The 62093-nt window shown below is 46.6% G+C and overlaps 1 protein-coding gene across 1 annotated transcript; it reads right to left on the reverse strand.

Moving 5' to 3' along the window:
* Window positions 1-730: 730 nt before the first annotated feature.
* NTSR1 (neurotensin receptor 1) lies at window positions 731-53009 on the reverse strand. The gene is made up of 4 exons (XM_068416448.1): window positions 52341-53009; window positions 14019-14220; window positions 3342-3432; window positions 731-980 (listed from the first exon to the last, which is right to left on the reverse strand). Exons 1-4 carry the CDS (start codon window positions 53007-53009, stop codon window positions 731-733), a joined length of 1212 nt encoding a protein of 403 aa, XP_068272549.1.
* Between the last annotated feature and the right edge of the window lie 9084 nt (window positions 53010-62093).

The following is a 62093-nucleotide window of genomic DNA, read 5'->3' on the forward strand; positions in this document are numbered from 1 at the left end:
ACTGACTCTTTGCCAGAGACTTTGTTATTTATTGGTGTTGCAGCACCAATACTAGCGAGAGAGGGGGTTCACTGTGCCAGGCACTGTATATGCCCTAAAGTGAAAGATGACCCCCATTCTCCCAGGCCACAGCCACCCTCATCTAGGTAAGGCATCATCTGTTGTTATTTAATTTCAAGGAGCCTGAGCGGCTCTCTTGAGCACCTAGCTCATATTAATCACAATTTAGATATATTTCTAAAATAACCACCTGGCTCCCTGAGTTTTCACTCCTCGTTCGTTGAACATGCCATAGATGAGCATGTCCATTTTCAAAAACCATCCTTTTCTGTTCAAAACTGCTTTCTCCTCATCAGACTCTGCTCAGTGCCACCAAGAGACGTGATCTCAAACCCTTGGATGTGAACATGGCATCTCTGCATTGAGAAAAGGATGAAATGCAGTATGGTTTTGCCTAAGTTTAACCTATTTTGGCTTCCCAGTTAACACTGCACCTGGATTTAGGCCAGGCTGAAGTTACAAAACATTTAGACATTACTCACAAGAGGCAAAGCCAATGCTTTAAAATAACCTCAAAGTTACTGGCAGAACGAAGCCTATTTTTCCAACAACAATGACTTTGCTAAACACATTTGTGTTATGTGAATTTGGAGACCATAAATGAAAGTCACAGTGGTCTCTCTCAAGCTTTGACTCCACGATGAAATGCATTTCCCTTCCTCCTTTGGCTTCAGTATGTAGTTTCCCTTGTGACCTGGCTGGAAAATGTGTGGTTGCTTGAGATGCTGTTGGATTTCCTGGTGAAGGCCAGTCGTTTCTTCTTCTTCCTCCATGGCAGGCACACGAGTGTGAGCGTAGAGAGGAAGATCTGTCGGAAGTTTGCAGACACCAGGTTGTAGAGGATGGGGTTGATGGCCGAACTGACGTAGAAGAGGACGTTTGTCAGCATGTAGAAGTAGTGGTAGAAGTTGAAAAGGAAACTAGAAGAACAGATGAAAGAAAAAAAACCTAAGTAGAGTGTGGAGAACTGAAATAATTCAGTCACAAGGGTGAGAAAAACTTGAGCTGTTTTTTCAGTTAACCTTTCTTGGCTGGGGACATGAGCTTACCAGTGGGAGTCAGTGCATGAGCCACCAGGAAAACATCTATGTTTTCCTATGGCTAAACGTAGGTCAAATGCCTCTGTAAAGGTCTTTCTCCAATAATTAACAGTTAGAAACTTACGTATGCCCTGGGGCCGGATGTGATATTTACCTCCTGCGTTCATTTTGTCTTCAAAACTAGACATGTGTGCAACTGAGAAGCCAGATGGAAATTTGTGTCTGTGTCATGCATATACATTAGCTTGACTTTTCTGGCTGCAGTTCTGATCTACAGAGCCTGCAGAAGAGCCAAGATCCAGTAACAGATGCAGCGCTCTCCTCCTCCCGGCAGTGAGAGCTGCATCAACTCATTCAGTGGGTCCCTGGGTTGGGATTTGTCTGTAATCTAGGAGAGCATTCTCTATTCTGGGGGCAAGCTGATGATAGCATGCTTTTGAAACTTATCCTGACCATCACAATATAATGTTTTCAACTAGAATTGGCTGCAAATACTCAGTTATTTTTTTTCTTTTGGAAATATCTTTCCTTGGGACAACTGAGACCAACAGCTCTGAGCTGGTAAATGGTTTATAAACAACATAGGTCTCATTTTCAAGAATATGTTCCCCAGGATCATTTTTCTCAGTGGAAACTGCAGACCTTTTTGTTAGTCTGAGCAATGTCTAACAAAAGATAAATAGATGTGTGCTGGAGTACATCACCAGTCCCTCCACACCCTCTCAGCACTGCCAAGTACTGCATGGCCCACCCAGCTCCTCCATGCAGAGTTTCTCTACGTAGTTGTGACGAATTAATATAGCAAAAATATCTCTTCTTCAGGTGCAGGCACATGCATTTATAAATGAACATGTCAAGCTGCTGCAAGCTCTTGATTAGCTACCATACTGATAGTTCACCATTCACAACATGCCTGTAAATTCAATGTTTTCCTAAAATTGCTTATGGCTTTTCAAAGAAGAAAAAAAAAATGTGAATACAACTACAATGCATTAATTCACACTAACTGCAGACAGACTTCTCTGCCCCTCTTGTGTAAAGCGAATGCAGTCGTTACATAATTGATTGCTGCTTTAAGTGCTTTTCATATAGGAAAGCAAACAACAAACAACGGTTTGTCCCGGTGTGTGCCTAGAGCTCTGTTCTCATGCTTGAGGATTGCGTTTGGTTTTTACTACGGATGGATGCACAATTCCATTCAGTAGACTGCTATATCATAAATTACTATTTTTTGTGCTTGGAGTTTATGAAATTTTAATGTCTCATAGTTGCTTTGCTTTTTGGTATTGTAGATTTTTCTTTCTTTTTGTGTTCATTGCAGGAAACAGATCCGGTCCCAGGGAGGAGAGGGGCGTAACAGCACGGGAGAAAAGACTGAGTGCATCTCATGGCATCTCAGGCTACCCTGGTGTATATCCCCAGACAGCATTAATGCTTAATTGTGTATTTAAAATGAACAATCAGTTCCATGGCTGCTTTGCTGAGGAATCTGGCCTGACGTGGCAGAAAGGATGCATGGAGCTGCTTGTGTGTCCTTACACATCTGTGAACAGCGCACATGCAGTCAGCGTAGGCGTGCAATTATCCCTAAATTCTCTGTGAATTTGGACATTTTCTAATCAGTGGCAACCACTAGTATTTAATTTTGATCCACTCCCTGCTAAACCCAGTAAATAACCTGCCCCACACTCAGTGAGCAGAGCAGTTATTTTCCCACCCGTGTAATCTCTCCTGTCACTAAGGCAATGTGGCGTTGTGGAGCTGAATTGTGTGTTGACAGGAGCTGCTCCATCTCAGGGCCAGTGATCGATATCTCCGCCATGGAGACAGCAATCCCCTTTGGAGCTATAAAACCCCCCTGTCCAAATGTCATTTCATCAAGGACTGTCAGAGGTGAATATCCATTGCTGTTGGTAACGGGGGCAAGTCTGTGGTCACAGCCACAGAAGGAGGGAGGGCATGCTGATGCATTTTGGTTCAAGCTAATGCTTCCTCCACCCACACCTGGGGGATTTAGATGATAAAACTAGACTCTTAATTTGACTGGCAATCATGGTAAGGAATCCAAAAGAAAAAACCAAAACAACAGTTAGGAGGTTGAGGCTTTAACCTCTTGCGTGGAGAACACCTTTGCTCCCAGCTCCCCACCTCCATCCCCAAGTCTGGTGGTGCCCCAGCTCCCACCTGACCCCACACCCCATCCTGGCATGGGGGGAGCTCGTCCCCCGAGTCGTGACTCACTCTGTCCAGTGACTGGAGGGGACATAGCAAAACATGAGACGCCGTATGTGATAAGGGAGCCAACAGACCACGAAGGCAATCACCACAGCACCTGCAAGGTATTAAAAAAAAACAATTACTTTTCATGAGCAATTCTTCATCGGGGGTGAAAAAGGGACCTGTCTGTGTGGTGTTTATCACTGTAAACTGTTTTCCTAAAGCCCCACTTAGTTCTTCTATTGCTGTTGTGCAAAGAATTAATAACCCTGAGGAACAACCAGCCTGCAAATGTCTGTAAAAACAAGAAATAATAGAGAACAGCAATAAGCAGGGGGGCAGTGGCACTATGAGCAAAAGAAGGTATGGTACAGATAAAGGACTGATGATGCCTAGTTCAGACCCTGGCTTAAACAAAACTGTATTTGCATCTGTCCTTGTGTTTCATGCCCTTGTGGCACTGGGTATTTTGTCCCAAGTACTCGCAGAGACAGTTAGTGTATGTTTTTCATCCAGGTAGACAGGGAGCCAGGGACACCATAATCCCATTAGTTTGTTACGCGGAGCCACTGGCCGCAGTCCCCGCGGTGCTGGGGATCATTAAACAGCCTCAGGAGCTGCTTGCTGGTGGCAGGGCTCGTCCTGCTGTTCTGTGCTTGTGCAATACCTGAGACAGTGATTACAAGACGTTTGGGTCTGGACGTTGCCATAATAAAAATGATTAATTAAAGGGTAAGCACAGAAAGATGATATGTTTTTTTTCCTTTCCAGATTCCTGCCGAGGGACATCAAGCAATGGAAAATAAAATGCAACAACTCTGCAGGTTAAATGTGCTGTTGGTAGAGTGTGTTTGTCAATCTAGATTAAAAAGTAGATATATTAGGCACTCAAGGGAAAGATTTGTTTCCTTTTGTAATATGCGTTTCAACCTCTGTAAGAAATGACAGGATTCTGGCAGCATCATAGCAGGAAATAAAGAAATCTCAGTTAAAACATAACACAATAAAAGACAAGAAGAAAATCAAGGCTAAGTAAAATAATTATGTTAATTTTTTATCACAAATTTGCTCAACAGAGAATAAGGGCTGCATCACTCTTGTCCTTTATGTGACCTGTACAGGGCTAGGAAGCAGCAAAGCTCTCTTACAGAGCTACGCACCACCAGTGCAATGTGGATTTGGCACGTGGAGGCAAAGGCTGCTTTTTCTTCTGCCTTGGGATTGAAAATATTTATGTGGATATGTCCCAAACCCAGACGCTGTCATCCCACAGGGTCTATGTCATAGCTCATACAGGAGATATGCAGAAGATGTGTTTCCCTTGAAAAACGTGGTCCAGGAGGAGCAAGTCTGTCTGTGATTGCATCTCCCCATCATACTGAAGCACAGGGGAGGCTTCAGTAACACAGCGGGGAAGGAGGAGTCTGTGCTCTGTTATGTGGGTGCCGTCACTGACAGAGTCACTGCCTAATTTGCACAGAAATTAAATAATTTCTGGTGTCCAGCTCCGTACTTACAGCCTTATTCCAACTCCATGTGCTATCTATTTATTAAACACATAACTAACAATGGAGACAGTTATATTCTTTTAGCATCAGCCTGCATGATGTATGAGAGCATCTTCCAGGAATGCTGCAAAAGCCATTTATTCGACAAAGTTTTAGGCAGCTGAAGGCACATGTTTTGGAAAGAAGGCTAGAAGGTCTGTCTTTATTCTCTTGTCCAAGTGAAGTCATTATTTCAATCTGAATATTTTTGGCTGCTATATGGTCATTGTGATCGCAGATTAATTCATCACTAGATGGCCTGCAGCTCTTCAGACGCCATCAAGTGAATGAAGTTGACCTGCGTTTGATCTTGCCCTGAGGAGCTTTGCTTGGACTTTGATGGGGACAGCCCAGAAATGATATGTGGCACAGGAGAAGTGGGGAGGTCCACCAGGAAGCTCGGAGGGAGCGCTGGATGCCTGCTTTGCTCTTCCACATTTCTGGGTACCTGCTTTTGGCCACCTCCAGAAATCAATTTCTCTGTCGGATGGACCTTTGGTTTGCCCTGCATGGAGCAGTCCACCCATGACTCCCCAGGAGATCCAACCCAGGAGCCACACAAGAAGCGATATTCTCCAGCCTCTCCCTCTCCATCCACCAGCCTCGAGCCAACAGGAACAAGCCAACATCTCAGCTTCAGTCCATCTGCTTTCCCAGTGCCTGTACAGGATTAGCTGGATTTTCAGGCTGTGAAAGCAGCTTCCCAAATGGCTCCCAACACGAGTTCATTTGTGCACATCATAATTTTTGCAGAAACCTCCACGCACTGGCACTTCCCAGCTGCTTACCCCTGCATGCAGCTCTTTAAGAACGGCAGGATCTGGATTCTTTCTACAGCCAATTTTTAGAGTCTCACACATCTGCCTGTTAAATTTACCAACACGTTAAATGAAAGTGGTTTTCTCCTGGTAAAGGATCTCTGCTTCTGTTGCTCAGACAGGGCTATGCTGAATAATATGGTGGCAGGGATCTATAGCAGCAAAAACGCATATTGAGAGAAATGTCTGCTTAACCTCAGCAAATGAATAGTCAATTAAGTAATCTGTGGTAATTCTGTAATATCACATGCAATCACTCTGCAATTAAAACTCTATTAAACACATAGCTAAGCGCATTGGAGACACTTATGGTCTGATTTGGAAACCCCAGCTGGGCAGCACGCTGTGCGGCTCTGTGCCGCCAGCCTCTGCCGCGCAGATCAGGAGACCCTGACCTGTATGTGTCAGCCTTAATCCGTATGTTTCCATTTTATCATACCAGGGATCAAGCAGATTTAGGGTGGCAATCCTGCCCTGTTGGGTCCCCTCCCCAGGGATGAATTTGAAACACAGCAACGTGTTAACTTTCATCTAACACAGCGTGAACATGCCCTTTTCTGCCTGATACCCAGTGCTGCTGTCTTGTGCCTCCCCAGGCACATGCTTATTAAAGCAGATGAGTTGTAAAACAAATGATGGGAAAAGTGGCTGCCGAAATGATTTTTTTATTATTGTTACTGGCTCCTAGGACCCGTTCTTCATCATCTCTTGGCTTCACACATGGGTTTCTTTGGTGGAGTAAGATGGGGCAGGTCAGCCTGGTGCAGCTGAGCACTGCCTGGGGAAGGATTTGGACCAACGTGTGGTGGGGGTGACTGTCCGGAATGGTGTTTGTGAGGTTGGAGATTTCCTGCCTCTATTTTTTGAACTAAAAATAAATCAGACCCATCCCTCACTTCTAATTAATTCAATGGGGTTTTAATAGGAGCAGGGCTGCTGTATGAACTTCATATTTTTCCCACATTTGAGCAAACAAGGTGCCAAACCTGCGAGCCCAGGGCTGGGGAGCGGAGAGGGGACCTGAACAAGCCAACCCTGGTGGGCCAGGGGTGCGGGGGAATGATTCTTCCACCCAGCTGCATCTTCATTTCCCTTCTAAATTGAACTCCCAATTTAAAAGTGTATTAAAACCTGAATTATTGCGTCCTGTGGCTTTCTATTTAGTGTTATAGTGGCTCTATTCTCTGTCTGTTTGAACCGCATCCCAGGGAAGAAGGGGAGAGAGGAAGGAGAGGCGGCGGAGGACGAGCCCTTGTTTGTTTATCGCGCAGGAAGTCCTGCAGAAGGAAACATAAATTTTGAGTGACATCTTTTTCATTGTGCAAAAAAAGATTTAAACTGTGCCAGTCCTGATTTTCAGACTAAACTGGATGTGGAAGCAATCCTGGAAGTTAAATTATATTAGGTTGCACTGAGTATTTTATTTTACCTTGTGTGTATCCTGTGGCTGAGGCTGGGAGACAGCCCTTCTCCAGGGCCAACGTCTTGAAAAACTCACGTTGGGTTAGCATGAGCACGGAGCAATATTTCATGTGTAAAAAGGCCCTGGTGACTGCTTGGCGGCCAACTCGGCTGAGTGTGGGAGCCAAACTCGGGAGGGATTTTCAGCCTCCTGTCCCTCTTCTGGGGCCGTCGGAGGCTCAGTGTGACTCAGAACACTGGGAAGGCGATGGGTAATATGCCACCGCTGCCGGTTCACACGGGACCCCAGGGATCTGCTGCAGTACAAAGCACTTGGATAGTGTTTTCCTCCTTGCTTTACCTCTCCCATCCCTTCCAGGGTTGTGCTGAGTCACAGCCCTGTGGCTCCGGGGTGGTCCTCGGTGAGAGTATTCCTCCGTCCTCTCCTCCTTTCTCTCCAGGAAAGGGAGAAAAGAGATGCTGCTCCCTCTTTCATCCACCTCCACTGTTGCTAAGGCCTCCAAAGGAGCTCAGATCCATCCTTCCTTGATAGTTTTGTTCAGATTACTTTGGCTCATTTCTTTTTCTCTGCATTTCAAGGGGAGCTGAAATGCATACAGCTGGGGAACAGCATGCTGTAATTTCTGAGCAAAGGTAGGAGCTGTCTGGGTATGACCCATAGCAAGCGGCCCGGCAGAAAGAGACCTGGGGGTGCTGCTCGACAGCCAGCGAAACATGAGCCAGCAGTGTGCCCAGGTGGCCAAGAAGGCCAATGTCATCCTGGCCTCTATTAGGAATAGTGTAGCCAGCCGGTCTAGGGAAGTGATCGTCCCTCTGTACTGGGCACTGGTGAGGCTGCACCTTGAATACAGTGTCCAGTTCTGGGCCCCGCACTTCAAGAAAGATGTTGGGGTGTTGGAGCGAGTCCAGAGGAGGGCGACCAAGCTGGGGAAGGGTCTGGAGGGTCTGACCTATGAGGAATGGCTGAGGGAGCTGGAGGTGTTTAGCCTGGAGAAGAGGAGGCTCAGAGGTGACCTTAGTGCAGTCTACAACTACCTGAAGGGAGGTTGTAGCGGGGTGGGAGTCGGCCTCTTCTCCCAGGCAACTAGCGATAGGACAAGAGGACACAGCCTCAAGCTTCACCAGGGGAGGTTCAGGTTGGACATTAGGAAGCATTTCTTCTCAGAAGGGGTCTTTTGACATTGGAAGGGGCTGCCCAGGGAGGTGGTGGAGTCACCATCTCTGGAGGTGTTTAAGAAAAGACTGGACATGGCACTTAGTGCCATGGTCTAGTTGACATGGTGGTGTCAGGGCAATGGTTGGACTCGATGATCCCAGAGGGCTCTTCCAACCTGATTGTTTCTGTGATTCTGTGATCTGAACAACATCTCTCAGCCTTTGCTGCATTTCAGCTCACCAGCAGCCGTGTGTCTCCAACGCTGCCCAAGGAATGCACGCTCCAGCTGGTACTAGTAACATATAAGACAGTGTTATGGGGCTCATGGCAGGGATTTGCATTAATGCTGATTTCTGCAGAAACAGCCCTTGTGTATTCAAAGTTCCTAGGTTTTATATATTATTTAGTCAATGCCATTACAAAAGAATCTCTCACAAAGGGGAGCAAGAGTCACCGTGCCGTTTGATATGAGAGATGGTGAAAGCCGGGCCAAGTGCAGATGTAGCTGGCACTGCCTAGTTAAACCTCAAGGCACTATTTATATTAACATGATGAACTACCTGACAGGTCGCAGGCAATATTTATAGCAGCAGGCCCCCAAACTAGGGATTGTGGCAGCTGCAAGGGTGGGTATGAGCCTAGTAAAATTAAAACTGCTTATGCTGGCATTTGGGTCACAAGGCTGCAGAAGAAAGGATTTCCATAAAAGTCTATAACAACCAGCGGACATTGGGGACCACCAGTATGTACCAGTAGTACTCAGGAGAGCAAAGAAGGAGAAACTGGGAATAACTATGGACCTGGGGAGCCGTCAGCTCATTTAGACACCACTGAAAAACACGCAGCATTTGCTGGATACAATCCTCCTCTGCTCTTGCACATATTACTGAGCAGTGTAAACATTAAATTTGACTCCTTAATTTCCATTCCCAGCAGCCAGAGATCTGCTTTTCGTCCTTCTGTATCCTTTTCCTTCTTTTTTTTCCTGCTGTGGGAGGATTGTCTCTTTTTTGGATTAAGGTGTAGAAGATGCTATCTTTCTTGAAAGGAGCCACGTTCCCCTAAATACTTCTTTGTTAATGGCAGAGAGACAGCAGAGTGAATAGAAAAACCTTTTGGCATGCCAAACCAACGTATTTTACTCAGACTATATTCTCCAGTCCTGATTTTCAATGGCTTCAGCCAATAGATTTGAAAATAGATGCGAATTCCTGTCCCTGCTCACGCTCGTGATTAAGTCATCCACTGGCACCAGTTTCACCCATAAGGAGCAAGGCAGAAAATGAAGGTTAAAAGCTATCCCAAGAACAGGGTCCAAGCAGCACGTCCCTGATGAGACAGTGCAAACCAGGGTGTCTTCTTCAGTTTCCTTCTAAGTTAATTAATTTTTGGGAAAAGAAAGAAGTAGTTGCTTGATTCCATTTAAACTTCGTTTGTGCCATTCCCACCAGGGACGTCCGGGTGTTTGGAGGAGAAGGAAGAAGAAAGAAAATTTCCCCTTTGGAGGACAGGAAAGGGCTCCTGTCTTCTCCTCACCAGGTTCAAGGCTCTTTCTATTCAGTAAATCAGGTATAACCTGAACTGGCATCCTCTGCAGCCCCTTTCCTCTCCAGTTTTCAGTTTCACGTGTCCTTTGTTCCTCCTCGAATGGTTTCTGCTGCAGATGGACCCTGGGGCTGTATTTACCACATGCTTCTGCAGTGACTAAGGCCCTGGCCAGACTTTATGTTTAAAAACACATCAGTTAGCTTTTTAAACACTCATATGGACAGGGTTTAACACCTGGAAAATCTGCTTGCTGGGCATGACCAGCCCTAGAGTTGTCTTTAGAGATGCAGCCACAAGAGCCTGAATCCCAGCAGAAATGGCTCACCAGCCCGGGCTGCAGTGCCAGCGAAGGGACGTGTTTGGGAGAGGAGAAAAAAGAGTCTCCCTGTCCTGAGAGGTGCAGCCGTGGTCCCTTTCTGCTCCTCAGAGGGTGTTTATACAGCGCTCCGATACTGCTCTCTTTATGTCACTTGGCAGGCTGTAAAGTAAACCTACACGTACAAACATCTCTGAGAAATATATACAACCGTTATAGAGCTAATTTATCCTCCCGAATCTCCACGTGACACTTCAGCTGTCAAACTCAGCTTCCACTCACGCTTAATGCCACAGGGGTTTTGCTAAACCCCACTTGGAGTTGCTCAGACTTTTTACTAGGGATACAAACTGCCATGAATTTAGTGCCTTTCTTGCATAAGAAATGATTCATGGACAAATCTGATTTCCTTAGAATACAGGAATTACGAAATACAACTGTTTAAGGAGCAGGTTTTCAGACTGGTGCTCTTCTGTGTATTGTGGCTGCAAAGTACGAGCTATTTGTTTCTCCTGTTTGCGGGATGGTTACACTAAATCCCATAGCAATATTTTCCTCCTCAAACAGATCTCTCCAACTTGGAACATCAGTGAAAAGAAATTAATGAACTCCTTAAAACACTTGTTCAGAAGGGGAGTTATTCATGCACACATTAATGAAATGCACGCCGTATGGATACTTCATTAACATTTGGCATTTGTCTAGTATTACTTGAAGAAATACAGAGACCCTGAAATCATAATTTTAAAATTCTTTGATGTTCGGTAAAAAAAATGTGGTTTGACTTCATCTCCTCAAAAGCATCTTGCGGAGGCATCACCCAGACAGCTGTGGGAGACTGAACGATATTCTTTTAATTGGTTAAACCTCTCTAAGTGCTTTATAATTGCTTTCGCTAAGCAGCTTCTGTAATGGAGCAAATGCTACCTGGAACTGATTGCATTTTAATGGGCTTAGCCAACGTCCACCCAGGGACGTGCAAAGCCTCCCCTTGGTGTCCATCAGTTTGTCTCAACGTTGTCAGAGCTCAGCTGTGCCATTCAGTAACTCCTTCCTTCCATCCATGGTGGGAACCGACCTGACAGGCAGTCGGGGAGGTGTTGAAGGCTGCTCAGAGGAGAATGGGCTGCAGGCTGGTGCACTGATGGGGACAATTAGTCTATGTCACAAAACTGTCCCCTTCTGAGAAGATACATTGGCCAAACATTGTTTTCAGCTTGAACCAATCTCAAATGTGCCCTGATTTTTGAGCAGCTGTTGGGAAATGTGAGACTGAGAAGATTTAGATTGCCTCTCTATGTCTGGATACAAGATGCAATGGTCTGGGCAGTGTATGTGAGGTTTTACCTGCTGAAGGGTGCTTCTTCGGAAGGGTGCGTGTGTGCATGTGTGTGTTTAGGGTTTATTTAGGAAGTTTTCTGCCTTGCCAAATGATTGGCACATCAGGCTGTGCTATCAGAGAAGCTTCACCCTTCCGTGAAGCATCACACAGCACCCAAGAGACTCAGCTTCCCAGCACTACAACACAGCCAAGGAATAATAACAAAAAATGGAGGTGGTTTATAACTGGAGAAATGGAAGGGATATTGGATGGATGAGGGAGGGGATGAAATCTGTGGGCAGGAGGTATTTTTAGCGGCAGCACTGGTGCAGACGTTGCACTGTTACCCTCACAAAAGAGCTGGGAAGCTGCCAGCACCTCGAGCTCTCTGAATTTGGATCCTGACACCTGGGAAACACTGACAGCAGAGAGGGAATTACAATCAGAAATCACACGCTTAATGAATTAACGAGCTGGCTCCCAGGCAGCAGGGCTGACATGTTCCTTGATCCTGATCTCCCTAATTATTTTGTACATGACCAAAGTCAGACAGAGCCAAGAAAATACCTAAATGCTGGGAAAGAGGAGGAAAATGATGTTGTGGATGTTTTGAACGACGCCGTTAGCCTGACCACTTTTAGCTCCTATTTCAATGTAAATAAATACATAATCTCAGTAGATCTGGAGGAAGGAAGGAAGGTGTTTGCTGCTCTGATCTCATCCAACAGCTCTGCACACCATGAACTGCAAAAAATTCTTTTCTGAGCACTACTTTTACAAGTTCTGAAACATTTCACACTTAAAATCAAGTTTTGAACTTCAGCCCAAAGTTCACTTTTAGAAATGGAAAATACTTTGACCCTCATGAAGGTCTGATTTTGTGCCAACAGTTTTATTAGCGTGGACAAGTGTTGTTTTTCTTTTTCCATCCTCTTCCATAAACTAGCCTAGACTGTGTACACGGTTTTGGCTGCCATGGATCCCAGGATAAATCATGGGCGTCCTTGTTTATTTTTTTGCTACTTTTCAGACAGCTCATGGTTTATTAAAAAAAAAAAAGTAGCGAGGAACAGGTGGACAAAAGTAAACATGAATCAAGCACCTCCAGTAATCAAGTGCATCTGAAAAATGAGATGAAGCAGGATTGCGCTCACACGTGCCAGATAAAAAAAAGCCTTTCTGCATGATGTGGTGAATCACAGACAAAACTGACGGTGGATTTCTTATTTGCTGGGTCTTCCTCAGTCCAGAAGAGGAGCAAGCGGCTGCTTTCACACTGCCTCCCCAGCAGGGAAGGGAGCTCAGTCCTGCTGCTGGGCTGGCACTGCAGAGATGCACGTAATAGCTGCGCATCGCTGCCCGTGGGGCTGCGTCTGACCCACTTTTACACCATTTCAGGCTCTAGATGGACACCCTCACTTCTGCTAACTTCTCTCAGCTTTTGCAGTACATAACAAAAGCAAAAATTTGCCTGGAGAAGAAAAAAGAATAAAATTAAGGTTATTGTTCAGAGAAAAGGTCTGTTTTTCAGCGCGTCAGAGGAAACGTGGACCTGTTCATGAGGGATGCTCTTCCAGCACCGCCGAGCAATGCCCAGGGAACGGCAGGTGTAAATTTAGGTTTCTCTGTTATTATTCATGAAGACCTCTCTCCTCTTGATGTTAAAAGAGTACACAACACTAAAAGGAGAGAGAGAGGTGTGAGATGTTGTAGCGCAAGTGAGAAAATGCAGCTTCTCACTTAATGGCAGGAGGCAGAAGCGTTAAGAAACAGAAGAAGATAGCAGGGAACCAAGGGACTTGCATGGCCCCATCCTTGAAGGCCAAACCAGGACAGTGCTGAAGCAAGGCTCACTTCTTATCCCCCTGCAGGATAAGGGGGGATAAGTGTGCTGTGTCCACTCCAGCTGATCTCATCAAACCCAATCCCATGAATTAAGTTTGGTTTTAAAACTACATCAGTCCCTCGGTCACACTCAAAGCCTAAAATCAGCACCGGCTGAAAGAGAGGTGTTCAGGCTGGAGCTGGCCAGAAACAGAAAAAGAGACAGGAAAACTTGATGTTGTCAAGTTGTTTCTATTTCACAGAACATGAAATAGGTTTTTTTCCTCAAATTTGAAATTTTCATTTATGAACTTCTCCCCCATTAAGCACAATTAATTAAATAATACTCAAATATCTCTTTAGCTTCCTTTCTCTATAAGATTTTTTTTTATCCTTTAAGGGAAGATTAGAACTCAGAAAAGTGACCCTGGGAGAAAGAGAAAATAGTGGAAAATAGTAAAATTCCCTAGAAAACTTCCGGTGACTCAGCAAGAAATAGATGAAGAAGGAAAGAGACCAAGAGAAAAAAGAAAGTTATTTTCCAAAGTTCAGATCTCTAGGACAAGAATTGAACAATTTTGGCAAATGTCAAAGCATTTGGGGGCAATTTGGATTTCCAAAAAGAGCTAATTTTCATTTTAAATATGTTTTGGGTGAAAGCATTTACCGATTTCAACCTATTGCTCTTCAAATCGTATTTACTTAAGACACCTCTAGCCAGCTGCATGCCAAAATATGTGAATACTCACGTAGGACCCTCACGCCGTGCTTCAAGGCTTGCACGCGGCCGGGCTCCATGGACATGCTGAGCATCGTCTGCTGCCCGCCGATGGTGCAGACCTGGTTTTCCTGGGCAGCCTGCTTGAACATGACCATGAGCTGGTTGGCGATGATGGTGTTGAGCACAGAAATGACGACCATGGGGAAGACGAAGGAGATGAAAGTGTTGACCTGCGAGGGAGAGATGTGGCACGGTCAAGGGTCAGTGGAGCAGGAGATTGTGTTTTATTTCTCAGCAATTGAGAAACAGCCTGCCATGGAAAGCTTTCTGTTCCCTCCTCTTACTCTGCTGGCTTTGGCTTTTGAAGCCTTATTGCAAAGAGGGAAAACTCAACCACCACTGATATATATTCATTCACGTGGGTCAACACTCAAAAAAGGCAAATTCATTCACATCCAGTTATGCTGTCTTCCCCTTTTCAGTGCAGTTCATTGCCAGAAATGTCTCGACCGAAACATGCCATTGATCTTTTCATCTCTGTAACAGCAGGATGCTTCTTAGCTTTCATTGTGCGTAGTGTGGCTTTTAAGTAACAGTTTGCTATTGTATTTTTTCTTTATTACGAGCACTCCCTGGGATCTTTTTAACTTTCTCTTTTGTGTTCTGCCCTTTCCTTGTGGATTTAATGACAGCGTTTTGTTATCTCATAATCAAATTATCCAATAAACCTTGTGCCTTAAAGGATTAAAATTGATTGGAATAAACAAGTGGAAGTTGTAATGTTTTTAGTACAAATTATTTGATTACTACTGTTTTGATAAAATTAAATGGAGGATCAAATTAAGCAGTGATTGAATCAAGTGGAAGTCACTGTTCGTGTCAAATAAAAGCAGGAAGGCTTTGTGAGGACTTTCTGCACTGTCTAGAAATCCCGCTGGAGCTGAGCTTCACAAACAGCAACCCAGGGAAACAGCGGCACGTGTAGGATTTGCTTGCATGTTTGTGACAAGGCTGCCGTGGTGGGACGGTGAGCTGCTGTGCTAACCCTCCCCGCAGCACAGAGGGGCTGGGTGCCTTTGTGGTCACTTTGCTCTGTAGGAATTCAGAAATGCCAGAAATGAAGGGAAAAATGGAGAAAAAATCCAACCACCCCCTCCCAGGATGCTACAGGGGATCCATAAAAGACAGAAATAAGCAGCACATAAGCATATGGGGAGCGAGTGCACTGGCAATCAGAATAACTTAAGTTTCTTTGTTCATAAATTTTAAAAAGATGCAGCTCCTCTTTCAGTGAAGACAGGCAGTGGTGGTGTTGCCAAAGTTTTCTTTAGATGGCTCAAGTCTCTATACAGCTTTGTGCTCCAGAGCTCAACGCGTTCAGCAAAAGTACCAGCTGGGTTTCATCTCTCGCAACCCACGTAGCGAGAACATCATCTCCCGTTTATGCTGGTGATAATAATAATAGAGCTCCCCTGTGGACTGAGGAAACTCCTAGATACGCCCCACCATTACAAGCTGTTAATGGCCTCTTTTGTTAAATATATAGCAGTTTTCCAAGCTTCTAAACCAACACATCTCACAGCCTCCTGCATATAAAGAAGAGTTATCTTTTGGAGTCGCCTCTAGTTGCAAAGAAACATCATTAAGCAGTGGGGACCAAGTTCTCAGCTGGTACAAAATGACACGGTTTCACTGAGAGAGTAATGTGTGCTTGTAAAGAACCTCCTCCATTTATTTAACCTTCACGATGCAGCTGGGCTGCGTTGGTGCACACGGGGGTGAAATGACTTGCTCAAACTTACTAGATCAGACTAAGAAATAAGCCCTGTAGTTCCCCACTGCTATTTCTATGGCTTTAGTAGCTGAATGTCCTTCTTTCCTACTGCTGAACAATGTTTGCACATCAGCAAAAGGAAATGCTTAACTCTGGAAATGCTTCACTCTATCACCTGAGCTTCAGAGTTTATTTGCTTTTGTTCAAAAACTTTGCCCTAGCTATAAATCACTCTTGCCTAATAGAATTAAGCAGAACTCAAAAAGCCTTTTCTGAGCTTTCTTTAAAGCCTTGATTCATTCCATAATTGTATTATGAAGTCTTTAAAGAGCTTGGGAAATTGTCTAGAATAGCATTGACTTACCCTTTTATGAGTTGTTACGGTAAAAGTGTGAAAATTGCATGCTTTCTGTGAAAGGGCCTATTTGAAGATTTTTCTGAAGATTTTTCTAAAGATTTGTCTAAAACTCTCATAGAAAAAATCAATATTTTCCCCAGAGGCAGAAGGTTTTAATTTGTGGAAAGAATTATTTGCAAACACAAACTCTTGAGGACTGTAAAGGCTAGAAAAGCTAATCCCCCTCCTGCAAACCCTCTGTACACAGTGTTTTTTCTGGCGAGCTGCTTGCTGGGTTGTGTGAGCCCGGACCCCAGCACACTGTGCACGGCAGTGCAGTAACACTTCATTTCCAGGTGACTTTGCACACTGCTGGAGCCTCAAACACCTCTTTAAAGCCAGTGGCAAGTTTCCCACCTGCTTCAAGGGGAGCTGGTCTGGGATCCCAGGACTACACATACAGAGGTCTTCAGGAGGAGGAAGACTTGTGCAGGTGTTTAATGGGATTTTTTACAGCACTGAAACTCCTAACATCGGTGGGACTAAAGTGCTACGGCTGTCAGTGAACACCTACGGGAGCCTTTGGGTCCTTGTATACCTTTACAGATCGCTCTGGCCTCAGGAAGGAGGATTTAGACAGTGTCCAGGTTCATTTTTGACCTGAAAGTGTCAGGCTTTATGTTGGCTCACCATGGGAAGGACAGCTTATGTGGTACTGGACATAGACGAATTCTGTGTTCAGGTTTGTTTGGATGTACAAGCAGGGTGGTCTGGCCATACCTCTGCCTTCACCAAGTGTGGTTCAGTCGGATTCTCCTCTCCATTAAAACTGATGTGTTTGCAGTGTGAACCCACCAGATCCGAGGTTTCTTCTCAGCACCATGACGTGCAGCATGAGCGCAGTGCAGAAGCACAAAGCTGCGCATGGAAAGGCTTAGCACTGCCTGCTCTCTAGTGTAAAAAAAACCAACACCAGACACCCTGTGACTGTGTGCTAAACCCTCATGAAAAAAAAAGAAAATCCAATACTACGATGTTTGCCACTGGCAGGAGAGAATGAAACACTAAGCCACTTTCACGCTGCTGTCTCTCCTGTAATCAGCGCAGTCCTAAAAGCCATTCAAACACCAGGCTGGCAGCATCTGTGGGATGGGATTAGTCCTCAGGACCAAATCCTGTTTTGTCTCGTACAGAACAACCAAACTCTTTCAATGATAATATTATGAATAGTTCTGGTTCTTTGCTTTTTTTATTATAAATACTTTCAGTGGAGGTGTTTAACTTGGCTGCGATTGTAAAAGATTTTTGAACTTGCGTCTTGGTGTTTTCCCACAAGCTGGCCTTTTTTCTAAATAAGTAAATGAAGTCCCACAAAGCAAATGAAGCGTGAAATGCTGGTGGCAGCAGCAGCACGGCATGGTGCACCGCACTGGGGCATCCCACGAAGCACCAGCCGGGATCCCCTGCCAGCAGGAACAAGACTCCCAGCGCAGACTGAGGGGCAGCTGAGATTTAGGGACAATTTTAGCTCTGGGTTATGACAGCAGTTTCGTGGCAGGCACCAGTGATGTTCCCTCGTTGCCTGATAAATGAGGTGACAGCAGAGACAAATTCTTGGTCTCTTGTCAGTGCCATTTCTCCGGCACCTTCCAGCAGTGAGCTGGGATGCTCAATTTTTCCCCCCTTCTCTTCAGGGATATGAGAAGGACAATTAAAATGGGGAGAAGAAATGTGGACGATGGTGAGCTGGTAAAGCTTCACCTGCACTGACTAAGCTTCTCTCATACTTCATTTCTCCACGGCATGCCTGCCTGCCAGCTGGGAAATGCTAGGAAATGGCTGTCAGCCTTTCTGTTTTCTGCTGGCGAGGATTTCTCATTGCAGAGACTCTCCTCTGGTCCAGCCACCCCTTGAGGGCATGCCTGGGGAAATGGCTGAGAAACCCAAAAGGAGCTGAAAAGTATTTCAGGAGGAGATCTGTCTTTGCTGGTTTCCTGGAAGTGATGATGGAGAGGACTGAGGATGCAGGGTATCATTTGGTTCGTGGTTTTGAGCACATCAATTAAACCACATTGCTGGGATTTAACAATCTACCACATTCTGGTCCCCCTCATTTCCAATGGAAATGAAAAGTAAATCATCCTCCCCCTGACTGTGGAGGCAGTATTGTTAGCATATGTCAGTCAGAAAAGCACATTCTGCTACATCAACATTCGGCTGCCAAAAAAAATCTTATTTGACTGAATGTGCTTTACAAAATCACCAGTTATCTCACTCAGTGGCCGGAATTAGCAGTTTTTTAACCACCCAGCGGATAACTTCAGCCTTTAATGAGCACAGTGCCACACTCCTGGATACGGCAACGTGTGGAAGACAGAGCAGGAAGGGGAAAGGCACATGGCGCTGGCATGCCAAAAGGAGCATTTGGCAATGGCACTCCTGTTTGATGTTCACAGGATGTATCTGATGAAAAATCCAAAGGGCTTTTTTTTTTCCCCCAGAAAATAAATTACCATCTAATTAACCCCATCTTTGCATAGCTTTCCAGATTTTCATGCCACGTATCTAGCCGTTATCAGCTAAATGCCATTCCTTAGATACAACAGGGCAGGAGAGGTCTGTGTTTGTGAGTGATGGAAGAAAATGTACTGGTAGATATTTATATCAGAAGAAAATGCATGTTACTACAAGGCTTACGGTGACAGCATGCACTGTTTGAGGTCTGCAAGGTGCAAGTAACCTGCAACCTACTGCAAAACAGGGCTTGTTTAGTATAAGGTGGTAATACGCAGGAACCACTCACGGGCCAGTGGTCCTCCCCTCTCTGTGTTGGCTGGATGCCTCTGATGTTGTCTCTGGCTAACACCAGACATGAACTCTTCCAAAGGGCTTAATTTAGCTCTAGCATTGAGATCAGGAGGATCTGCTTAAACTCTGTTTTCATTAGTGTTTTGTGTTTGCTCCAGAGTAGTGATGTTTTCCTGGTAACATCCCTTCTCTCTTTAGATCCATGGCCATCATGAGAGAATGACCAGTCAGTGTGGATTAAGTTATTAAGAATAACCAACGTGTAACATTTTCAAGCCTGTGTGTGGTCCCACACTGAGGAACTATAATGGGAAAGCAGAGCAGCTAATGATCTTGAGAAGTTAAATTAATCACATGCTCTGCAGGAGTTAATCAGATACAGACCAGATGGAAATAAATTGCACACTGACAAAAAAATCCATCATATCACTATGGCAAAAACATTCCACCAGCTTTCCCATTCATAAATCTCCCTCCATGGAGAAATCATTTGAAAAAAAAACATCTGATGCAGAACAACTTAAATGAGTCTCTTGCTCATGAGGGGTTGGCAAAGATGTCAGAGCACTGAACAATGGTGGCATTCCTGAGCTTGACTGGATACCTGAAGAGATCATTTAATCTCATTTCTGTGCATAGTTACAACCCTGTGGCCTAAAGTATTTTCAGATTTATCGTAAGTAATAGCAAAAAAGTATGATTCATACATAAGCGGTTGATATAAAGCTTACTATTCCTAATTGTACACAAAGATAATACCTAAGTATCAAACTCCCTGGGGACTCCAAAGCTCTTCATTACCTTGGTAAATGCCAGAAAACCACCTTCATTGTAACTATTCATAAGAGAAAACGTCCTCCTCTCCTGATCTTTGGGAAAACCAGTCTCAAACCTGAATGGTTCTTCTGATTCCAGCTCCCAAAGAGAGAGAAAAGTTGTGAAATTCAGGAAATCCTGGAAATAATGGACTGGAGAATGGGCAAATGGGAAGGTTTTAAGGTTTGCCACTGTGTTGCAGAATGCCTTGTACATCATGGATATCCAGTTTTATCACTTGATAAAACTGAAGGATAAAAGAATGTTTATCTAGAAAAATGAAAGAGTAAAACAGTTAAAACCCAACCCCAGACAAAAAAAAAACCAAACCAAACAAGTCCTCAGTAGGAGTACACTTGATGATGATGATGATGATGATGAAGATAATGAAGATGGGTTTGGGGAACTTGTACATCTCACTTCAGTTAATCTAGGGCCTCCTGCCACTGATTTAAGAGGGATATCTGGAAGCTAAAAGGGAAAGGTTCTGGCCTAGAATGGCTGTTGCCTCCCCGTACCTGGTGAGGGAGGAAGGAAAAAGTGACAGAGCAACAGCGATGATCCTCCATCACGTTGTCATTAACCTGAAAGCTTCAAATCTTCCCCCCTTCCGCCTTCAGGAAATCCTCCTTCTTAATTTCCTGAGATTGGGTACATTGAGCTACAGGTAAATTAATTAAATTTACCCAATTTTGCTTGCAAACAACAATAAAGTCAATTTGTGTGCTGTCAGTTTACTGACCTCAGCTTTGTTCCTCAGATCTAGTTATCCATAACACTATTTAGGGCAATGTTTTTGGTTGAACAAGAACTCAGTGAATAATGATGTTCTTGATTTTCCGTTCTGAACATGCAGGTCTGTGTTACTATTTCCCCCTCACCCTCCCTAGCAGCTATATTCTACTGAAGGGGAAATAATATTTCAGCTACAAATGGCAGGTTGGGAATATGCTTTAAATAATTTACCAGCGCAGCTGGATTTCAGTTCTCGCTGTCTGCTGGTATTTTGGTTCCTATTTGTTTTTGCCAAAGGGAAAACCTATCACCTATCACAATATATATTTGATTTTCTTCAGTTCTGCTGCTTGTCAGCCCTCTAAATACTTTAATAAATCTTCATACAGTGCCTAGTGCTCCTGATGTCTGAGTAATCCTAATCCAGATTTTGCAGTTATTTTTTGTCTATCCTCTTGCCTATCTTCTTTTCCATCGGGCATTGCACATGCCATGGGGGCTCACGTGGTGGCCATTCATCCAAAGAAAGTGCCTCCATGGCTTGGTGCTTCCCCTGGTGCTGGCTGATGCTCTCTGTTGAGGGTAGCTAATGATGTCCTTGTCAAAACCAAGAAAATCATCTTCTTTCCTACGCTGTTAGCCACAACTGCAAGCGCTCAGCACATCCAACGCGCCTGCTCCCCATGAGTTGGTTTTGCAGCCTGGGATGGGTGCAGGGGTGGCAGCCACCGCAGCCTTAATGAGACCACACATATGTCTTAGGGGGTGTATCACCATGCAAATAAACCACAGCAGCTGATTTTGCGAGCCGATATACCCAGACCCTTGCTTCTCTAACATCTGCTTGTTATTCCATACTTCAGTTCATGCTTGGGATAGTTGTTGTAATGAATGAGACTATTATGCTTGGATATTCTCTCACAGAGCATGTCAAAAAAAAAATGAAACCATGGCGACAGTCAATTATCCCCCAGCGTTTCTTGTTCTGGTAATATAGAGTCATTTCAGTCCTGATAATCAAAACGGATGGCTTTTGCCTACGTGGGTATGAAGCCACTTACAGAGAGGAGGCCAGCACGGGGACTTCTAGTCAGTGTTTTAGGAGTTAAATAAAGCAAAAGCCATAAGCACGGAGTATCATAAGGAAAGATTTCTAACTGTGAAGAGCAGTAAGCAGTTAAATCAAGTGGTGCTTGCTTTCTTCCTTCCCACACTCTCTCGGTAGATGGATTATGACAGAGAAAGATGTGTGTCTGCTCCGCTCACGTGGTGACTACCAAACTTCAGCTTCACGCTCGGCACGTGGCAACGCCGCAGCCAAGCCCGGGCTCCCCTCTGCCACCGGCGTCCCCGCTGGGTCCAGGCAGGGGGTCCCAGAGCATGGGTGTGCAAAGCAGCAGTGACCCCCCGCCCTGCTCTTCATGGGGGTAAAATGGGGATGCAACCAGCAGCTGGATGACAGGCAAGCACACAGGCATTAGAGCGAGAGTGCAGGGTAGTTAATAAATCAGCTCCATCCCCCAGGACGATACTGAAGATTTAAGATAGAGACTTTGCCAGCAACCAAAGCCTTCAGCCTGATGCATGAGGCACGCACACTACAGAAGGATTTAAAGGAGAGTTAATCTAAAAAAATAAATGGAAGGAACAAATCATTCTCCTACTGAAAAACACGCTGGACCTCATTCTGGTTCTGCACGTTCTGCCAGGTGAGGTAGAGGTACACGAGGGTAAGAGGTGCTATAGGTGTCAGAGAGACAAGTGAGATCATGGCAAAGAATGACTTATCTGTTGAATTATGTTTCAGGATCAAGTTTTCTGAAGCTATTTGTAATATTTCACATATGCTGAAAAGGCGTATTAATATAGCTGGTAAAATAACAGCTTGTCTGCTTGGAATAATTAGTAGTTGACAAATGAGTTGAATTTTAAATCCATGAGGAGCTTTGGTTAGCACTAATAAATGTTGATTAAGGTAGAAATTAAAATCTAACAATCTCTCTGGGGGTCTGAACTTTGAAGCTGAAGTTTGGAACATTCCTTAATTTACAGAGAAAATGCTAGAGTTCCTCCCCAAGTTGCATTATTAAGCTGTGGCAGGGCAGCTCTTTTGTCTTTATTTTTTTCGCAGTTTACACAAATTAATTGCAGCTTAAAGTAGTGCCCCACAGCCAGGGGCAGCAACCAGAACCTAGTCTAACATCTGATCGACATAAAAACCTTCGTGACATTTAGCAGTGCGAGGTTTTAGCTTTCTCTCGAGTAAGTTAATGCTGTAAGATCCTCTTGAAGTCCCTATTTCCATGGCAGTCGTTCCCAGGAGGCAGCACCTGTCCCTCTTCTCATCAGGCTTTGAAGTGGGCTGGAGAGATCTCCATCTGTCCTTCAAGACGTTCTCCTGCTTCGGAAATGTAGCTGACCTCTTGAGAACAAGCAAGGTCAAGTAGCACCAAGTGTGTGCTCATCTCTCCCCAGTCTCTCCTGCTGCTCTGACAGACCCGACTATGCATCTATTAATCAGGATGATTGGACGAGCGACCAAGAGAAAGTGTTGATTAGGTAATGTCATGAGGAAGACTAAAATTATCTCCCTCTGCCGCGCTTCAGCAGTGGGACCAAGGCAAATCAAGAAGCACATTTTTGTTTATAGACCTGTTTTACTGATTTATCATCATGGGACTATTCATGAAGGTCTCAGATTCTTTATGATCTCACTAAACCTGAGAAAATTTCAGTCACTTCCCTGCAGTTTTCTATTTCTGAAGGAGGAAAGCACATTTGTATTTCACGGAGCACCTCTTCTCTGCTGGCCAAATCCTTTTGTTTTTTCACTCTTGCTGTGGGCATGGCATAAATCTAACACTAACAATCTAAATCTTGCCTTTCTTCCTTTATCACACTCTAGCTGTGCATCCATTAATTACATTTCCTCCCCCAGTTCATAAGCTGAATGCCAGCAGGACAGAAGTAGGAATACAGTGAGAATTGGGAGCGACTTGGTCCTCTCGTGCTCCCAGCGTGAATGGGAGTGCATCGGTACGTCTGCCTTCGTCGGGCAGCCTTCACCACCAGACATGTCATTATATTGTTGTGTCACACTCTGTTTTTTCAGGTCTGTTCCTGCTGACTTTGGGAGCAGCTGAACTAAGGTCCTTTTCCCATAGGGTACTTGCAGTGGCTGTTAACTGAATAAATAGACCAGCAGAAAATTTGTGCACATCGTAGCCACCATGCTCAAAGCCAGGGACCACTCCTGGGGGAAAGCTGGGATGTCAGAAGGAAGCTGTGTCCCCTTCACCCCCCAGAGCTCCTATTCACGATGGTAGCTGCTGCTTGGTCCTCCTCCTGGCCCCAGCATCCTCAGCTGCAAAGGAGATCTTGGCTGCATATGAAACAGCCTCCATCCTGGACAGCTTCTTGTTCTGGGAAAGACCTTTCATAATCTGCATAATTTTTAGGTGCTTTCTCAGCCCAGCCTGTGTGATCTGAGTGTGGCTGTTGGTTTCTCCACGGCACTGCGTGTACATTTGCTGAGTCCATCCATTGCCAAGGGTATTACAGCAAGAGAGAGATGGAGAGCTGAGGATGTGAAGAGCTAGAGGAGGAAAGGGAAGAAATCTGTCCAGAGGGTGGGGAAAAAAGCCCATTCACTCTCAGTCCATGTGTGTATCACTTTTTTTTCCTTTTTCTTTCCTGTGTTGCAAGGATGAAAAACAAATGGCTCAGATAAACACAGAAAGGGACAAAAAATGAAAGCTTGATAGCTGGAGATGCTCGGAGCTATTTTTTTTTTCAAAGGAGGCATGAGAACTGGGTGCAATTGTGCGTTTACATTTGAATGAGCAATTTCCATGCCTGAAGCTTTAAGACAGGTCGCTCTCCATGCAAGATGGATGCAAGGGTTGAACCAGCCAGGAACTGGAGCTGCAGCAGGGCCTGAGAGACCGGCGGTGAGCACTGGCTCAGCTAGCTTGGTGCTGCAATAGTGGGGCTTTCACAGAAAAGAGCAGCTGCTGCAAGAGGTTCCCAGGTGGCCACAGTCATCCTGGACATCTCCATCCACAGCCAATACCACAAGCAGGAGTATTAAAGCTGGCTGAGATGGGTCTACCTGTGCTGCAAGGAGTGCTCAGGGCTGCTGTGGAGACATCACCTTGGGTCTCGAAAGATTATTCTATGGGAAACCATGAGCTCCCTAAGAGAAACCACGGTGATTATTCATGCACAGGCTTCCAGACTACTTAAAAGGGCCTATTTAATATTTTTACAGTAATACTATGCACTCTGCTGCTCTTACTGTAGAATTACAGGTGTCAACCTGAGAAGGTGTGGGGGGGGACATGTTTTCGGAGAAAAGCCATCTTGCCAGAAAAATGAGACAAACAGAGGGGCTGCAGAGAGACCCAGCGTCTCCAAGGAGCTCAGAGGATCTACAGGTTTCCGAGTGCTGACCTACTTCCTCACAAATCCATGAAGGTAAATCAGCAGGTAAATACATATATAGTAGGGACAGTATGGAAGTACACATTGGCTCAAGTGATGAGCAAGGAAAGGTGATAGCAGAGAGAGAAATACTAAATCTAGCGTGGATAGAGAGGGCAGTGGATATGAGAGCCATCCTTCCCTGGTGACAATGTCTCTGTTGGCTAATTAAAACCCACTGCATTGAACAGGTCAGGTCCCAAAGAGCTGCAGGTCCGAAGCCTAACAGGACAGCTGGGACGCCACTGTAACCCCAAATCCACATGGCCTTTCAGAAAATGATCCTAAGGCAAGACACATCAAGAAGGTCATGGCCCTCTACTGCAAACCACAGCAGAGACAAGTCCTGATTGCATTTCCATTTCTCAAAATTGATTTTCTTTTTTTAAAGTAAAGTGCAAAAATGAACACGTGGGACTAAATGCTATCGGGTACGACTGCAAATGAGACTAACAGGCCAAATGTCAGATTTGTTTCTGGTGTAGCTGCTGAGGAGTCATTACTGAATACAGTCTTTATGTAACCTACTTTGCTTTAAGGCATAATCCAGCTACCAGATGACTGGCATGAGGAAGATGTTTTGTCTGTGCGTTGGCTTCTTTTCTGTTATAAATTGCTTTGGACCTTACCCTGAAGCATCTGGCTGTAGCCAGCATTTGAGATTGGCTAAAAGTCTGAGGGATGAGGCCAAGTCCGAGGTGCTGGGTTAATTAACTCTTTGGATTCTGTATGGAGCCGTGGCTGCCTGCAAAGATATGAATTGTTGTTCCTTAAATTAAGATTCTGATTGCAGGTTTAGAAAAATCTCTAGCTACTTCCCCGTGGTGGTTCAAACTCCTGTATAGCAATTTGCAGCCTGTTAACAGTAGGGTTGTTTTTCAGATTTCCCTTTCTTGAAACCACAAGGGTCTGGGGAGGAATGGCTGAAAACATTGAACTAGAAGCTGGAGCAGAAATCAGCTTCCAACATCCTGGCTTCTGCAGTGCAAGAGTCAGGAGCTAAATCTCTGCAGATACCCAGTAACTCCTGGTCCTGTTCAAGGCTGATGGTAACATCATCCTCTGCTCTCAGAGACGTTGCAGCTGATGTCACTGGCACTTGCTTACACTGGTCTTTACTATGTGTTAACTAAAATAATTTCCTTTTTAAGCACAAGAATTTCAGTGCAAAAATCACTGCTTTTATCCCTAAGGCAGCTTCCAGACACAAGACTCAGTCTCAGGTAGAAACCATTCCTCTCCAAACAGTAACGGAGGCAGAGTCCTTGCAGAAAAGAAGGTGATTTAGCAAGATGAAATAATCAGTGTGTCATGAATGCAACCAGGATTTCCCTGTTAATTACCTAACCAGTTAATTAAGGGGCTATTTTTTTATTAAAATTAATTCTCATCTTTGTAAAATACATGGCTTAAAAAGGGGATAGTACAGAAGTGTTTATCGCTGATGCCCTAAGATGTTAATTTCCCCAATGTTATGACTTGTAATCAAGATTAATTTTCTCTGACTTATCCTCCAAAGGAAAGACTTTACACCAGTTTTGACATTTAAATTACCTTAGATTTGCAAGTCCAATATTGTCATAAATATTCATAGCCAAGAATGGAGTATTTAGTCTTCATTTTTTTTTTAATTTTTAATTCACTATTAAAAACTAGTTTCAGAACAAGCACAGAGAAATGAAGCACCTTTTGCTTGGATCACTGGGGGCATCTGGCTTTGCTACCCCAACAGTGAACCAACACACGACGTTGCTTTTTGATGCTGCTGTTGAACATCCCATACACCAAAAATTTGATGGCGAAATCATCCTTTGACCCTTTTCCTTACTTCTATTTGCAAAAAGCTACTTTTACGTAGAAGTTATTGGACAGCACCATTGTTTTAGCATGTGTCATGTCCATAAATGCAGAAACCAAGGAAAAGCCAGTGCAAACCACGACAGCAGCTCTCCGGGCAGCTCATCCTTGCCCTGGATGCCGTCCCTGTGCACACAACCCCCAGCTTGGCACGGGCAAGATGCCTGCTGAAAAGACATTTGCGAAAAAGTGCCTTTTTGGTGCTTCCTGGCTTTTACCCCGTGAGTTCACTTGTATGTGCTGACCCTTCCCGGCCCCGAGCTTGTGCCCACAGTGGCAGTGTGTCAGCCTGAGCACATTGCCCACCAATATCCCAGTTAAGCCAAGCAGGCTCTGGGCCAAGGAAGGATCTCCATACCCTCTGGCAGTGAAGGTGAGGTGTGATCTCGCTGCTCTTCTCCAGCCACCCCATTCAGTCTCTTTGGCACCATTTCAGCGACCAAGGAGAAAGCTGCGTTGCCTCATGTGGGGGCTAGCAGCCTCCCGGGGTGATGTGCCAAACCCCATTCATCTTCCCTGTGCAGAGGTTGAGCCGCTGGCAGAAACCCAGGGGAGAAGCAGGAGAGGTGAGATGCACCAGCCCCTGCCCTTGCTGGTGGTTGATTTCTGTCTCAAAATGTTTTAAAGATACTTCAGGATTGCGTGAGAACGTGGATTGGGGTGGGGTGGGGAGAGGGACAGGATCAGCCCACATGTCAAGGAGAAGGCTGGCTCTGCTCAGAGCCTCGCAGCCGAGAGCCGATGGATCCTGCCAGCAAGTACCTGTACACATCAGTCTCAATAAAGGGCAAATTGGCTTCCTAATGAAACATTCTCCTCGTTTCAGTGACTGATGACTTCTTCAGTTTTTTTATATCTGATACCTTTCAAATGCAATTCATTTCTCCAGTCTTTTTTCTCCCTTCAACAAGGCAGGGACCAGCAGTATTACTATTCACTTCTCAAAAACATTTCTGCTTGCAAAAGGCTAACAAAAACCCAAGGTTCACAGTGACCCCTCCTACCTTAAACCAAGGAATGTATTTTAAGCATGGGCACCTACTTCTGAGACAAGCCACTGCCAATGCTTTAACTAACACAAGACAGAACACAACACATATTGCTTTTATGGCACCCAGGATACCCCCCAGCTCACCCCTACTCCAAGGACTATAAGTACCTCTCCTGCTGCCAGGCACCCATGGGTGTTAGTGTCCTGATCTTCTTGTGTCAGCATCTTTGCACCAGGGACCAAACTGACTCACACTTGCTAACCTGTTAACAGGCAAGTTACACTCAGATTGATTTTCTGATATACACCTGAGGTGTCTGCTCCTACCTGAAATCAAAGAAGGACCTGCTTGCCCAGGAACTCACCAAGATCCTTTGTTTGCCTCCTTGTTTTTCACTTCAGTTCATTATTTTAATAAAAGATATTTTCTCTGCCTACAAAATCATGCCTCACAATGGATGACAGAAGCAATTCTAATATTATTTACTTTTTCCAGTTGAAAAGGAACTGCTTGCAATGAAGCCCCAAAGTATTAGAGGGGTGACCTATTCAGTTGGGATCTGAGTGTGGCCTTAGAAAATGAATGCTCGAAGCTGTGAAGATGTGAGGAGGGGCATAAAATATCTGGGATTCCAAGTTCAGGTCTGTCTCTGGCAAAAATACTGAAAAATGTAAATATTTGGTGGGGTAACATTCCCTGTGGTCAACACCTAGGTCTAAACTGAATGCAAGGACAATAAATTGAAGTCCTTCCAGATTCGCTTTCCATGAAGGACCAGTCATGAGAAGGATGTGCATCAAATTTGGTGAAGATGAAGTTCTTCAGCTCTGGATTGTTTTGAGAGACTCAGCTTGAGCCACAGTGGTTAGAGAAGACACATAAGAAATCTTGGACTCTGTTCTCCCAAATAACTCATTGCAATGTAGGAAGAGATGCTCGTGTGTCACTGTGGTAGAAAAAAATATGACAACAGCCTGAAACTTCTTGATTTCTGATTCAGTAAAAACTGAGAGTCTTTTAAGTGACAAGTTCTCATAAATAATTCCATCTAATGGAAGATACTTCAGCAATTGCGATATTTTAATTTCAGCCCTTTAAGTGCAGAGAATTCTCATTAGTGCTCAGTATTCAGGTACTGCAATGAATTTTCAAGGAGAGAGAATAGCATACATAGCACTGAAATGGTGGAAGTACGTTGAATTTATTCAGCATTTTGTGGCCAAAGACATTCAGTGATTCATTAAGCAAAACTGCCCCTTCCCTTCTAGGTATGAGAAAGTTTCTATTACTCCTGTTTCTCAGGTAAATAAACGAAGGCAGAAAATAACTAGATCTGATCTAAACCTCTTTTTCACAAGCATTTTCACAATTACTTTCTCTGTTTTCTAGCAAGGTTTATTTTTAAATGAAGCCTTAAAGTGCCCCTGGGAAGTCTGACTTTCCATACCTCAATCTAACTCCTGTGTAATAATGACTAAAGGCAACAAAAACATCCACAGGCGAGCTAAAATGCCAGGCTGGCAGGCTGAGTACACAGATATTATAGATGAATAAAGCAAAATTTAAATTTCAGGAAAAAAGCATGCCTTGCCACCAACGCAGAGAGAATTTGGCCTGCTAAATGGTTTGTGGTTGTTTAAAGGAACTTGCAGTACCTTGGAGAAGTGGCTCTTCCAGTTGCTGTATGTTGCTAACTCTGAAACCAAGTCATGGAAATGAAAACATCCATGTCCTCAGTTATTCCACTGGCACTGAAAGTGCTGATGGAGGAGGAAGGATATTAAAGCAAGGTGTGCAAGAACGAAAGGGAGTGCTTGTTTTACACCACACTCTGATCTCTCTTGTGAAGAAATGGGTCATAATGTCTTGAGCAAGCAAGGGTGGCATCATGGGCAAAGCAAGAAGAGTGGTAGCACATTTTCCTTCTGACTGTCTCTTATCTTTTAAGTGGTTTCAAAAATAGGTGTAAGCAAGGATGCAAATGCTGCTTCCTTCACGTCTGATGCAGTTAAATGGAGCTGGTAAAGACAAAGCACTGCAGGTAAAGCTGGTGGGAATGGGAAGCATCAACTGAGTGACTGAGTCGTTCCCTCCCTTTAGCTTGTATTGAATTACCAGCTCAGGGAAGCATCACTGATTTTGTTTAAGATAGAAATTAAACGTTCTCAAGACTCAATTCCCTGCTGAGCTGTTGTTTACAACCAACATGTGAGTGATAGAGGACAATTGCCAAAGCAGAGCCAGATCTGAGCCAGCCCGGAGGATTTGCTGTACACCACTTTATCACTGCTGCAAATCACAGAATCACAGAATCAAATGTTTTCCTTGGGGATGTTTTAGACATGCTGCTTCTCCTGGCTCACCCAGACAAGTGGCCACAGCTGGGTCACCCAGATCCAGACGTCTCCACATCAAGGTGCATTTATCCTGACTTCTCTCATTGTCTTCCTTGACCATCTGAATCTTACAGGGTTTGCTGCTGGTTACCTTCCTTTCTCTCTCATCAGATCCAGCTCTCTTTGATATTCTCTTTTTTAATTGTCCGTATAGCAACTGTCCATCCCTGGCCCCAATCACGCTGCAATCCCCCTCTGAGGGTTCCCAGCTTGTTTTTGAAAATACCTCTTTTCTCCGTTACTTACAGTTCTTATTAATTTTACCTTCTATGATGTCCTGCACTGCTTAGTTTGGAAAAACATAGCTACAATGACAGGGTTGTGCCAGCTTTGACCACTTTATCAGGTTCACAGCTTATACAAGGGAGCTGAGAAGTGTAGGTCACTCCCCACTCACCCCAAACCCGTGGGCATCCAGGTACATCCTGCATCCAATAGCTCTGCAATAGCTCTTTCAGGGTAATTGTGAAACCACCTTCTCTGATCTTTTCTCCTTTTGCATGAAGAAATGGCTTTTTATATAAATGTGTGCATGTGATACCAGGGCCAGCTTTAATTCTAGAGTTCAAACCTAATTCGAGTGCATCAAAACGTTTCATGGGACCTGTCTGGGGCTTGTTGAAAAGGCATTCAGAAGTTCTGCTCTGCTGCACAGCTGTTGGTAAAGCAGGGATCATACAGATGAAAAAAAGGGATTCGTCTGATCTTTAATGATACAGTCAGTCTGACAACCTGAGAACAAGAATAAAGAGCCTGAACCAAACATAAAGAGGGAGAGGCACCAGCCATTTGAGTGCTATTTGGAGTATTATATTTAAAGCCTATTAGAGACCTTATTAAATACTCTTCCTCCAGGATCTCCCTGGTGTATACCTGGCACCAACAAGGAAAAACCTTTGATCATTAGCAGTGAAGGAACATGAGCAGACTAAAAAAACAGACACACTAGAAGATAACTTTAAACAAAGTGAATCAAGAGAGAATGCCTGGAAGATTGCGCCTAACTGTTAGGGGACAATTGATGTATATGTTTACTTATTTATTATGCATTAATTAAAATGCTTAAAAGAAATAGAACCCAGCTCAGGGTTTGATAAAGCCAAATCAGACATGCTTTGACTCATCGCAGTGAGACATTGAAAGCTGTACAAAAAATATAACCAGAAAGATCTGTCTGGAGAATTTAAAAGCTTTGTGCATTTAAGGGTATATTACACGCTGTCGTAAGGTAATGAAAGTACAGGGATTGAGGAGATGCAGGAATACAGGTTATAAAAACAACTGGAAAATATCTTTGTCCTGTAAGGAGTTTCTAATAATTGAAGAAGTCCTAATTGCCATGATTAAGTGAAAGAGCAAATCTTGTGCCCCTTGAAGCTTGTTATACCTGTGTTGTCAACTTTGAGTAGCTGCTATATACACCCTTGCTGCAAAGCTGTGTCTTTTACACCCAATAAACAGTATTGACAAAAAAAAAGGCGGGGGGGGATGTTGAACTATTCCAATCTTTTCAAATCAACACTTGTCTTCTTTCTGGAAACACTAACACATTTCATTTCAAAATATTAAATTAAAAAAACATGCCAAACTTCTGTTTTATTTCAGAACTGTCCTAAGCTAAAAAAGAAATAAGAAAAAGATGGGTTATAAGGGAAAAAAAGAAGCAAAGTGATTCACCTCAGCTCAAGCTAGATGTTTTATTTGCAAACAAAGTGCTGTAGGTCAACCCCAAATTAATTGCTTTGTTTATCTCATGCCTGATAAATCTCTTAATTCATTCTTCTTGGTTTGACCCAAACATATTTTTTTCTTTGAAAATGAATTATTTCACTACGAAACCACAAACCCCATTGTTCTCTCAAGTGCAGGAGGAACATCTCCAGTGGAGGAACATCTCCAGTGGAAAGAGAGGATGAAGGAGAAATAGTGGCTCCAGCCCATGAGCACTGGAAGGAGGAATGCAGCTCTTGCCATGGGCAGATGCATCTCCACAGTCTTTGACCCCAGTTTTCCTGTGACAAGCACTAAAGAATAGATAAGAACAATAAGGAGCATCAGCTTCTCCTGCTGCTGGAGCCCGGACAGACCACACCAGCATCTGGGGAAAGGCAGGGCAGAGATGTATCACCCTCCTCTGTGCCCCTGGGCTATCTCTTTATTCTGCAGTGATGCTCTGCTGGGCAATTTCATTAGAATTAGGCAGAAACATCTCCAGACACACATCTATGCAAGTGACAGCTGACTCCTGGGTAACGACAGCTTTAGAGACAATTATGACAGGCAATTGTTTAATAAGAACTGGCATTTGTCATGAAAATCATTATACTGATGAAGCACAAGGACATTTTGAATATTTTGACCACAAAAAAAAAGAATAAAAATCTGCTACTGGAAGGAAGAAAGTTCATCTGGACTGAAACAAATGAGGAGGAAACAGTGTCTTCGTGGGGGGCCCTGAAGAGCCTGGACTGTGTTAAGCCTCATAGTTTATACAGAATAAAACTAAGGATCATTATGCTGCAACATCATTTGTGTGCTACTTTAAGAGATCTCATATCGTGTGACTTTAGCATTTCCTGGTGATTTATTAACATTTTACAGCTCATTACAAAACCTTTTCTGCATTATAATTGATTGGAGAACTTAATCTAATTTGGTGCACATAAGAAATGAGTGGGTGAGAGGGGGACACCTACACACAACTAGGTTCAAACCAGCTTTTGGAAAAGGAGAAAAGGTAAAAATGAAGAGGATGTGTGGGACTCCAAGAGGTCCTGATGAATCCTCATTCCCTGGCTATGCAAGGCCACCATGAGGTCTGAGCAGACTTAGGATCTGCTCAGGGTAGAGCTCAGCACCAGGCAGGAATCACCCAGCCCCAGCAGTCGCAGCCTGCAACAGCAGCACATGCCTACCCAGGGGCAGGTAGGCAGGGCATGGGCAGTCCTCACACCATGGGCAGCCCTAATTTCTTGTCTTCTTTGCTTCTTTTTCAGCCTCCCCTTCCTATTGCTTCTGATTTTTCATCCTTGGCCACACAAGCTCTTTTTTTGGGCCTGGAACAAAATATTTGGAGCTGCTACAATCACAGCTCCAGGGAAGGTCCTGCAGGGTTGGAGGACACAGGTGGGAGCCTGCGATGCACCCAGGGCAGCCTGGCCAGGGACACTTCTCCCCATGTCCTCTCCCAATAGCATCGACACACAATGACATGACACAATGACATAATGAAGCCAGAAAGTGTTGTCATGGCTTGCACTCTCCCTCTTCATGCTTGTTGAGCAACTCTTGCCATTTTGATGGATCTTTCTCTGCAGGCAGCATCAAATATCTTCATTTTCCAGGTATCATCTGGGCTGAAATTAGTCATTCTTGACACGAGCACTTTCCAGCCTACCGATTAAGCTTCTCCTACTGGGCACAAAATATTTGGATGTTGTCTTGCAAGATTTAATGAATTGCTTGAAGTTCGCTGCGCACTCAGGCTCCTTTACTCCTGCAAGGAAGGGCTGTTGGTGCAGCTCAGAAGAGATGGAAGGAAAGCTAACTGGGAATTGCCAGTGTTGGCGAGGTGCTGCCCTCCTACCAGTCCCTCTCCCGAGGTGGAAGATGGAGCTAGATCCAAAACAGGAGAAAATTGGCAAATGTGAGCATGGCATTAACACCCAAAGGCTCACACAGCCACTGGGAATTGCTGGGGCCGAAGGCTTATCCAGCAGTCTTCATGCTTTGAAAAATAATTTCCTCCCCCTCCTTTTGGCCAGAGCAGTAATTGCTGTTTGTTGGTTTAGACAGTGAAAAAGTGGGATATTTTGGAAAGGATGAAAAAAATAATAATATCTGGGAACATTTCCATTTCCCTCAAATCTTGCTTAACTTGCTTTAAGGTTTTATTAAGGGCACAGAATTGTTGACAATAAAATTATTTCTCTGTGCTGGGAGAGGTAAAGCAGATTGTTACACACAGAGAGAAGGGAGCTGACTGCTCTCATAAATAAGTCAATGTGTTACTCCTGCTAGACTGGTAGTGGAATGACAGCTCTTCCAGACACTGATGCTCCACTTCTCTGTGACTTTCAGTAAACTTAAAATAGCTAAAAATACCCTACAAAAGCACATGTGCTTCAGGGCTACAGAAACACCTGGAGCAGGGGAGACTGTAAATGATCAGATTCCAGCTCCCCACCTCAAACCCCAGCCGTGTTCAGTGTTGCACCTCCCATCTAACGTGCCCTGATCTCCATCCATCGTCGCTGATGTGCTTTGTGTCCGGGGAGCGGGGAAGGGCGATGGAGCCTGAGGTGTGGTGTGGTTGTGTGCCGGCCGTTTCGGGAGCAAATCATGGCATTTGAGGAAAGAAGGGGGCTGCTGAGCCACGCTGCATTATTTAGGGAGAAGATGATTTCAGATTATGTTTCCCATAGGGTTGTTTACATACACACCCAGTCTCGCTCTCCTCCGTCCCCTGCCTTGACACACAAAAGGGGCACAAGCACGGCAGTGATAAAACATGTAATGAAAATTAAAGCAAGCAGGAGATGGAAGCACATTAAATTCCAAAGCAGAGCTTTGTTTTGGGATGAAAGTTCCCCCGTCCCTCAAAATGCAGCTCATGTGCAGCCAGTGACTACCCCAGCAGCCAGCAAGGGCGTGTCACTGTCCCTCCTGAGACCCAATGCAGGAAACTAATCAAGTGTCACCGAGATCCAGGCTTTTTCTCCCCTTTATTTGCAATTTGATGTCTGGAATGCATAAGGAAAGAGAAAGCATGAGTATGACAGGGTGATTAATCCTATCTTTACCCACACAGAGAATAAGTTACTGATCAGCCACTCTGCCCCTATCTCCTTATTTAAAATGCAAACTAACATGAACGAAACAATAACGTTTTAATTAGATGGAAATAGAAAAACTCCAGAATGATATTGTTGCAGCAGTCTGAGGTTCCCGAGCCACATGTAATTACTAAACACACTAAAAGGAGAGTTAAACAGCACAGTTTCCACAATGCTTTTTGCACCGCTCCATGTCTCTTCTCACAGTTCCAAACCCACAAAGGGGGACAGTGCGTAAACCATGATGCCAGTCTGGGTGTACAGGAACATGGCCTGACATGGAGCCGAAGAGGAGCTGGGTCTCATTGCCAGTGTGGTTCATGTCCCTGAGAATGGGGAGGAAGAGAGAGCAGCAGCAGGCACCCACGGCTCAGAGATGGTCACCCTCATCACTGCCCAGGGATAAGCAATGAAGTCACGGTGTGTATAAACCAGTCAAAAAAAAAAAAAAGGAAAAAAAAAGAAAAAAAGAAAGGAAAAACTGGAAGTAAAGTGACCAATGAAACTTTTTACAAATATAAGGATATACTCTAACTACAAAAGGTAATGAGAGACAGCCCCAGTCAGCTCTGATGCTAACTTGCTCTCTGGTGCGGTCCAGGGATCAATCCCTTCGTAGCTGGTTCCTCCAGGGCCACTGCAGCTGCACTCCCCTGGGAGAGGCACAGCCCGGACCACACGCCATACGGAGGCTTTCGGGATGAGGCCCATGGCCAGCACAAAGTGTGTCACCGTAAATCATCTGCGCGCTGGTTTCAAAGCACAAAACTGTTCCCTGAATCACAGTAAAAAGCACAAACGTTCTGCTCTGAAAAAGGAAATTCACTGACTCCTTCTTGAGCCAAAAATAGGGAAAAAGGTTGTGTAATTCATTTACTTTGAATAATAAGCATTTCAAAGTTATCTAAACAGCACTAATAACAGGGAAATCTCTGTTTATTTAATCAGTCGGTTTTTGCTATGGGATTCATGCTGGTGCTCCAGGCAAGCTTGTCTCATTCACCTTAAAACAATTTAAACACAAAACTTTACCCAGCAGCTGGGAGAGGCTGGCAGCGCAGCAGCCTCTCCTTGTATCTATGTTACTGCCTTAACCATGTGCTCCTAAAAAACATCCCACTTTTGTTGGATGCTGCGTTGTGAGCAGAAGGAAAAGCTGGAAGCATTTTGTGGGTAAGTCCTGGAACAAGGTGTGTTTTTAGGGGTGACCAATGCACATTTCGTCACTGATTTGCCTCATTTCCAGCCCAATCAGCTTGGCTGGAGCCAGATTTCTGACAAGTTGCAGCTAGAATTATAAATGAAAAAGCCATGCTTATTTTCAGCTGAATTTCTTGTCTCCCTGGATAATAACTCTGCTTTCCTCAGCAGTCTTTGTAATTCATTCCTTGTGACTGGACACGAAAGCCCCGTTTTCCATGAGATCACTTATCTCCAGCAAAGCCTCAATGAAATATAGAAAGAATCACAGAATCAATCAGGTTGGAAGAGACCTCAGGGATCATCAAGTCCAAAAGAAGGTATGAAAACTCTGTCAAAACAACCACCATCCCAGCCTGGAAAATAATTTTTCATGGCTTCTTCCTTGATGTTTGCTGGTAATCATCTTCATCAGGTTCATTCCCAGAAAGGGTGGGGGATTTTCTCCCCATCAGCCTCCCAGGACACTGGGTACAGCCCTTTCACCACCAGTGAAGAGGTCTTTGATTGCCAACCCCATTCCTGGGACATTCCCAGGAATCTCCCTGTCGATTCACCGTGGGTCCATGATTTATGACAATAGATATGTTGGTGTAACACCTAAGCACAATAAAGGCAGCCTTGGCAAGCTGATATGGGGTCGGTGCTGGAAGCATTGGGCTCACCCAGCTCCGAGGAAGGAAACCAGCTTCGCCCCGCCGCGACACCAACCCTGCGTTTGGGACTGGTGTGTGTTTATAAGTGAAAGCAGCCAGGCAGAAAGACCCATTCTCCACCTGAGTGGTTTCCCTGCTGCTGAGACACTGACCTGAAAGGCCTCAGACATGGGCTGGCTCGTGGCAGAAGAGCAGCACCGCTCCGGAGGGGATGCGGGGGCTGAAGAGGCGTAGCCAGTCGGTCGATGCGATGGCTCCACGCGGCAAACGTGCTTGTGTGAGATTTGTAGGACAGAAACAGAGGGAAATCTGCTAACTAGTAAGGTTTTCCTTTAGTGTAAGGCACTGGGGCGTGAAGCAGCATCCCAGAGAGGAAAGAAGCCCTTTGCTGGAAAGGAATTAATGCCCAGAAGATTTTCAGCTGCACTTCAATTTTGTATCAACAGTATCCACAAGTCAAAATAATCTCTACAGCTGGATCGATATGCGTGACCTTAAAAACAAGCTGCTCTCCGTTGTCATGAGGGTGGCTCAGGAAAGGCATTAGGGCAAATCCGCATGGAAAATCAGGGATTGCACCCTGTCAGGCACAGCCCCAGTGAAAAGCACCCATCACAGCCACGCTGGTCCAGCCTCCAAAAACTGGGAAATAGGAGAAGTCACACAAATCACCCAAACCAGCTCCTTCTCCTGAAAAATCACCTGATTTTTTTTTTTTTCCTGAATTTGAAGGCACGGCTCTGATTCACAGCACCAAGGGAGAGTGGTCCCTGTCTCTTCTGGAAAGAGCTGAACTCAGCTCCGAGGCAGGGGCACCGGCTGAGTGGGGGCGAGCAGATGTGAGGAAGTCGGTCCGCTCGCAGGCGTACGGCTTCTGTGCAAAGCTACAGCTGCAGTTGTACAGTTTGAGTCAATAGTTGCTTTAACAGAAAACCAGTTTTGTTCTGCAGGCACAAAGGCCTCTTCTATCGCTGCCCAGCAGGAGGTATATAAAACTGTCATTTCTTGCCCTGTTTCTGCCCTTGTCTCTTTGCTTCCACTTTTTTACAGGCTGCCAGCGGGTTTTTTTATTGCTTTAAGCTTCTTTGTTTTAATTGAAACTGAGTAAATTATGTTTTTCTCTAAATAGTTGATAAGTTTAACAAAGTTTTCCATTATTTCACAGGGAAGAAAACGGCAACCTTCAGAGCAGAAAACAGAAACATTACTGAACTTGTTTTGTGCAAGAGCAAGGACGCGTAATCTCACAACGAGAGGGGCAGCCCTGAGTGTCCTTAAAAACAACTTTTGCCCGGGTAATATTTAAGGGATGGAATTTAGCGCAGCACTACATGATACAAGAAAACCTCTAGACTATGCCCTGCAATTTTCCCTTTCCCAAACACACTTGTTTCAAAGGAATGAGGACACAAGCCAACTTTATTTCTGGTTGTAACATCACTGTATATGTGGTAGCCTTTCCTGAAACATCTCCATTGATAAAAGGAGAGGAAGAGGGAAAAGAGAAGCATTCATGAGAGTGGAAGACCTGTCTCGTCTCCCTGTGATACAGCCATTCCCTGCAGATCACATCTCTCTAACCCTGTTTAGAGGCACTCAGGCTGGGCAGGGAGCGACAGGGGTGGGAGACCTGATTTGCTGGAAGAGACAGAGCTGGTGAGCAGTAATGCACCTGGCACCTCATTCTCAAAATAAATAGCTCCTGCCATGCTTCATCTTCCTTCTCTTTTCCTAGAGGACCCCTAGCATCAATATCACTAGTGATGCAGATGCCTGTGCCTTCTGATAAAGGGGCAGAGCGGCTCCCTCTGACGCAGCTCAGCTGCTCTGTCCTAAAGCCCTATCAATGCTCGTAACCCGAAATACTCCTCTTGTTCCCAGCTTCTCCTTCAGTCCCCAGCCTTCCCCTAACGCAGGGGGGAGCCACCCTAGAGAGGGGGAATTTAAAGGGCAGGTTGCTAAGGGAATGCACCAAGCTGAAACCTTGGTGAAACAGGGCAAGACCGTGGGAAGCACCAATAGGACCCAAAGGGATTTGGGAGGAGCAGGGAGGGTGCAGGCAGATGGGGTGGTTTGTGGCTGGGAGCTGAGCTTGGGCAGCTGGGTGCCGGGAGCTGTGGCCTCTTTGTGTTTTGTTATTATTACCCCCTCTCTGCCCTGGCCCCTTTTAAAAGTCCATTTCTTTGGATAACAGTGGGTTTGTTTTCACTGGAAGCACTGCCCTGAGACACGCCGTCAGTGAGCCCCTCGTACTCTGGCTTGGTGATGAACCGAGGGAAAACGCATCCATAACGGAGGTCGTGCTGGAAATACTCTTGAGCTTTTGCTGCTCCCGAGCAGAGCGTGTTCAGCAGTGAGCCAGAAGGTCTAACAGGCATCTGCCATTTTCTTTGCCTCTCGGAAAAATGGTCACTGTAGCTGCTAGTGCTCTATCTTCAAGCGAAACCCCTTTCTCCCTAGCCACTAAAGAATAAACGATATTTGCTTGGCTCCAGGATGCTCTTGGAAAACAACCTGCAGATCACGCAGTGTTTCTGGCCATGCTGCCATTGCGTTGACCTGTCTCCAGTTAAAGCTGGGCTGGTTATTTCCCTCCGATACCCCAACGCTGCCCTGGAGCAATAGCTGTCCTTAGGAGGTCTCACCATTGCATGACCCCTCTTTCTTAGAGAAAAGGCAGGGGGAGGTTTCCCTTCTCCTCTGCAACAAGAGGAAATCTCTTAGCAAGCAACAAGTACACCAGTGACAGAGCCAGTATCTGTACAATGCTCGAACGAGTGCCATCGCTCCAGTGATTATTTACACTGTGAGCTCTTTGGCACATAGAATCATAGAATTATTTAGGTTGGAAAAGACCCTTAAGATCATTGAGTCAAACCATAACCTAACACTACCAAGTCTACCACTAAACTATGTCCCTAAGCACCATGTCTACGTGTCTTTTAAATACCTCCGTGCACCATTCTTTAATCTTGTTTGTGCAAGACCGAGTGTACAGGGCTGGGGGCTCGGGGTCCCAATATACACAGCCATGGCTGTTTGGCTGCAATAGCCACGGAGCAGGCTGGACCCTGAGTTTTACGCCTTTCCTTTACGCATCTCAGAACTGCACCTCGATGCCAGCCTGCAGAGCAGATGCCAAAACAAGTCTCAACACAAGTCACAGAGCCAAAAGCCCCTTTGCATTATTCAGCACGGTGGAGCCCAAAGCAGCTTCTCTGCAGAGCTGGAGTGTGAGCCTGACCTACGGTGAAAAGCAAAACAAACTTGATTCCTGTCCTGGCAACTACTCATGGGTTTGGCCACATTTCACAATGTGACATTGGTCACTTTTCTCCTCCATGAAAAGTGAACTTGGGCAGTGACCTGGGCAGAGCGTTCAGTTCTCCAGAGGGTGGGCAGGACGGAGAAGGACGCAGACGGAGGATCAGACACAAACCTATTAATAAAGTTCATAATGTGGTACTAAATCCGTGGTGTTACACCTGACACATTCATCACACGAAGCTACAAAGGAATAAAACAGCTCCAGATAATTGCAGGGCATGAGAATATGTTCAGTGTCATCTTAAACTTGGTGAGATTAATTTTCCTGACAGCTGGTTTAAAAGGCAACTGGCCTATATAATTAAAAGAAATAAACCCCTCACAGATGGCTCATTGCGTGACCAGCGGAGGTTACCGTTTGAGATCCTCGCCTACCTGGATGTCAGCATTTCCCAGAGGTTTTTATACCTCCAGCTCTTTCCTTTGGCCGTGGAGCCACAAGCAGCTTTCAGGCACTGATTTTTGCAAAATGGCAGTCTTAGATCGAGATTTCTTGATTCAAATATTCTTAACACTTGCCTATAAAGCACCAAGCACAAATCAGCACCTATAAACCGTAATAATACAAAAGCCAGGCTGTTAATCTTCATAATGTGCCTCTCAGTGGGGATTTCACTTGAATGGTATTTGCATAAAATATGATACCGAGTGCTGGATATGCAGTTATAAATAAATTAAAGGCCATATTTAAGTCAAACACCATCCCACTGTTGACTGGAGACTCAAGCGTGAGAGGTTAACAGTGGACTGTACAGATTTGGTTGGCTGCCCGATGTGCTGGAGGAAATGGTAGTGGCAAGATACATCATTGGTGCCCTGAGAAACTAATTTTGGGGGGCAATTAACCCCATTAGTGGGGTTTGTAGTGTCAGCCCAAACTCTGGTAGGGCTGGCTGTACTGTGAACACTTTGGCTTGGGCAGAAAAGAGCACAGGTTTGCTGGAGCTGATGTTCAGCAGAATACCTCAAGTGCATCGGTCTTTTCATCTGATATATAAACAGCTTATTTATAGCAACAGAGTCAGCCTTGCTCTTTTGGCAATAAGGAAAATAAAAGTTTGTGCTAAACTGCACTGAGATGAATCCATTTAGGCAAATAACTGAAGAAAACCTCTCCTGGCCTCAGAGTACATGAAGTGATAGATGGGCTCAACTGCATAAAAGTCAAAGAACTGAAGGTTTTGACGGTGACAATTAAAATCTCTGGAGCAAACACGGGGTATTCCAGTGGCTGGACAGTGACTCCTATGGCACAAGCCCTTTGGGGAAGAGCTTTGGGGCCGAGCTCTCCTCCCTCCCCCGGGTACATCCTGCCTGTGTCTGAGCTCAGAGAAGTAGCAAGGGCATGAGCACGGCTGGTAGCACGGGCACAGGGGCTCGGCTCGTGCCACCCAAACAGCACTCGCCTTCCACCCAACCCCTCGGCAGTCAGCAGCCCGAATTCAGGAGGAGATTTTGGGCAGCTGGGGCTTCGGTCCTGGGAAACACTTACCCATCACCCTCAGAAATGTCCCTGCAAACCTTGCCACGTGGCTGCCAGCACTGCGATTTTTATAGAGTCAGGCAGTTTAAAAACTGTTAAGGAATGGGAGTTGTGCTGCTTGGTGTGGGAGGACGTCACCTGATTTGGACCCTGGGCTGGAGGAAGGCAAGATGGGAACAACCATCTTGAGCCAAGCACGGGAGAAAAGGGTTCAGGGTTGTTCTGGTTTGCTTCAGACTTGGTAATAGCCACCAGGAATAGCCACAGTACCTGTGGCAGAGAACAGCGTGTCAGCATGGATGTGAAATGTCCTTCCACCCCAGGGCATTAGACCACAAACATCTGGAGGAAGGTACACGATCAGTGCAACGTCACACCACATCTCTGTGCCCTCCTGACTGCCTGGTGCTGCCCAGCACACCGATCCATCGCCAAGCCCCCGACCAGCTTTCAGAGCCTGCTAGTTTATTCCAACCTGATACAAAAAAAACCACAAACTCCCAGCCCTTTGCTTTCCTCTCCTCCTCCTCACACTCTACTTATGGATTTTCTTCACGCCAACTGTGCAGCCATGAGGCTGTGCCTGTACCTGCTCTGGTGCTGCTGGGGATGAGAGCGCAGAAAATTCAATTAGACTTCCAGGGGAGGAAAAAAAGTGTATCCCAAAGGGGCAGTGAACTTAACGGTTACTTTATTGCTGCTTTTCCCCAGTGTCTTTCTCTGCCGCGGCTCCTCTCTGCCTCTTGGAGCCTCAGGGATCACAGGATTTGTTTCCCGGCACGGCTTGGTCTCCGGGCTGGACCAGGACTGCCGTGTGCCCTGCTCTGCGGGGCTGCTGCACTGTCATATGCTTTCTGACCAAATTCCTGCATATTTTTGTTGCCCTTTCAAGGGATTTTCCATCCCCCAGCTCTCCTGCACCGGTCAGGAAGCACCTGCGAGCTGCCAAAGCGGTGTGGAGGAGAGCAAGCTCGGGGCAGAGTTTGTCCCTTGGGTTAGTGACTACAGTCTATTACGTGTTTGGGGCATACACACCACCCCAGCCTTGTATCTTGAGGCCAAATATATATTTACTAGTCTGAACCTGTATTTTCCCTTCCTCCTACAGTGCTTTATCACACTTCACATACTTGAGTTAAGAAACAAGTAAGTATGAGAGTGTCATAAGCCCATGACTGACAGTGATAAAAAAATGAAACGTGGGCTTTAGGGAGAGAAACTCAATCCTGTGAGTTTCTCTTCTGAATGAAATGAGTATATTAAAATGTATAAATTGTCCCTGGGAGGATAAAATGTAAGGTCTTTGCAGGAGGAATCAATAGAGTGATGTGAGCAAGGAGCTAAACTTTCCCAGCGGCTGTGAGTTGCATTTTTATAAGACGGTTTTGAAAAAATCATAGAATAGGAGGGAAAAGCAGGTTAATTTGGAATTGAACATACTCAAACAGTTATGGACTTATTAAACAAATTCTCTGAGGGAACAAGGTGATATGACAGTCCTACCAAGTACTGAGACCACATTTATTCGGTTCAGCACTGCAGATCTGCATTGCTCTTGATTATGTTACAATTAACAGGAACTGGCATTGCAATGACTGTATTAATTAGCTCCTCGGAGTTCTGATCAAAAGTAGGGGTCTGCTGAGCTAACTGCCGTCCTGCATCAAAGTGCTCACAGCTGATATGCAGCAGGTCTTTGCGCCACAGGTCTGGGTGAAGCTGATAAGTTAGTAGACCCCTTTCTTCAAGGTCAAAGAAGGAAGAAAATAAGATGGTTAAGGGATGAGATTGCTTTTCCTGCTGCTAGATACCACACAGTGCCTTGAGCAGCAGAGCTGAGGCAGTGGGTGAGCATCCGTCAGGCTGAGCCTGCAAGGGCAGGAGAGGATCCATCAGCAGGGCTGAGCTGCCAGTAAGAGAAGGCAACAAGCACATCCATTGCATGGCAGAAACAAGAGCAAAGAGACTGTAACTTTCTCCTGGAAACCCACTTTCTGCTCAGAAAATAGAGGTCCGTGCATTGGCTCTGTGAGCCAGTGTCTGTCAGAGAAGACAACCTTGTGTTAGCCTTTCCTCTTGCAATGGAAACCATCCCGCAGGCTCCAAAAGTCAGGCAAGTGCTCCAGGTACAGGGACAGCAGGTTTTTGTTTGCCCCAAAAGAAACAGGACCTGGACAACTTTGGATATTTTAACATATGACAGCTCCAAACACAGCTGGTGTCAGCAGCAGGCAGGGCTTGCTGGCACATCCGAAGTGTTGCACTTGAAGTGTGATCTCTCCTGAGGACATTCAGCAAGTGGGAAGGCATGGAAAGATTAAACCAGATCCACCCTGAGTCCCTGAAATGAAGGTCCTCAGACAGCTTCCAGGATCCCAGGAGCCTCTTGATGGGCATGCCATGCCCTAAGAGAGCGTTTGCTAAACATCTCCTTCATTTCCTCTGGAGGAGGAACAGATCTCTTGAAGCAAGGTAACCATTTGCTTCAAGAAAGGAAAACCATGCGCTTCAAGAGTGCAAGTTGGCTCTAACAGCAGTGGGCCAAAATTTATTCTTAATAATATAGAGGGAGTAATAATTGGCAGGAAAGTACGAGAGGGTATTTGCAAAGAGAAGAGAAAATGTTGCTGAAATCAGGCTACATTCCCAGTCCTGTCTAGGCTGTCTGTTCCTCTTATATATTTAGGAATTCGTTTGGCAAAGAGACACCTGGAAGGTTTTATAAAGGGAGGTTTACTGCACAGGGTTCAGCATCTGGGGGGATGTACATCCGCAGGCTGGGTGTAAATCAGGGAGGCTGCCCGTGAGGACAGTGAGGGGCTGCTCCGTCGGAGCAACGCCACCAAACCCAGGGCATGTCCTCTGGCTCAGCAGGCACCTGATGCCCCTGATATACCGCTACTGAACACGCTTTTCGCTCTGTGTGTGGCTTTATAGCTTAGAGGTGCTCCCAGGTTTTTCATGAGCACTTTGCATAAAAGAGATGGTTTTTCCCCCCTTTCAGATACTGAAGACTTTGTGAAAGTTAGTTTTTTCCTTTATTTTTTTCCATTTCCACTAGGAAAATCTCATCTCTTTGATTTCTGTCTTCAACTGACAATTGTCTCTAGTCCCTGAGAATTGAAAAGCTTCAAAGAAACCTCATTGAACTTTCTCTCAAAAAAAAAAAAGTTCAGTTAAAAAGACCTTGTTCATTCTATTATTTTTTTTCCCTGGGAGAAAAAGACCCCCCATGAAGCCATGCCTAGCAATGCACTCTCTGCACTGAGAATTACTGAAGTGAAAAAGCCACAGGAGATGAGAAGCAAATCTCACACATTCAAACCTCCTGCGGGTGTCCAGCTCCTCCAGCCCATCAGATGTACCTTCTCCGAAGGCCGAGGACGGGAGCAGCACTCCCCGGTGAGGTACAGCCCTGTCCCGCAGCATCCTCTGTCCCAGCAGAAGCAGGGAAGAGCCACAGGTTTCTGGTACCCCAGGGAGGGAGGAGGAGGGTGGACTTCCATGCATAGATGCACCAGGAGGGCAATTTGGGTATAGGGATATAAAATTGTCTCAACGCTATTTCCCTCCCATCCATGGAAAACTTAACAACAGATACTTTGAATGCAGGAAAATACTGGGAACAAACCAGGACCTCAGAAATTTCTGCTACCCAGACACTAGTTAGTCCTCCATCACCATCGCCTTTTCTAAACCAGCCCCAAGCACTCGTTTCCTGAATAACTCATCAGCTCAACTGATTTATCATCAGCTTTTTTTTTTTTTTTAAGGCTTGGAAATTGAATAGAAGAAATGGCATCCATGGGAGGCAAAATGTGGGGGCTGATGTTATTGGAGCGTGATGAGTTAGCTGGCCCTCTCCCCAGAGAGCTTCATTTAAGGGGAAAAAAACCCCAAACCTTTCCTAGTCATCACACCCTCACACAAAATTACAGAACCCAGCCTAGGCAGGGGATGGCACGGGTGCTTGGTGCCCGCAGCCAGGCAGAGGAGCAGCACGTGGCCCTGTGCCCGTGTCTCGCTCAGGTCCCTTTCCATGGCAGGGCTCAAGCAAGTGCAGTTGTTCCGTCCCTCATCCTCCAAGGCACGTCCTGCCACCCTCCAGGCTGCAGCCTCAACTCGAATTCCATAATAAAGGCAGCAAAATTAATCACTTGGAGAAAGGCAGCTCTTCATGAAACCAGGAGACCGGCTCAGATGTGTCTTTGCAGAGGGTGATGGGGGTCAGCAGCTGAGACTGGATGGGTGTCAGATGGTCACACCAGACAAGTGGCTGCAGGGTGCTGGCGTGTGTAAAGGGAAAAGGCTGGGAAAGCTCAGAATTTATAATCTGCTTTTTTCTACCATGCCAGACCGAAGGCGCTGACACTGCTGTGAGAAGGACACAGGGTATGGAGATACAGGGAGGACAGGCGTTGGAAGCATCTCCAGCTTCACGTACCACAAGTGGCTTATACCAGAGAGCAACCAGACAGATTGGGAATATAATAACTCCGCTTCATCTGCTTAATGCGAGGGAAAGGAGGGATGTCAGCACTGGGGCTGTTGGGTTTCACTTCTAATGATACCTGCTTTAGGGTAGATGGCCACAACACTCAGATGTTCCTGCCTTATCAGCTCTGGACCCCACCACACTCCCCAGCCTCTCCAGATACCTTTGCTCATGCACTGTCCCGTGCCCTCACACAGGGGTAATCTCACAGCAGGGAAAACGCGATGGTGGTTGATACCATCGAAGCCCAAAGCCCGTTCTGCCCCGCTGCGTCCCGTGGGGGGGTGCTGCCCATCACGCACGCCGCGGGCAGGGCACAGGAGCGTTTCTAAACGTCAGGAAGCAGAAGTGCCGTCTGTGAGTCTCAAGCAGATGCTGCACAGAGATGATAGTAAAAGCCTTCAAGGGAAAGGACAAGGGAAGTAGGGAGAAGACAATTAAATAGCTGTTTTAAATGATCTGGAAGAAGATTAAAGGCAGCTGCAGGATTTTTTTTTTTCTCTGGGAAGAGGAACCACTAGACTACCTTCGTCTCTTCTGCCTTTACAAACTGCTGTTAAGAGGAAAACCTAAGAGCTAAATTGATTAGCCACATTTCCTTGTTCTTTTATTATCCCTCCAGCTGACATGTCAGGAAGGGGGAGGGAAAAAGAAATCAAGTGAATGAAAATCAATTGGGGGAAAAAAAAAAAAGAAGAAATTATCTAAAAACACAGGAAGCCAAGCAGTTATGTAAAGTAATGAACACAAGAGCTTATTTAATTTAGATCTAGCTGCAAGACGGACCACAGTGTAAACGGGATGGGATTAGGCAGGCTGGGCTGTCGTGCATGTGCTGAATTAAAGCCCTGGGCTCCCTGCGTAGTCCATGGAAAAAAAGGCAGCTTTTTAGGGATGCTCATGCCACCACAGATGGGCATCTCCACGGGGGCGGGAGTCTCTCTCCATCACTGCGGGGACGGATCCAGACACATTTAAACACCAACATCTTCATTTTCTTGTCTGCCTGAGGGGCTGGCAGCACCGTGACCTGACGGGACACAGCCCTGACACAAAGATGCTGCCGGAGGTGTTACCAGCACCCAGGCGTGGGCTTCTCTGGTGGGCAGAGATCCTGTGTGTGTGGCCAAAAGAGTTTTATCAGCCAGGGCCAATGGGTGGGATTGTCACTGCATGGAGCTGTAGTGAGTGATTTAAAACAGTACTGTTATTGAAAGCCATAGTAGGAGTTTGGCTGTGACCTAAGGAAAAGAAACCAACTTCAATTCCTCTAGTCAACATCAGTATAAATGCGAGATTCCTGAACTGAAGCCATTGACTAATCCTGGATGTGATTTGCCAGCAAACCTGGAGAGAATTCAGCCCTTTGGCTTCATGGGTTGCTGTTTTCATGTACTACGGAGAGATGCTTGTCATGTTTATTTACACGGCACCACAGATCTGCCAGTGGGCAGAGCCGTGCAGTCCCCAGCACCGACCGTGTGCCGTCACGGCACAAAGCTCATTGCACAACCTCACCATGGAATTAATAACTTTGTGGCCTCTCAGACAAATGGGAATTGAATAGATGTGCTTGGAAGAGTGTGTAGAGAGTGTGGTAACAGATGCCGAGAGGCCAGGCTGCACCTTGTGCCTCCAAGCTCCAACGCCTGGTCCTTCCTTGCTGTCCCCTGAGGTTCTTTGGCACATCCCTTCAAAGGCATCGCAAGAAGAAATGTAGGAAGAAATAAAGCAGAGGACCTCCTTGGGCAAGCGGTTGTTTCATGTGCAGAGTTATTTACTCTACAAATCATCTGAACTATGAGCAGACTTCGTAAAACATAATAAACAAGGGATCTGGAGAGATAGGCGAGCTGCAGCCACGCAAGGGTGGGCTGATGCTGAGCAGAACTGTCTGCCCAAAGCCGTGAGGAGGTCCAGAGAAGTTCCCAACGTGCTTCCCAAGAAGCTGCCCTAACAAATGAGCAACTTGGAGCTGATGGAGCTGTGACAGTTTATGGAGGCGCAGGGCATGCTGCCATGTTTTAATACATGGGTTCACACCAGCTGTCCGTGCAAATAAAACATCAGCGTGTGTCAGGCACCACCTACACAGGCACCTGCCATAACTTAGGGGACATTTTGCAGCAGAGCCATCCAAGCGCAGACTGTGACATGCCAGTGGGAAAACATGTTCCTCTCTCTCCTGTGAATTATGGGGTAACGGAGAGCTGCCCACACCCAGGCTCCCCTCACACATGTGCCCAATCCAGGCTCAGTTAAAATCCTGAGGTTTTAGGTCGAGGAGATGCCTGACTCTGTCTGCTGGGACTGATGGTGCACCAGGATTGTAGGTATTTCTTTCAATCAATCAATCAATCAGGTTGGAAGAGACCTCTGGGATCATCGAGTCCGACCATTGCCCTGACACCACCATGTCAACTAGACCATGGCACTGTGCCATGTCCTGTCTTTTCTTAAACCCCTCCAGAGATGGTGACTCCACCACCTCCCTGGGCAGCCCCTTCCAATGTCTAATGACCCTTTCTGAGAACACTTCCCCCTTTCCCCAGATTGACTAAGGATCTCTCCAGAACAGAGGTATGAAGGTAAAAAAGTAAGAAGCAATAAAGGAAAACCAATTTGCACAGCCGCCTAGCCATTAATAATCAGACCTTTTGGAAAAACAGGGCTGAGAGCGTATGATGCTAATGGCACTCAGGGATGCACGTGGTGGGATGGGACACAGTGCGAGCTCTTGTTTCGGGGGAGCTGGCCCCAGAGCCAACAGCAAGGCTGTGAAGTAGCCAAACCCACAGGTACCGACGCGCAAGTCAACAGGGGAAACATCTCATTCTGCCTCGGAGCTCTCTTATCTGTTGCTGCCACACTGAATAGCTTTTAAAACCTCCTCCAGCTGAAGTGGCGTGAAAACATGCATTTACTTGTATGGGGATGGCTTTAAAAGGTTTTTAATTTATGTGGAAAAAACCCCTAAAATTGGCTGCAGTGTGTTTTACAGGGTGTCTGCCAGTTCAGGTGTTAACTAGATCTAAATAATGTGGCTATAATGGACTTACTCCTGCTACCAGATCCCACGCTGATGCCAATATTCAAACCAGACGTCCCTGACTCACAGAAGTAACAGGCAAGCGTGGCAACGAAGAATGTATAATAAACCAGATTCACAGGCTGATTTAAGCAGCTGCAAGGATGGCGATGTACAAAGCTGGGAAATAGTACTGTTGTGAAGAATTACATCTCAGAGGCCACACAGAGCTTATGTCTCAATGGCACAAGGAGAGATGTACAGCGCCCGGCCGTACCGACCGTGGTGACACACGGTGACACCCTGCAGAACATCTGGCTTATTCCTCTTCCTGCTTATCAGTGTGTGCTGTGCTGAGCAATCCGTAATTACTTGGAGAATATCAGTAATTACTCCTTACAGTTGTTGTGGAGCTTAAGTGGTACAAGTTAAGTAATAAGAGCAAGAATCAAATATGCCAAGTGCTGTTCAAATAGTTACTTTTTTTTCCTTATTATAAGAAAACCTGTTTGTTCACACACAGTCTAGTTTCACTCAGGAATGCCCATTAAAACTTAAATATTCAAAGCAAATACAGAGAAACTTTTTCAAAATCAGAGGTGTGAAATTAATACTCTCAAATATTCACCCTGGGAAGCTTGTTCCAGGCCAGGGAGGAGCATTCTCCTGCAATGATCCCAGCAGAACCATAGCTTACACTGGGCTCCGAGTTTATAAATGGTTACAATTGCTCTGTTCTGGGACTGGCTTTCAATCAGTCAACAAATAAAACCTCTTGGAGAACTAATGGCTTCCAAAAAAAAAAATCCCAATTTGCTTTAGACAGTTTGCCAAACAGGAAGAGGAGTAAATATGTTGAGCGATTTATTACAAGTGATTTGCCAGCTTGAGCAAGTGCATCATTGCTCTGCTTATTTTAAAGACAGAAAACGAATGCTAAGAGATGCAAAGACCTGCTCTAAAGCAGCTTGAACCCACTGCGAAAGAGCAGGGCTCCAGATTTCTGACCAGCAAGACCTCTGCACGTCACTCTCCACACCACCACTGACCTTTCTTTCACAGGTCTTCCATTAATTGTCTCTTTTTAAACCTCTGCACAGCTTACAATGGGAGAATGCCCGCTCACATGCTGTGCAATGCTTTCCATCAATGCACTTCAAACCTGACTTGCAGCTGCTTTGCTTATTCTCTCTGGTACCTCCCCCAGCCCAGGGCTCCGCATCACGTTGTGTGCTGCTTCCCTGTGCTCAGAGGAATGGAGCAAAGCCATCAAACCACCTTCCTATCTTATCAAAACTACTGTTGTACCCAGATCCCCTGAGAAGGAACACTATGGTAGTGTTTGGGTTTTTTTCCCCCAACAGCTGCCTCCTTTTTTTTTACTTTGAAGTTAATTCACAAGTGAAATAAAAAAAAAATCACAAGGAAAAGCCCACAGGTGAACTTCACATACTGTGCATTCACGTCTGCCTACTTCTTGGCTAACAGGGTAAGGAATAGCCTGAGTAATAGCAAGACTGTAAAATATGTTGAGAATTGTTTGATCTCCAAAGACACGGCTAGGAAATAACGCTCTGTTTTTAGCCCTGTCATGGTAACAATGAGCATCAGTTTAATCCTAAGAGGAAGATGACTGGAAATAATGCATTTCAGCCACATTGTTCTCAAATCAGATGGCTCACGTCTCCTTAGAGAGTAGAGAATTTGGGTTAAGTACACCAGGCTGCCACTGACAAAATCTACAAAGTACCTACAAAAGAAATACAGCCGTCACCATCTCGAGATGAAATCTATGTATCAAGACAAAATGCAGAGGGAATCCAGGGCTTCTGTGGGGGCTGGATTTTGGTTTACTGGAGCAGTCCAGGGGGAAATTTGGAGACACATGTCTAAACATGTACAGGCTCTGCGCTTAAATCTAACTGCAGGTACCCTCTCCCGCTTTTAGTGGGAGCAATGATTCTGATGTGTTTCCATTTAGGTTCCCTCCCTTTAACTGTGGGACCATCTCAAAGGCTTTAATACACATGCAGTTTTAAATTCTAATTGGCTGCTGATTAAACCCACCTGAAATTCACGTTCAAAATAAAAGATTGAGAAGCTATCACACGTGAGCCTGGCAGAAAAGGGACTATGGAGACTGGCGTCTTGCTCTTTCTGTCTCTCCTTCCATGTCTCTTACATTTTTCAAGCCTAATGCTCCAGTAAACAAATGCAAAATGTAAAACCCCTCAGAGCACTGGAGCGCAGCAAGTGTTGATGCTGAAATCTTTTCCACGCATGGGCACGTTAGATGAAGCAGTGTGTGGAGACCAGCAAAGCCCTTCTGAAGTCAGGAGGGGTCTGCTAGTTAAACCAGCTATGGATTTCCCCAAAACAGCAAAAATTGCAGCCTCTGCCTTTGAAGATGCAGTTCCTTTCCGGATGCCTATGCTACACCTTCTTTACAAAACTTTGTGAAATGAGGATCCGTCACTACCCAGAGGAGATGGGCTCGGGATCAACCCAAGAAAGTGGGAGAGGGGGAGAGATGGTTTTATTTCCCTCGACCTTGCTGGCCGCTTTCCAGGGGAAGGAAGGGAGATGCAGAGGATGCAGAGAAAGGGTGGAGATTTGTGGGTTTTCTGGCGATGAACTGGCACGTTTGGGGAGGACCCGAGCATCCCCGGTCTGAGACAGCGGCCGCAGGACAAAGCGGGGCCCGGCCGCCCCGGGCTCTGCGGCACACGGGGCTCACGGTGCAGGACCGCGGGGGCTCCGGGCACCGGCCGCGCCGGGAGAGGAGCTCCGAGGGGGCTGCACGGGCCGGGGGCTGGATTAACCGCGGTGCAGGATCTACCCCGGTGCAGGGTCTCAGCCCGGCGCTGTGGGGTAGGAGGGGGTGCGGGATAGCGCAGGGCAAGCGGAGCCGAGACACCCCCCCGCCCCAAATCTCGCCTGTCCGCACCCCGGGCCGGTCCGCCCCGTCAGGGCTGCCCGGGACACCCCCTTCCCGAGCCGGTCCCCTCCTCCCAGCCTCCTCCTCCTGCCCCGCCCGTCTCCGCGAAGTTTGGCCTTCCGAGCCCCGGGAGGGAGGCGGCTGCCCGGCCCCGTCCGCTCCGGGAGCCCCGTCCGCTCCGGGATCCTCACCTGGATGACGGTCTTCAGCGTGGAGGCGTCCACGATGGCGGTGCAGATGAGGGAGTCGGGATTCTGGTCCTTGCCGTAAATCTCCCCCATGGTGAAGATCATGGGGATGGCGAGGAGGAAGGAGGCGATCCAGATGCAGCTGATGAACTTCTTGGTGCGGCTGCGGGACATGATGCTCTTGGCTTTGAAGGGGTGGCAGATGGCCATGTAGCGCTCCACGCTGAGGCTGGCGATGTTGAGCGCCGTGGCGTAGGTGCAGGCGTCCCGGAGGAAGTAGTAGCCCTTGCAGACGGCCCCCCCGAAAGCCCAGGGGTGATGGACCCAGATGAAGTTGTAGAGCTCGATGGGCATGCAGAGGAGGAAGATGAGGAGGTCGGAGAAGGCGAGGCTGGCCAGGTGGTAGTGCACGGTGCTCTGCAGGTTCTGCAGCGACTTCTTGCGCACCAGCGTGTACGCCGTGATGGAGTTGCCCACGGTGCCCACCAAGAAAAGAGCCAAGTAGATGACGGTCACCATCACTTTGGAGTAGATGTCGGTGTTGACGTCCAGGTCCTCCTCGTCGGGCCCTTTGGGGAGCAGGTCGGAGCGGTTGGAGGCGTTGGCGTAGCCGTTGGGGTGCAGGCGGAGGGGGCCGCCCGGCACGGCCGGGGCCGTGGCGTTCAGGTGCATCCCCGGGGCCGGACCAACACTGCCCGCCGCCGCGCCCGACCGGACCCGCCGCCGCGCCCCGACGTGCCGCTGCCCGCGGCGTGGAAACTTGGCTCGTTTTAAGGCGGCGGGGAGGAGGCGTCCGCCGCTGCCGTGCGTGTGCGTGCGAGCCACGCTCACACCCCCCCGCCCGCGGCAGCCTTGCCTGCGAGCAGCCCGCAGCTCCGGCTCGCTCCTCCCTGCAGCTCCCCGGCGCCCAGATGTGCCCTGGCAGGGCAGGAGCCCCCCTGCACACGCACACAGCCCCGCACACACCCGCGCCGGGAGCCCCCGCCCCGCTGCCGCCCGCCCCCGGCTCTGACTTGCCCCGGCCCCGGGGGGCGGCCCCTCGGCTCAGCCCCCTCCCCGCTCCCGGTGCTTAAAGCGGCGCCGGGGTGTGTGTGTGAAGGGAGGGAGCACGTCCCGGGCTGGGCTGCAGAGCCCCTCCCCATTGGGACACCCCCCTCCCCCCTTCTCCATCCCTTCCAAAGTCAGACAGAGAGGCGCGGCTGCGGGCTGAGCCCTGACACCCCCCCATCCGCCTCCCCCGGGGAGAGGAGAGGCACCAGGGGTGCTCCATCACCCTTGGACATCCCTATGTCCTGCTAGTTCGCAAATACCCACCCACCTGCTGCTGCTGCTAGGAGAAATGCATTTAAAGGAGGGGGAAAACACTTAAAAATATCTACCTCTGCCCTGACCTGCCCGGGGCACCCTCAGCACCGTGGCACAGCGGTGACAGCAGTGACCTGCTTTGCTTTGGTCCCCATCAGTGACTTTTCCCTTAACCCCATATCCTCAGATTTGGGTATGCGGGGTCCTCTCTGAGCTGCCCTGTTGCAGGGACAGGGGCCATGGGGGTGCCACAGTGATGCTGAGGGTGACAAGGGGATCCCCCACATGAAAGGGCCCCCCAAGGATGAGCAGTCTGGAGTGGGGTTACCCTCTCAAGGGCCAGTCTTTGTGGTAAACCTCTTCACAAATGCATAGAGGAGACCCAGGAAAATCATTCAGGGAATCACTGATTTATCCAAAGACAGTTGTAATTCGTCCAATTCGTTCATCAGCAGGTGTTGGGTACCTGGTTCCCAGTGAGCCAGTGAGCTCTGCATGTACCGAGGTCCTGCAGACTGCTTATCTATTTGATGCAAGAGATCTCTAATCCTGCAGTCAATCAAATCATCTCTGCATGCAAATGGTAAACTTTCCACAGCCATCTGCCAAGAGTCAATATTCCCCCAAACTTTCCTCCTCTTAAATCCATCCAATAGGATCACCATGGAAGACTAACCAAAATCAGATTTATTTAGTCATATTTGGAGATAAATGTTTTCCGGCACTCATCCCACACTAGTTTAAAGAATGACTAATAATCTCTTAACACCAATGTTCCTTTCATTTAAAAGCTTCTGTTATGAAATTTCTGTTAGCTAAAAGGAGTTTGTTGGGGTTGGTGTTCCTGGCTGGACTTACCTCTTGTTCTTGGTCCTCGGACAGGTTCTTGGGATGGATCAAGAATATTTATCCTGAGGAAGGGAAGTGGAACATGGAACAAATGGTGGGTTGTACTCACCTACTGAGGTCTGAAGGAGAGCTGCAGCTGGAATACAAGCCTTCTCCTGGGTGCCTGGTGTCCCTATTCCTCAGCCCCCAAGTTGGGGGGAGCTTATGGCCCCGTGGTCCGAGCACAAACCCATGCTCCTGGGCAAAAGCACTTCTCCCACAGAGGCAGCGAGTTCCTCTGGAATCTTTGTCTATAATGAGGAGTTATTGTCCCTTTCTGGTCCTTTAACTTCATTTTGGCCTTGTGGAAAGCAATTTCTATCCCCACAAACAAGGTACCCATCTGCTGGTCTAATTTTACAGTGTGGGTGTGCACGTTTATATCAATAGCTGTCTCTGGAAATGCTCTGGTTTGGATTCTGTTGCCTCATGTTTCTGCACACAGGCGATGCACACGCACGGCTGCTGACAAGGGGAGTGTTACACCTCCCTGCTCTGTCCCAGCAGCTGTTCCCCAGTGCTCCGTGTGCTGCCTCCTCCACCTTCCCTCCACACCAAGTACTGGCAGGGAATATCAAGAGATATAGTTAAAAAATAATCCTAATTACACGAAGTGTCAGCTACCTGGAATCAATGTGGCTGTCGATTTACAACCAACACTTCTAACAGGCTGGCGTGGTTTGTACCAGACAAATCTCTCCTTTCGTAAAAAGTGCATTAGAAGAATATTGACCACCCAACAAACGGGCTGAGTGCTCCCATCGTGAAAGGCCTCAGCAGCGTATTTCTACGAGATAATTAATTTAATAAATTCCATTAATTCCGTGGCAAGTTTGTCTCAGCCACACATGAAGCGTTCTCACTATGACGGGCAGGTTTTTTTCACATAGATCTGGGTTTGAGCAAAGAGCCTGTCTTCTGGGATGCCTTGCCATTCCCCGTGCAGAAGTGTGGGTCTCTTCTTGTAAAGGAGAAAGTAAATGAAAGTCTTGTCTCTCTCCATAAGGAAAGGGGTCAACCTCTCCCCTCTCTTTTTAGAGAGCTTTTTGTCCAGGAGGGTTCTACCTTCTGCCCCCACATCACTGTTACAGGGCTGGTTCAGTTCTGCCCCCCTGCCAACCTGGCCTCGGAGCAGGCAGAGGTTTTGCCCTGCCAAAGGAAGACATCGACCCCATTCCTGCCTCACCATGTAGCACATCTACCCAGCACCCCTTTACCCTCCCCATTGCCAGTGCGTGGCCTGGGGGATGCGTGAAGTCCCTTTTCTGGCGTGGGATAATGAAATGAATAACAAAAGTATCTCTTCTTACCTTCACTTCTGCTCCCTGCAAGGTTTTAATCCATATTCCCCTTCAAGCAGAAGCAGAGCCGGAGATGCACCACTCTGTTCTTGTGTGCCGAAGCCTCCAACCTAAATCCCCACTGTTTGTTCCTGAACCAGCCGACCTTTTAGCTAAGCTGGGCTCGTTTTAATATATTTTGTATGTGTGTGTCTGTGGCTTAAAAAGGAAAAGAATCATGGAAACCAAGAGAAGCCTGATCTCAAATGTTACAGCGAGGCATTTACTTAAAATCTTGCAGGAAAATGTCACCCAAAGACCTCATCTATTAGAACTGCCTGGATTTGAGCTGGGGGTCCCACAGTGCCCAAGATGTGAGGCCCACAGGTTTCCTCACTCCCTTTTATGTTGACCCAAGTGTTTTCCATCTTTGCTTTTACCAGTTGCAACTGGGGACCACTAGGAATTTTTCATATTAATCCTATTCCCATCTGATTTCACCATGTGGGATTTTTCTGAAGGGCATGGAAAGAAGCAGAGAGAAACCTCTGCAAGAGGCGGGTGCTAAGAGACAGCATCACCCTTTCTCCTGTTGAGGTCCAAGCACCCAGCCTCAAATACCTGTTAGAGCAGGTTCCTGAGTCAGGTAATACTGGGATGATTCAAGCCCTTAAAATCAGTTCCCAGTGGACTCACTATAGACAGGCTCTCCCTAAAAGTCAGGAATGTCTAAGGTGGGTAAAGAAGGTAAAAGCCTGGGGTGTACAGGGTTTTTTTTTAAGAATGCTGCATGTAAAAACAAGGAAGTGAGTGAGAAAGGGGTAATAGAAAAAGGGACATACATCAGCTTTGTTGATGACAATATTGGCTGTATCATTACTTACAGACATGAAAGTGCATCCCTTCCCACACCCAACACACTGCAAAATAAAGTACTGTTAGTTCGGATGAGCAATAAAAGATTCCCAATGGCTGCATGTTATTTACTGCCTTTGGCTGAACTGATTTCAGGAGAGTATTTTAAATCATAACAGTTGATACATGGGATATTTATTGCCTGTGATTTTCATAGTGGAGGAACCTGCTGAGACTCCGCAGTGTGAGCACAGTGGTGTGTGGGTTGGCAAAGCAGACAGATCATACCCAGAGCAGAGCAATGATCACACACCCCAGCATTTGTGTCCCTAGGCAGGTTTAAAAAAAAAATAAAGGCAATCCAAAAAGCAGAACACACCGAGATGTGTATGATGATATTGGTAAGAGAATTACCCTGAAGAAGGATCAGTCTCTGGGAAGTAACAGCTGGGAAATGAGGTGTCCAAACACCTTTTACAGGTCCTGTCTTCTGTGTGCTGCATGTTCAAATTCAGTCCTTTACTGTGGCAAAACTCCTTTAAAGTTAATGGATGTACTGGCTGATGGACCCTGTAATACTTGTCTCAAAGAGACAGACTGATACATTAACTGGACACGCAGAGGAGATACCAATTGCTTTAGCTGAGAGACAAAAACAGTTTTTGGGTCCCCCGTGGTGCTATGACAAGAAGCCCAAACCAGATTCCTCGTGGCAATAAAGGCACTCTCATCTTCATGTACACAATATAAGTGTTAAAGATAAGCATTCGTGCTCACACTGCACGCAGGGTTTCCCTTCGGAAATCCTCTATTTTATTCCAGGAACAAACATAAAGAGAGGGGACAGAGGAGTCCATGGGGAGAGTTTGCACTTGCTGCATCTGGGAGCCTCCGCCACAGCCCCAGGCATGGTGCTGGCACCCTCAGTGCACACGCAGACGGGCAGTTACTCTGTTTCTAAAGGATTTAATCCGCTTTTGCAGCCCTGGCTCTCCGGATCCGCAGCGGCTCTGCCAGTGGCACCTCCAACAGCTCCGCTCAGCGGTGCCGGCTCGGAGCACAGCCCTCGCTGCCAGGGAGTGCTACAGCCCCAGATCCAGCTCCAGCTCAGCTCCAGCCTCAGCCCCAGCTCCAGCTCCAGCTCCAGCTCCAGCCCCAGCTCAGCTCCAGCCCCAGCCCCAGCTCCAGCTCAGCTCCAGCCCCAGCTCCAGCTCCAGCCCCAGCCCCAGCTCCAGCTCCAGCCCCAGCTCCAGCCCCAGCTCCAGCTCAGCTCCAGCCTCAGCCCCAGCTCCAGCTCCAGCTCCAGCCCCAGCTCCAGCTCCAGCTCCCAGCTCAGCACCATCCCTTCCCCCCCATACACCACACCAACATTTTCCAGGAAATCCCAGGAGGCCCAGATTAACCTCATTTTCTCATACCCCCCAAAGAATTTCTGTTGTTTTTTGAAATCTCAACATGCCTGGTAATTTTAAAATGCAAATGAAAAAGCAGCACAGTAAAAATCCCTGGCAGCCAAACACTCTTTACTGCCTTTTCCCAGTGACCTTCCCATACATTTGAAATGCTCCCAAATCTTTATTAAATGCCTTGGATTTCAGGAAACACACAAAGCACCAGGAATGCTTTGTGCTCTTTCCCAGTGTGAGTCTTTTCATCAAATGCTGGAAATACCACGGGCTGGTAGGGCTTTCTCCTTGGCCATACGTCACCGAACAACACGACATTTGTTCAGACACTCCTCTCTACCTTGGTCCCTTACACCCAGAAAGGCCCTTTCCTTAGGGCAGACCAGGGCTGCAGGAGGCAGCAGGGTCAGCCCCAGAGAGGTTCCGCATGGAAATTTTCCTGGGACATCCTGCAGTGGCTTTCAGTCACTCTGTGCCACTTTAGCAGACTCAAAAACTTGGCACTTCATGTCTTCCAAAGCACACTGTGGCCTGCTGTAAATACACGTTATTTGTACTCTGCAACCAGGCTCGTTCCTGCTGTTCTCCCCTTTAAGAGCCCACATCCTCCCATTTGTCGCAGCACTGGCAGCCTGGATTGGCCTGAGCCCGGGCTCCTCCTGAGCCCGCTCTGGCATCCATCTCGCTGGGCGAGGAGAGGATGCTAACGCTGGTCTGCAGCCTCTGCGAGTGATGAGAAGGTTCCTCCAGGTTATTACCAGGAGGAGGAGGAAGAAAAGGCTGCAGAGGCTCCTGAGCTCCATCCCTGCCCTTACGGGCAAGGGCATCGTGCAGCCACCCGGGCACAGCCTGAGCTCAGCACAGAAAAGCCCCATTTCGATCCTGCCCTCGGTAATGTTGCTGCAGGACCTGCTGCTCCCATGGCAAATGGGAGCCTGAGAGGAAGGGTTTATTCGCACCCCTGTGGACCAGGGAGCTGTAGGAACACTTCTCCATGGGCTCACCTGCGGACATTTCGCTCCTAAGGCACTTGCTGAACTCTCCTGCAGACCCCAGCATGGCTCACAGCCCCGTGCACGCTGGCCCAGCCTCACATCCCCAAACCACAATCTCACACCTCGAGCTTTGCTGATTTTCTTCCTCCTCTTGGCCACACTCACCCAGATGATTTCTCTGTTAGACCACCTTGGCCCAGAGGTGACAAAAGTAGTTTTAACCCTGTTAGAGTGAGCACAGAGTTCCTGGAGAGGGATTTTCTTTTCCTTCTTCTGTTATGGCTCAGTGGTTGTTGCAGCCACCCCAAGGAAAAGGGCTCTTGTGCTTAGGTAACATCCCCTGCCCCAGGCTGCAACGTAGAGCAGCCCTGGGACTGCTCTAAATTGAATTGTAAGAAAAGAGCCAAAGGAGACAGGAGAGGAAAAAAGGAAAAAAGTCTACAAAAAATGGGGAGGGAGGCTAATTCGGTTCCGCCTGCATCAGAGAGGGAGCTCATTCAGTGCTTTTCAGTGTGATACTGGGGCTCAATTGTAATTGCATTCAGTGCCTGAGATTTTTTGTAAATCCGATCAGAGCTGTTTGGGGAACTGCAGATACTGAATAAATTTGGAAAGAAGAAGCCCAGCTTCTGTGAAACAAATCTTTGGTTGTTTTAGTGGAAAGATGTTTACTGAGAAGGGGAATTCTCTGGACAATAGCTACCTTTCTAAAGTCTCATAAATCACAAACAAACTGTTCTGACTCCAAGGACAAATATTTCCAACTGTTTCATTGTTAAAAAAGAAACGATTTTTGCATCTTACAGAAAACAATGTCTGCTCTTGCAGCATGTGCTCCTTTTTGCTTCTAGAGAGTTCCCCCCTCTGCTCGTTGTCCTGACTAAACTGCAAATATCTTTTAAAAACCTAATGCCACAGCAAAGGAGCGGAGAAATAGCAGGGCCAAAATCCATCCCCTTCCTCTAACTCAATGTACATGTATCTTACTACCTTGAGCTAATCATTACAGCTTGTGTTTATGTGTTTTTTGCCAACCTAGAAAATAGCAGTGACTCCTCATGCTTGGTTTTGGCTTTGAGCAAACACCTCAAACACAAAAAAAATCCTTCAGATAGAAGCAAAAAAGACTTAGAATGAGGAGATACAGCCTCAGCCATAGATGCCCAGATCTGGTGTAAATTAAAACAGAGGTGGAAACCCAAAGTATTTTTCTTTAACTCGGAAACATGTCCTCTAACATCACCCCTCCTCTCTGTGTTTGTGCCTGTTGATTTACTCTCCTTGCCCCCCTAATAACATCTGAACCATTGAAATATACTGTCCTTTTGTGCGTCTCAGATACATAAGCACAAAGTTGGGAAGAAACATGCCATGTCCAGACCTGCAGATCGCTGAAACTTACTGCTAACACCTCAGGAAGATGCAGATAATGCAGCGAGGGCCCCTGCTTAGATGCTTCTAATGTTATTAAGGCTTTTTTATAAAATTGATCAACAGTAGCAAGACAGACTTATTGGACTGTCCATGCTGCAAACACAGAAACAATTGGTAGGAAAGGAAAAAAAAAAAAAATCTGCATAACAGATGGTGTCTGTCTGCTTGTCATTCGTAAATGAATAAAAATACCCCCCCAGCTCACAAAATCTCTTGCTTTGCTGCTGCGTCTGCTGACTGACACTTATTTGAAGCTAACATGAAGATTTTATAATCAGCCTTGAAGAGGAGAACAGAGAGAATGGCTGAGCGAGAGAAGGGGTCGGCTTGACGAATACCTGCAAGACACCTCCCCGTGCCCGTTCCTGCCCTGCTCTGGACCTGACGTGCAGCCAGAGCCAGACCCAGCACCCAGGAAAATGGCACTGGGTTATTGTCTTGCTTCTGCAGCTCCGGGTGGCTGATGGAGCCTCTGGGAAGCTTTAGCCCGTCTGCACGGGAGCAGTGGGGTCGGGCACTGGAGGAAATGCAGCTACTGCAGCTTCATGTTTGGGAGCTCTCCAGCTCTGTTGCAGGGTCTGGCCGGGCTTTCCCGGCCCCCCACTGCCATCTCAGCTGCCCCTTGCTCCTGGGCATTGCCTCGTAGAGAAGGGCAGGAGGAAAACAGGCTGTTTCTGAAGCAGAGGCTGAGTTTGCTGCATGAGGATGACAGGTTACACGGGAATATGTGATGTGATGTGGTGAAGCAGAGCCTCAGCCTTCCCCAGAAGAAGAGCCACATTTTCCTTGCAGCAGGGTGGAGAGGAGGCACCCAAGACCATTCAGGCTGTTTCTGTTTAACCAAAGCCCTCACTCCAATCTGACACGTTTCTCTGTTGATTCGTTTGAGAATTCAAGTGTGACCCAGGGCTGGAGGCACAGCAGCTGCTAAAAGGCTTGTGATGTCGTGACTGCCGAGCTGGGGGGGTTGAGAGCCCATGGGGGTCTCCTGACCGGTGGGCTGCAGCCCCCAGGAGCTGCTCGGCTTCCTCCCTGCCCTTCCCATGGCTGAAAGGAGGTGAAACCAGAGGGGGAGATAGCCAGGGCAGGAGCAGGTGCCTTCCCCAGCCTGGGGCAGATGTGTACGGTAACTCCAAGAAAGCAAAGGTGTGTTTGTGCCCTGATTTCGGTGGCTTTGCCTCCCCGCCGCGGGCTGCCCCTGGGCTGTGGTGGCAATGCCATCACCCAGCTCAGGGACCTGGTCCACCTGAATGCTTGTCCTGTGCAAAGGACAAGTGGATCAGCTAGACTCGGTACGGGGCAGCAAGGACTGTTTGGAGCCAGGGACTGCTTTTTATTTGAGAATTAGATGCATTTAACCCATCCATGACATTGCATCATAAAAGGGGTCCTGGGGCAGCGGTGCGGTGCTGTGTGCTCGGGCAGTCTCAGCACAGGGAAAGACACGTGTCCACCGAGGCTTTGTCCGCTGTTTCTGTAGATGGGAAGATGTAACAGCATCAGGATTGACCAGGATGTTGATGATATTTAATTTTCAGACTCATAAAAGTGGTTACAAACTTGAAACTTTGTTTGACTCGTGACTAAAAGCAA

Source organism: Nyctibius grandis, chromosome 19 (assembly GCF_013368605.1).
Source record: "Nyctibius grandis isolate bNycGra1 chromosome 19, bNycGra1.pri, whole genome shotgun sequence".
Taxonomy (NCBI): domain Eukaryota; kingdom Metazoa; phylum Chordata; class Aves; order Nyctibiiformes; family Nyctibiidae; genus Nyctibius; species Nyctibius grandis.

Bases quoted from the DNA above. Each gene is read 5' to 3' on its own strand.
- NTSR1 (XM_068416448.1), bottom strand. From the start codon at position 53,009: ATGCACCTGAACGCCACGGCCCCGGCCGTGCCGGGCGGCCCCCTCCGC. The intron at 14,221-52,340 runs GTGAGGATCCCG...TCTCCCTCGCAG, and splicing joins CGCTGAAGACCGTCATCCAG to GTCAACACTTTCATCTCCTT. The intron at 981-3,341 runs GTGAGTCACGAC...CTGTTCTTCTAG, and splicing joins CCCTCCAGTCACTGGACAGA to TTTCCTTTTCAACTTCTACC.